The sequence below is a fragment of the Cornus florida genome, unplaced genomic scaffold, assembly GCF_030987335.1.
Source record: "Cornus florida cultivar Cherokee Brave unplaced genomic scaffold, ASM3098733v1 CherokeeBrave_3.0.0_Hap2_Chr04, whole genome shotgun sequence".
NCBI lineage: Eukaryota > Viridiplantae > Streptophyta > Magnoliopsida > Cornales > Cornaceae > Cornus > Cornus florida.
The window spans coordinates 72,514,951-72,587,039 of record NW_026775574.1 but is presented as its reverse complement, the minus strand read 5'-3'; the positions used below and the strand labels follow the sequence as shown (position 1 = coordinate 72,587,039).

Genomic DNA, 72,089 nt, shown 5'->3' with positions numbered 1-72,089 from the left:
GGAAGATCACTAATTTAATATATATATATATATATATGAGATTTGAACCATCTTAACATGCATTTATTAGCAAAAGTTTTACACTTTCACACTTTTCTTTATTATATATGAGATTTGAACCATCTTAACATACATTTATTAGCAAAAGTTTTACACTTTCACACTTTTCTTTACTTTCACCTTTATACAAAAATATATATATATATTTGGACTTCAAACTCTGAAAGCCAATGGGCCCAAACCCCATCTCTAATTCAGCTTTAAAAGTACAACTTTATGTAACAACACTTATTCAAATTTCTATATTTAATTGCAATATTAATTGAATGGGCAATTTGCTTCGCAAGCCCACCCATTCCAACAGAAATGGTGGGACCATTGGGCCCACCTGAATGCCATCCAGTTATTTTGGTTGGAATGGTTGGCCCAAGAATCATTTTCTAAATTAATTTATATTTTGGCTCCGTTTTTTCAACGTAAAATATTCTCATCAGGAAATATTTCTCTTTTTTAGGTAAAATATATATTTTTTATTTTTAATTTTTGATGTTTGGTAAAGGTTTAGATCGAGGTTAAGGACAAGTCTATCAGACGAGACCTATAAAACTTGTCGAAAGTGATACGTAAGTTTTTTTTGTTAAATTTTAATATATATTTTTTCTTCTTAAATATTTTACAACAACCAAACAGTATAAAATAAAAAGAATATTTTTTAAAAAATATTTTATATCCAAACAAACGGAGACTAAGTCTTTTAAGTTAAAATTTAGCTCCTTTTCTTTTACTTTTCTCTTTCCGTTAGGGTATTATTTTTCTCTCTTCTCCACTTTTTATTTTCCATAGAGTACTATTATTATATGTTTTATTTTATAAAAATGCATGCAATTAAAAATATATTAGTATTTTATTTTCACTCCAGAATATAAAGTGATGATATCCAGAAAATATCTAATTTCTAAAGTAAAAGATGGAGTGATCAAGTTTATAGAACTTAGTGGTTGTCATGATGATATCCAGTTGCATCTTGTATTAACAAAATGATACTACCATTTTATTTTTTTTTATTTTGAAAGACAAAGCAAAGAAGGTGTGTATAATAAGAACGGGGAAGAGAATAAAGAGTCACATAGGCTCGGCATATTGGACTAAGGCCAAACAAAGCAAAATAACAAAATGTAATATTATAGTTGTGATGACCTTGTGAGCGGGTGTGTCGTGGGCGGGTGCGAGAGACACTGTCAGGCTACCACATTGGCGAGTTACGGGTGCACAGTCCCACATTGCCTGGGAAGGGGAAGGGTGAAATGCTTATATGTGGTGGTGTCATCTCCAATTGGTATGAGGCCTTTTAGGGTGAAGCCCAAGAGCAAAACCGTGCGGGCTCAGGCCCAAAGCGGACAATATCATACAATGTGGTGGAGTGGGTCGTTACAAATGGTATCAGAGCCTGACCAGCCGGAAGTGTGTCGACGGGGACGTCGAGCCTCCAAGGGGGGTGGATTGTGATGACCTTGTGGGCGGGTGTGCCGTGGGTGAGTGCGAGAGACACTGTCAGGCTACCACACTGGCGAGCTACGGGTGCACAAGTCCCACATCGCCTGGGTAGAGGAAATGTGAAGTGCTTATATGTAGGTGTGTCACTCCAATTGGTATGAGGCTTTTTTGGGTAAAGCTCAAGAGCAAAACTGTGCGGGCACAGGCCCAAAGCGGATAATATCATACCATGTGGTGGAGTGGGTCGTTACAAATGGTATCAAAGCCTGACCCAGCCGGAAGTGTGTCGACGAGGACGTCGGGCCTCCAAGGGGGGTAGATTGTGATGATCTTGTGGGCGGGTGTGCCATGGGCGGGTGCGAGAGACACTGTTAGGCTACCACACTGGCAAGCTATGGGTACAGAGTCCCACATCGCCTGGGTAAAGGAAAGGTAAAGTACTTATATGTAAGTGTGTTATCTCCAATTGGTATGAGGCCTTTTGGGATTAAGCCCAAGAGCAAAACCGTGCGGGCTTAGGCTCAAAGCGGACAATATCATACCATGTGGTGGAGTGGGTCATTACAAATGATATCAGAGCCCGACCCAGCCGGAAGTGTGCCGACGAGGACGTCGGGCCTCCAAGGGGGGTGGATTGTGATGACTTTGTGGGCAGGTGCGAGAGATACTGTCAGGTTACCACACTGACGAGCTACGCGTGCATAGTCCTACATTGCCTGGGAAGGGGAAGGGTGAAGTGCTTATATGTGGTGGTGTCATCTCCAATTAGTATGAGGCCTTTTGGGGTGAAGCCCAAGAGCAAAATCGTGTGGGTTTAGGTCCAAAGCGGACAATATCATACCATATGGTGGAGTGAGTCATTACAAATGGTATCAGAGCCTGACCCAGCCGGAAGTGTGCCAACGGAGATGTCGGGCCTCCAAGGGGGGTAGATTGTGATGACCTTGTGGGCGGGTGTGCCGTGGGCGAGTGCGAGAGACACTGTCAGGCTACCACACTGGCGAGCTACGGGTGCACAAGTCCTACATCGCCTGGGTAGAGGAAAGGTGAAGTGCTTATATGTAGGTCTGTCACTCCAATTGGTATGAGACTTTTTGGGGTAAAGCCCAAGAGCAAAACCATGGGAGCTCAGGCCCAAAGCAGACAATTTCATACCATGTGGTGGAATGGGTCGTTACAATAGTAAAGAATTTTGTAGGTTGCATTCCCTGCCTTGGAGGAATTAAAGATTAGAGAGTTGAAAAGCCTTACAACGATATAGGAAGGACAATCCCAATCACTTCTAGTGAAGGAAGCATAAGTTTCCTTTCAAAGCCTAAGGTTCATGACAGTGCGGGAATGTGACAAATTGGTGAATGTGATTGCCTCTAATGTGCTCCCAAGCTTACTGAAGCTAGAAAAAATTGACGTCTACCACTATCATTCAGTGGAAGAGACAGTTGCAGTTGAAAGGGGACAATTAGGAAAAGAAGATGTAGTGCATGATGAGATCATTGTCTTCCCTCAATTGAAGTATTTGGAACTTAAATACTTGCCAAACCTCAAAAGTTTCACTCATGGATCCAAAGAAGAAGAAGAAATAGTGGATCAAATCATTCCCAGAGTGGAAGCCTTCTTCAATCACAAAGTATGTACATAGATATATTAAGCTTTTTCTATAAAATGACCACTGAAACAACTCATTTCCTCTTCCTCCTCCCACATGAAAGGTTGCACATTTAATTAAATTTCCATTGACAAATAAAAAATATTAGCCATTTCATGTCTTATTCGACAATTTGTAGATCATATGATTTGAATATATGATTAATTTTATTATCTTAATACACTTTTTTTTTTCTTTTTTTGTAGTTTTTAAATTAAATTCTGGATTATATTTTTCCTTAAAACATTAGAATTCTGATTTTTTATAAATAAATTAGAATTCTAAGCTTACCTTGTGTAAGCCTTTATTTTTTATTTTTGTGCTTGCGTATAGACAAAGCTTGAGACTAGTAATTAAAGACGCCTTTTGAGATTCTAAAATTAACTTTACACGAACTTAAAATTTAGAGAACAATTTAGGAAAGCAATATTTATTTACATAGTTTCTAAAATTTAGGAAAACAATATTTATTTATTTAGTTTAGCAATGGTTTTAATAGTTTGGGCCATTTTGATTAAGCTTAGAACATGCCACTTTTTTTTTTTTTGGTCCATTTATATTAATCTCAACCATGGCCCATTCCCTCTGGTCCAATTCTTTCTAATTTTGTACTTCTTAAGAAGAGTTACACATGTTATTCTATTAAATACAAACATGTCAATATATATGTCATATAAACACACCATAAAGCATTTCAATCTTTGTATATATGTTTAATGACCCGAATCCGTGGATCCGGACCGTCACCCGAGTCCTTACTCGAACCCGAATTCAACTAGGTCAAACTACTACTTCTCTAAGTCTACACCTATCATACCGGTCCAACCAAGGATTCCGAATGGTACCAAGACACACCCTTTCATGAAGGTCTAACACACACAGGCCAAAGAGGGGCCGTCAGTCGGCTGATAGCCCAAGGTCGGTTAGCTGACAAAGCAGGATCGGCCGGCTGACCTACATGGTCGGTCGGTCGAAACGATGAGGAGAATTGAGTGCTCTCGGGACTTTCACTGTGCAGGTCATCAGTCCGCTGAAGGATGGGGTTCGGTCGGCCGAACATGGAGTTTTGGTCGGCTGATGGTGAGGATCAGCCGGCCGAAACATGATTCTGGACCCTGTACCTCACTAGAATGGTCACTAAATGTGTCTACTACCCATTTAGCTCACACCAAACCTGTCTTGCAACCGCTTCCCGAATTCACAGCATCAATATACGATGATACACGGTTAAATGACCTCAATAATAAATTAAAATATGATTACCCTTCTCATTCATCAACAAGTGTTTACATGTTATCAAATTTACATCCAAAAATCATCAAGTATCTTAATTATTTTACATGGACTTGATTCACAAAATAAATACACTTTTTTAGAACACGGGGCTTTACATAAGAATGGGAAATAAAATAAAGGTGACAAAATGCAACTTCAAGTCTTCATCAAACTGGGGGTGGATTATCATCCGCCACTTCCTCCTCGAGCCCTGAAAATGTTAAATAATGGGGTGAGCAAATTACTCAATAGGTGGTGCCTAAGATACACCTCTTGTGGCCCCGTGAATCTAAACAATGAATTGAACAATAGGAAATTGGGGTCATGTAAATCCGGGTAAAAATACAATATCAACTCCAAATTTAAAATGAGTAATGTCGTGCCATGAATGCGATGCTATGCATGTCACTCCCCATTTTCGGAAAATATCCATCACTTCACAAACTGTTAATATAACCCGCTCTTTGGTGACTCCACAGCGACACGAGAGAAGGATTGGCTACTGTCTCTGACCCTTGGTACCCCCGCGGCGTCATTTGGGGCCCAGATAGCTTAACCACGCTAGAGCAATCTCCCTAGTTCCCTCTAGGCTATATTAACACGCCGGCCCTTTGGTGACTCCGCGGCAACCGGGTTTTCTCAAAAACCATTTAACCAAAACAATTCCCCAACAATCCCCTTTATATTTGTTTCAAATCATTTTCTTCCATTCATGCCCCATGGTATGCATGTATGTATCATACTTTCAATGCTATGGCAAGAGGGGATTTTATACAACACAAATGAGCATGTTTCACTAGAATTTTAAGAAAGTTTACGCATGCTTTCAATTGTCACTTCTAGCAAGTATACAGCATAATACACATAGAATGTCAACATTTAAGCAAGGAAATCAACACATAAGCATGATTTATAAATAACTCAATTAGCACATGTGATCATAAACTCCATAGACAATATTTACAACATCTTTAAGGCAAATAACTCAAATTTGAACATGCCAATCAACAATTAATGATGGATAACTCACAAAGGAATAAGAAAAACATAAATTAGGAACCCCTACCTTAAGATTGTGCAAAACCTCCTAATTTTACATTTCAAACCCTAGGATTAAAGATCCTTCAAATGGTGGCCAAATGAAGATTGGCTCTGATCAACTTGTGGGCCTCGTCGTGGGCTTCAATTTGCCTCAAATGGCTCTTAAAAATACCAAGTATAGAGAGAGATCTAACTTCAAAGATTTTAAGTGAAAGGAAAAAGAAAAGAAGAGAAAATGAGGGGGAGAAAGAGCATGCAGGAGTGAGAGAGAGAATTGAGAAAAATGAGACCAAAAGTGGTCTTTAACCCTTTTTGTGCAATAGTGGTTGGTCCCACCTAATTATTTTTTATTTTTTCCTTTTTCTTTTGTCTTTAATTTACACCACATACACACATATATGCACATATTAAATCATAATCATATGCAACACATTTGATAAATTAAATATGATGCAAATGAATCCCAACCAAAATCCCCAGATGCAACAATACCGGCAGCGGGTCCCACACGGGACCGTCCAGCCCAAAAAACTAAACAATGCACAAATGATTGCCCTTACATTTCAAAGAGTCCTGGACTCAATGAAATGTCCCAAACAACTCTCAGATACAACCGGCACACCCCGTAGTGTCCGGTACGTAAAACGGTAAAAGACGAAAATGCCCTTACAACTTCAAAATTTTCGAAAAAAAAGAAAAATGCCGAAAATTGGAAACATCACAATCTCCTCAACTTAAAAGGATTTTGTCTCCGAAATCGAGCCATACTTGGGAAAGAAAACAATGCTGAATATTTGGAGCGAACCTCCTGCTCAAGTTCCCAAGTAGCCTCCTCGACTCCGTGGTGCCTCCAAAGAACTTTCACTAAAGGTATCGTCTTATTCCTTAACACCTTCTGCCATGTGTCAAGGATCTGAACAGGTCCCTCTTCATAGGAGACATCCTCATCAATATTCACATCAACCCAATTCAAAACATGAGATGGATCTGGCTCATATTTCCGTGGCATCGACACATGAAAAACATTGTGAACCCTGTCCATTTGCGGTGGTAGAGCAAGTCTGTAGGTAACCTCTCTTACATGGTCTAAAATCTTAAACGGTCCGATGAACCATGGCGACAACTTGCCATTTTTCCCGAACCTCATCAATCCTTTTCGTGGAGAAACCCGTAGAAAAACATAGTCTCCCACCTCAAAAGATAACGGCCGTTTCCGCCGATTTGTATAGCTCTTCTGTCGATTCTGAGCTGTGAGTAGCCTCTGTCTAATCAGTTTAATCTTCTCGGTAGTCTCGAGTACTATGTCGGGTCCTAAGGCGGCGGTCTCACCTACCTCAGTCTAACAAACAGGAGACTTACAAGGTCTACCATACAACGCCTCAAATGGAGCCATTTGGATACTCACCTGATAACTGTTGTTGTAGGCAAACTTAATAAGCAGTAGATGATCTTCCCAACTACCACCCAAGTCAAGCACACATGCTGGAAGCATATCCTCCAAGATCTGGATAGTACGCTACGACTGGTTGTCTATCTGTGGATTGAATGTCGTACTTAGGTGCAACGCTGAGCCAAACGCTGCTTGAAGTCCTTCCCAGAACTTCGAAGTGAACTTGGCATCCCTGTCCGATACAATGGTTATTGGAATTCCATGCAACCTTACAATCTCTTTCACATATAGTACACCAAGTGCCTCTGTATCATCTGTTGCCGTAATAGGCAAAAAGTGAGCTGTCTTGGTTAGTCTGTCAATGATGACCCATATGGCCTCGTTGCCTCTCCGTGACCTTAGAAGGCCTGTCATAAAATCCATAGTAATATGCTCCCATTTCCACTGCGCTACAAGTAATGGTTGTAACAAACCAGCTGATCTCTGATGCTCGGCCTTCACTTGCTGACAGGTAAGGCACTTAGCCACAAACTGAGTAACATCTTTCTTCATCCCGTTCCACCAATACTGATGTCTCAAATTATGATACATCTTGGTACCACCTGGATGAACTGCAAAGCGGGAAGTGTGAAACTCCCATAAGACGTCCTCACGACATACCGTGGGAACCACCAACAAACTCCTGAACCGTAGACCCCCATCTGCATACAAGGCCCAATCTTTCACTGTCTCACTACTGGAGATCAAAGCGTGAATGGCATCTAAATCCGAGTCCTGTCTCTGTGACTCAATCACTTGTACAACAAGAGTAGGCTGAGTCACAAGACTGAATAAGAATGTTGGCTCACTGTCAACATTCGTCATCAAAACAATACAATCCCATCTCTGCCAAATCCTTAAGCATCTTCCACTTCTGAATAGCCAAACAGACCAGAGTTCCACGAGATTTGCGACTTAAGGCATCTGCTACCATATTTGCCTTGCCCAGATGATACTGTAAGTCAAAATTGTAATCTTCCAAGAATTCAACCCATCACCTCTATCTGTTGTTCAAGTCTTTTTGGGAGAAAAGGTACTTGAGACTTTTGTGATCCGAGAACACCTTGAATCTTTCACTATACAAGTAGTGTCTCCAATACTTCAAAGCAAAAACAATTGCCGCTAATTCCAGATCATGAGTAGGGTAGTTGTACTCATGAGTCTTCAATTGTCGAGACCCATAAGCCACTACTCCACCATCCTGCATCAACACACATCCCAAACCATCACGTGACACGTCACAATAAATCACATAACCCAAGCCACGCATAGGTATTTCCAACACCGGAGCTGTAGTCAACCTTGTCTTCAACTCTTGAAAGGATGACTCACAGGCTCCATTCCATACAAACTTGATCCCTTTCCGGGTCAAACGGGTCATAGGCGCTGCCATATGGGAGAAATCTTTCACAAATCTCTGATAGTAACTCGCTAGACCAAGAAAACTCCAGATCTCAAACACATTCTTGGGTTGCTCCCAAGTCAAAACTGTTTTAATCTTTGTTGGGTCAACCGATACTCTACCTTCTGAAATAACATGCCCAAAAAACTTCACCTTTTGCAGCCAAAACTCACACTTCTCATATTTGGCATACAATCAGTGCTCTAAAAAAATCTGCAATACAATACTCAATTGGACCTCGTGCTCCTCTCGAGTCCGTGAGTACACAAGAATGTCATTCACGAAAACTACTCCGAAGTGAAGTCAGTGCGAATAGGCAAGAAATGAGCTGATTTCGTCAATCTGTCCACGATGACCCAAATAGAATTGTGATCCTTGAAGGAATTTGGCAACCCTTCCACAAAATTCATAGAAATGCTCTCCCATTTCCACTCCGGTATCGGCAGTGGCTATAGAGCTCCTAGCGGCCTCTGATGATCAATCTTGACCATCTGACAAGTACTACATCGGGAGACAAAAATAGCAATGTCTTTTTTTATACCTGCCCACCAAAATTGCCGCTGCATATCCTGATACATCTTGTCTCCTCCTGGATGAACAGATAACTCAGAGTGGTGAGTCTCAGTCATCACATCCTTCTTCAAATCATCAACAGAAGGTACCACTAACCGTCCCTTGTACCTCAAACCTCCATCAGTCCCAACATAGTAAAATGGGACCTCACCGGAAGCTTTCTCTGCAACTTTGTCAATGCAATGCTGATCCGTGAGTTGCGCCTTCAAAACTTTGTGAATGATAGAATGTGTAACTACCATGCAAGCCATGAAAGCATCCGATAATTCATCCACCTTCTTCAATGCATTCCACTCAATAGTGAATAGAGCGGAAAGACTACCAACAGGTCGGCGACTGAGTGCATCCACCACCACATTCGTTTTCCCTGGATGGTATTGTATAGAGAAGTGATAGTCTTTCACAAACTCCAACGATCTGCGCTGTCTCATATTCAGCTCTCACTGAGTGAACAAGTACTGCAGGCTCTTGTGATCGCTGAATAATCTAAAGGACTCACCCAACAGATAATGCCTCAAAATGCATAAGGCAAATACCACAGCTGCTAATTCCAAATCATGTGTTGGATAATTAAGCTCATGAAGCTTAAGTTTCCGAGATCCATACGAAATCGGTCACTCCTCCTGAATCAAAACACATCCAAGACTCTGTAACGAAGCATCTGTGTAGACAAGATACTCTATCCCGCTCTGTGGGGTAGACAATATCGGTGTAGAAGTCAACTTAGTCTTTAGCTCATCAAAAGCTTTCTGACAATGTTCATCCCACACGAACCGTACACCCTATTTAGTCAGATGAGTGAGTGGTCCCGCTATCTTTGAGAACCCCTGGATAAACTTCCTGTAATATCCTGCCAATCCAAGGAAACTTCAAATCTCAGTAGGTGAAGTAGGCTGTCCCCACTCAACCACTGCTGACACTTTGGCTGGATCCACCACTATTCCTTTTTCTGACACCACGTGACCCAGAAACTTCACCTCCCGCTGCCAAAATTCACATTTATCAAATTTGGCATATAACTGGTGTTCACGTAACGTCTGCAACACAATTCGTAGATGTCTAGCATGATCATCCTCAGACCTAGAATAGATAAAGATATCATCAATGAAAACAATAACAAATTGATCCAAATAGGCCCTGAAGACTTTGTTCATTAAATCCATAAAGACCGCTGGTGCATTAGTCAACCCGAACGGCATCACACGAAACTCATAAGATCCATATCTAGTGAGAAACGCCGTCCTTGGAACATTCTGCTCCCGAACTCGAAGTTGATGGTATCCAGAGCAAAGATCAATTTTAGAAAAATATGTAGCTTTCTTCAATTGATTAAAAAGATCATCAATCCTGGGCAAAGGGTACTTGTTACGATACTCTTGTGAATAAAACCCTGGTTGAGTAATTGCTGAATCTGATCCCTCAGCTCTCGCATCTCCACTGGTGCCATCTTATACGGTGCCCTAGCTATAGGCGTAGTGCCTGGAGCTAAGTCAGTCACAAAGTCAAAGTGGCAACCTTGGAATCTCCTAAAATACATCCGGGAAATCCTGTATAATTGGTATGCTATCCAAAGCTACAGTAATCCCTTCCTCCGTTTCCTCCTCCATAAGGTACAAATAAGTGCTAGTGACCCCGTTAGAACGTGGCATAGTAATGACATAAATATATCCTGACCAAGTATGGTGAACACAATAGACCTATCCAAACAAATAACTTGAACTTGTACATGTCCCTTTTCATTTCTTACATTGCACATATTGTTTTTCATTTCTTACATTGAACATATTCTTTCATTACATTTTGCCTTATTTAATTTTCTTTTTATAATTTGTTCATGCATTTTATTCTTTGTTTTTTTTGCATTTTGTATATACTTGCTTTCATTAAATGAAAAATATAAAAAGATTCATCATTGTGCCCTTATGTGTAGTCATGCATACTTTATACTTTAGTTAGGGCTTGATCTTATATCTCTCTTGCATCATGTGTTACATTGCCTTAGAATGCTTGATTTGATTATTCTTAACCCATTCGATATTTGATGTGAGTTTGCTAGTGTGGTTATTCAAATAGGTTGTTGATTCCAAGTTTGGGGGAGACGTCTTTCGAATTGGATCATGACCGGGTTTCATGTCTGCACCACCACGGTATACTCTTTCCATCTTTTCCATTGTTCTCATTGCACATTGAGGACAATGTGCGGTTTAAGCTTGGGGGTAAGGTGTCTTGTTGCATTCTACTTAAGATTTTAGCTTTAAATGCATGATTGAGATTTGAGATTGATGTTAGCTATGATTTTGATCTTTTGAGGACTATATTGCTTAAAATTTAAAAATTGTTTAATTTGAGAGTCCAATACTCCTTGTATGCCTTGAGGATGCCATTTAGGAGTAAATTTTTCAAAAGATTGATATCTTGCTTGCATTTGTGGTCTACATCATCCTGAATTTGTGATTGTTTTGAGATTCATTCTAGGATTCTACACTAGCACCGGCGCACGCTAGCATTCAATTGTGGGGTACATGCTTTGTTGATTATTGAATTGGTTATATCCCAATTGAGCTAGTAGTGCATTGAAAGCTTTCATTCTTGATAAAGGTGGATAACAACCCCTTTTCATTGAGTAGCCGGGATTCTTGCCTCATTAAGCAGTGAACTTCTCGCGCCGAAAGGTGAAGGGCCCAAACTCTAGGTTAATAATTGATTAAAAAAAAAAAAAGAAAAAAAAAAAAGAGAAAAAGTTGCAAAAGTAATAAAAGTGAGGACTTCTCCCAAAAGGTGAGAAGTAGGAAATGATTAGATGGTTGTTGTCTTGATTTGTAGCCTAGTTGATTTGAGTTTGTAAGTCCGTAGGGGTGTCTTAACACCTAATGCCCTAAAGCCATCTGGTTTGGGAGTCATTGACCTAACGCTCGCTACATGAATCTTCTAGAAAGCTTAAGAGATCAACACATTGCACAATACTTCCATCTTTGATCCTCAATAAAAAAAAAATTAAAAAAAAATAATAATAATAAAAAAATAGAGTGAAAAGAATAAGCGCACCTAGAACAATAAAGCTTTAATAAAAGGTCCACTCTCTTATCTTGATGATCGGTACTAGATTTGTGTGCTAATTTGAGGGTAAGGATGTGATTACTTCTCTAGTTGGCTAAGATAGCAACACACTTGATGCCGGACCTCTCACATGGATTCTAGACTTGTTTCGATTTTCATGATCATTTTCTTGATGTGTGGAGGACCATGCTTGCTTGTTTGATGTTGAGATTTTGGGAGATTGCTTGGAAATGGTTGAAAAATTACATACTCGAGGTAGTTTTCTCCCAATGTTTGTTTGTAATATTGGTGCCTCTTTTGAAAGAATGAGCTTAATGTTTGTGGGTACCATTTCTGGAAACCCTCACGAGACTTCACTCGTCCATTAGGGGTAACCTAGGGGTTTAAAAGGCTTGTTGCATATGCTAAATGTAATCGTGTTCCCTACGAAAGTGGCGCTATCATTTTATTGTTTTCTAGTTCATAGTTGTTTAGTTGTTCATTTCTTTTCTTGACTTTGTAGTTTATTGCTATGGACTAGCAATATTTAAGTTTGGGGGTGTGATGAGAGCTGAAAAGTACACATTTAAACCCCTTAAGTTTGAGTATTCTAGGACCTTTATCTATCTTATTTATCCGTTTTAGTACTTATTTGTGTTTTTATCTATTTCAGGTCAATAATGTTAAAATGGGCTAAAAATGAGTTCTTAAGGCCTTTTTGGAGTCAAACTAAGTCTTAGCGATGATCCGGAGCAAAAAGAGTCTGATTTGGAGCAAAAAGAAGCTGATACTCAAAAGTTGAAAAGTTGGATGGATCGCAGAAAAAGTTGGATCGATCGAACTTTTAGTTGGATCGATCGAACTTTTAGTTGGATCGATCGAACTTTTAGTTGGATCGATCAGAAAAGTTGGATCGGTCGAAAAATAAGTTCGATCGATCGAAAAAAGTTGGATCGATTGAAAATAAGTTGGATCGATCGAACTGGACATGCTGGCAGCAAGCTGTCACTTTTTCCGTGCGCTCCCAAAAGTTCACCTACCAAAAAGTTGCGGGATTCAATATTTTTGGGCATATATTCTAGACTTAGTGACTAAGAAAAGGACCTTCTATATAAAGGGAAGCAACCCATTTGTAAAAGAGGATTTTCTTTAGGCTTTTTATCATTTTATTTTCTACATTGTAATTTTTATTTCTCTCTCTAGAAAAATTAGAGATTAGGGTTAGAAGAAAAGAGAAAAGTGGAGGCACATCTCAAGAGCACATCTCTAAATCCACTATCTCTCCATCTCTAGAGCTTCAAAGAAGAAGAAGAAGAAGAGGAAGAAGAAGATGGAGCCATGTTTGGAGCTTGATTCCATGATTACATCCACCTCCTCCATGATTGACTAGATCTACACTTAGAGCTTGGATGAGCCCTAAGTCTTGTGTAATCTAAACTCTTATATTTCTATTTTTGGGGATTTATATATATATTGTTGTGATTAGTGTTCTAGCCTTGTGAATTTCATGAATCTTGGTATATTTCTATGATTTCCATGGTCTAACTCTTCAATTCTCTAGTTTATTTACATGTCTATGTGTAATTAAATTAGGAATTATGTCTCACATGATTCATATGAGTTAATTCTTCCATTGATTCACTATTTTAATTACATGTTGTCTTATGTGTGATTATTTGGGGAATTGATCTCTACATTAGTTTTTCTATATTAATTGCATGTCTATGTGTGGTTGATTGAGAATCTAGTGATGGCTAGACATTAGTGCTTAATGGATTGTGCCTCTCCTTTAGTTTATTTTCATGCTAGTAGTGTAGTTGTAGTGTAGTGTTAGATGGGGAGACAATTCATGCTTGTTCTTTGATGTTCCATGTTTTTGAATGCAAAAAGCATATGCTCTAATATTGTGGTGTAATGGAATTTTAAGCTTAATGAAGGATTAATGACTTGATTTGATATTTTGTTCTCTTCACATGTTGTCTAGACAATATATTCCTCTTCCAATAGATATATTGTAGCCTTTCACATGTTGTTTAGACATTATACACTTATTGAGTCACCTTTGCTAGTCGAACCAATTTTATTCACAATAATGTATTCCCCATTAATGGAAAGCAAGTGGTTAATTACATGAGCTTAGTGGTGATTTCAACACCCTAAGTCCTCTCTTCTCATCTCTTAAATCCCTATCTCTACTTAGTTTTATTTTTATTGCATTTTAATTAATTCTTTTCTAGAAGTAATCAACCAACCCAACTCTCTTTTGCAATCATTTGGAACGCTAGAGTCGAAGTTAAAATTCCAACACGTATAATCCCTTGGGATGATCCCTACTCACTCTTGCTACGTTAGTAGTGGTGTTGGTAGTGGTTTTTATAAATTTAAATTTGACATAAAAGGCTTTTCTTGAACCACACATTCACTACATTTAGTTTGGCGTTTACAAGCGGCCTTGTCAGATTTTGGCGCCGTTGCCGGGGATTAACGGTTTTGTTGGAATTAAACTAGACAATAGTGTTCATTAGATTGCTTTTATTTTTATTTTATTTTCCATTGTATATTCTTTTATCTTGATTCTCATTATTATTTGTTCAATTAGGTACTTGACTACAAGGAAGGCGAACTTTGGAACTTAAAGCAATCATTGGAGCTTAAAAGCTAAATTTGGAGTTGAAATGCTAAAGGACCATTGTGAGCAATTCTTGGCACTCTTGTATTTTAATTGTTTCACTTCTTTGTATGCTTGTGATAGCCCTTGTTGAGGCTCATTTTATTGCTAAATTTTTGTCCAAGCATAGGCCCTTGTTGAGGCCAATTTTTTCTTGCATTTGGGTTTTAATTGTGAATGGAGGAATTGTTTGATCCAAGTTTGGGGGGGAATTACATCCCTTCACCTTATGCTCATCCATCACATTTTAATCCTTATGAGATTAAGTCCAATTCATTTCATGCATCATCTTATTATGGACTTGATCACTCATTTAATCCTTCTTATGACTATTGCCCTCCACCACCATTTTATGATGAATCAATTCCACCACCTTCTAAGTACTTACCTGGATTTGAAGAAAAAGTGTTAACTTTACTTGATGTGCATATTTCACACACTTCACTTATTAATTCTCATTCTCAAACTTTAGCCAACTTTGAAGCTCAAGTTGAGCAAATTGCAAGTACTCTTTCTCATCAAGAGGAGGATGAAGAGGCAAATGAAAAAATGGCAAGAACTTCAATGTATATAGATGAGGATGATGAGAGTGAGGAGAATGAAATAAGTGAGCTAATGCCTAGCACTCTATCTTGTATAAAGGAGAAAGTGGCAAGTGAGTTAGTGGCTAATCCAATAGAACATAACATGATTAATGAGGACTTTCCTTGTTTTGATTATGATTTTATCTATGATATGGCTACTCTAGAGAGTGAGGAGATGTTGACCACACTTGAGGTAGGAGAGAAAGAGGAGGAGCTTGTTGAAGAGTGCCTTCCTTCTATTATCTCTAATGACCCTCTTGAGGAGTGTCTTTTGGAAATGTATAAAAATTGTGGTTTTGACTTTAAAAGCTCTAAAAATAAAATAAACTCTCTAATGGACTCCTTAGCTTATATAGAAGGTGAGGAAATGGTAATTTATGAGGAGGAGAAGAGGGATGAAGAGAGGGTGTTTCTTATTAATCCAAATGAGTCTTTGAAAGACAATGCCTCACCAATTATTAATATGGATGATCATTTGAATGTGTTTCAAGAACACAACAAAGAGGCAAGCCTAACCATGATTGATTTTGTTTTCAAGACCGTGGATGAAAGGAACAATATCATCTCTTTTATTTCTTTTCAAATCATTCTTTTGGAGGATGATTTTATTGTCATAAGTGGGACATTAAATGAGAAAAGTGAAAAGAGGGTCAATAAGGATGTTTCATATCCAGTTTTTGATTCATTTGATTAGTGAGTTGACCTAACGTCTTGCTAGAGACGTTAAATACTAGTATTCGTAGAGTTTCACAACTCTATTCTTCCCTCATTTCTTTTTATTTTTCATTCTTGTGTACATTCTTCCATCTATTTTTCAAATTTTCATTCTTGTTACCATCATTGGGGCTTAGCATAGGATTTTCTGCACTTTCAGTTCAAAATTAGGCATTTGGTGCCAGTTCGATCGATCACAAGATCACCTTCGATCGATCGAATTGTTCTTCGATCGATCCAACATGTGGTTCGATCGATTATGAGTCCCAACACTTAGAAAAATTTTGGACCTGCATCCAAATTCCAAAATGCATGCTCTCGGGATCTCCAAATTTTTGAAAGTTCGATCGATCATAAACCATTTTGATCGATCGAACTATCTTTCGATCGATCCAACATGTGGTTCAATCGATCATGAGTCCCAACACTTAGAAAAATTTTCAGGCCTCATCCATTTTTCAAAAATGCATGCTCTCGGGATCTCCAAAATTTTACATGTTCGATCGATCGAATTTCATCTCGGATCGATCACAGCTATGTTCGATCGATTGAACTTCATCTTCGATCGATCACAACTTTGCCCCTTTGACCCTTTGACTTTTTGACTTTTTCCTATTTCTATTTTTATTTTATTTTATTTTATTTAGTTACTTCTATCTTGGTATTAAAAATAAAAATATATATATATATATATATATATATATAAATAAAAAAATATATAATAATATTTCTTTTCTTTTATTTTATTTCCTTTTATCTTATTTCCAAAAAAATCCAAAAATATTTTGTTTAACTTTAATTTTTAATTCTTCTAACTTATCAAAAAAAAAAAAAAAAAAATCTTTGCATTCCTTATTTTCTTACATTTTTATTTACTTGCCTTTTTATTTTTATTTGTGTACATATTTGTTTTGTCTAAAAAAAATAAAAAAATAATAAAAATGAGACGATTTTTCAAAGAAGTATTCCGTCTTGCTAGAGACGTTAAACTTAGCACCCATTTTGCATATTTCTTATATTTTTCATTTTTCTTTGCATGTTTTCACATATATATTAAAAAAAAAAAACAAAAAAAAAAAAAAAAAAAACAAAAAGTAAGAAAATTTTGTATATATTTGCATTGTACATGTCCCTTTTCATTTCTTACATTGCACATATTGTTTTTCATTTCTTACATTGAACATATTCTTTCATTACATTTTGCCTTATTTAATTTTCTTTTTATATTTTGTTCATGCATTTTATTCTTTGTTTTTCTTGCATTTTGGATATACTTGCTTTCATTAAATGAAAAATATAAAAAGATTCATCATTGTGCCCTTATGTGTAGTCATGCATACTTTATGCTTTAGTTAGGGCTTGATCTTATATCTCTCTTGCATCATGTGTTACATTGCCTTAGAATACTTGATTTGATTATTCTTAACCCATTTGATATTTGATGTGAGTTTGCTAGTGTGGTTATTCAAATAGGTTATTGATTCCAAGTTTGGGGGAGACGTCTTTCGAATTGGATCATGACCGGGTTTCATGTCTACACCACCACGGTATACTCTTTCCATCTTTTCCATTGTTCTCATTGCACATTGAGGACAATGTGCGGTTTAAGTTTGGGGGTAAGGTGTCTTGTTGCATTCTACTTAAGATTTTAGCTTTAAATGCATGATTGAGATTTGAGATTGATGTTAGCTATGATTTTGATCTTTTGAGGACTATATTGCTTAAAATTTAAAAATTGCTTAACTTGAGAGTCCAATACTCCTTGTATGCCTTGAGGATGCCATTTAGGAGTAAATTTTTCAAAAGATTGATATCTTGCTTGCATTTGTGGTCCACATCATCCTGAATTTGTGATTGTTTTGAGATTCATTCTAGGATTCTACACTAGCACCGGCGCACGGTAGCATTCAATTGTGGGGTACATGCTTTGTTGATTATTGAATTGGTTATATCCCAATTGAGCTAGTAGTGCATTGAAAGCTTTCATTCTTGATAAAGGTGGATAACAACCCCTTTTCATTGAGTAACCAGGATTCTTGCCTCATTAAGCAGTGAACTTCTCGCGCCGAAAGGTGGAGGGCCCAAACTCTAGGTTAATAATTGATTAAAAAAAAAAAAGATAAAAAAAAAAAGATAAAAAGTTGCAAAAGTAATAAAAGTGAGGACTTCTCCCAAAAGGTGAGAAGTAGGAAATGATTAGATGGTTGTTGTCTTGATTTGTAGCCTAGTTGATTTGAGTTTGTAAGTCCGTAGGGGTGTCTTAACACCTAATGCCCTAAAGCCATCTGGTTTGGGAGTCATTGACCTAACGCTCACTACATGAATCTTCTAGAAAGCTTAAGAGATCAACACATTGCACAATACTTCCATCTTTGATCCTCAATAAAAAAAAAAATTAAAAAAAAATAATAATAATAAAAAAAATAGAGTGAAAAGAATAAGCGCACCTAGAACAATAAAGCTTTAATAAAAGGTCCACTCTCTTATCTTGATGATCGGTACTAGATTTGTGTGCTAGTTTGAGGGTAATGATGTGATTACTTCTCTAGTTGGCTAAGATAGCAACACACTTGATGCCGGACCTCTCACATGGATTCTAGACTTGTTTCGATTTTCATGATCATTTTCTTGATGTGTGGAGGACCATGCTTGCTTGTTTGATGTTGAGATTTTGGGAGATTGCTTGGAAATGGTTGAAAAATTACATACTTGAGGTAGTTTTCTCCCAATGTTTGTTTGTAATATTGGTGCCTCTTTTGAAAGAATGAGCTTAATGTTTGTGGGTACCATTTCTGGAAACCCTCACGAGACTTCACTCGTCCACTAGGGGTAACCTAGGGGTTTAAAAGGTTTGTTGCATATGCTAAATGCAATTGTGTTCCCTACGAAAGTGGCGCTATCATTTTATTACTTTCTAGTTCATAGTTATTTAGTTGTTCATTTCTTTTCTTGACTTTGTAGTTTATTGCAAGGGACTAGCAATATTTAAGTTTGGGGGTGTGATGAGAGCTGAAAAGTACACATTTAAACCCCTTAAGTTTGAGTATTCTAGGACCTTTATCTATCTTATTTATCCGTTTTAGTACTTATTTGTGTTTTTATCTATTTCAGGTCAATAATGTTAAAATGGGCTAAAAATGAGTTCTTAAGGCCTTTTTGGAGTCAAACTAAGTCTTAGCGATGATCCGGAGCAAAAAGAGGGTGATTTGGAGCAAAAAGAAGCTGATACTGAAAAGCTGAAAAGTTGAATGGATCGCAGAAAAAGTTGGATCGATCGAACTTTTAGTTGGATCGATCAGAAAAGTTGGATCGATCGAAAAATAAGTTCGATCGATCGAAAAAAGTGGGATCGATCGAAAATAAGTTGGATCGATCGAACTGGACATGCTGGCAGCAAGCTGTCACTTTTTCCGTGCGCGCCCAAAAGTTCACCTACCAAAAAGTTGCGGGATTAGATATTTTTGGGCATATATTCTAGACTTAGTGACTAAGAAAAGGACCTTCTATATAAAGGGTAGCAACCCATTTGTAAAAGAGGATTTTCTTTAGGCTTTTTATCATTTTATTTTCTACATTGTAATTTTTATTTTTCTCTCTAGAAAAGTTAGAGATTAGGGTTAGAAGAAAAGAGAGAAGTAGAGGCACATCTCAAGAACACATCTCTAAATCCACTATCTCTCCATCTCTAGAGCTTCAAAGAAGAAGAAGAAGATGGAGCCATGTTTGGAGCTTGATTCCATGACTACATCCACCTCCTCCATGATTGACTAGATCTACACTTAGGGCTTGGATGAGCCCTAAGTCTTGTGTAATCTAAACCCTTGTATTTATATTTTTGGGGATTTTTATATATATTGTTGTGATTAGTGTTATAGCCTTGTGAATTTCATGAATCTTGGTATATTTCTATGATTTCCATGGTCTAACTCTTCCTATTAATTCTCTAGTTTATTTACATGTCTATGTGTGATTAAATTAGGAATTATGTCTCACATGATTCATATGGGTTAATTCTTCCATTGATTCACTATTTTAATTACATGTTGTCTTATGTGTGATTATTTGGGGAATTGATCTCTACACTAGTTTTTTTATATTAATTGCATGTCTATGTGTGGTTGATTGAGAATCTAGTGATGGCTAGACATTAGTGCTTAATGGAATGCTCTTGTTATGTCTCTTAATGGTTCATACTTATTCTTTGATGGATTGTGCCTCTCCTTTAGTTTATTTTCATGCTAGTAGTGTACTTGTAGTGTAGTGTTAGATGGGGAGACAATTCATGCTTGTTCTTTGATGTTCCATGTTTTTGAATGCAAGATGCATATGCTCTAATATTGTGGTGTAATGGAATTTTGAGCTTAATGAAGGATTAATGACTTGATTTGATATTTTGTTCTCTTCACATGTTGTCTAGACAATATATTCCTCTTCCAATAGATATATTGTAGCCTTTCACATGTTGTTTAGACATTATACACTTGTTGAGTCACCTTTGCTAGTCGAACCAATTTTGTTCACAATAATGTATTCCCCATTAATGGAAAGCAAGTGGTTAATTACATGAGCTTAGTGGTGATTCCAACACCCTAAGTCCTCTCTTCTCATCTCTTAAATCCCTATCTCTACTTAGTTTTATTTTTATTACATTTTAAGTAATTCTTTTCTAGAAGTAATCAACCAACCCAACTCTCTTTTGCAATCATTTGGTACGCTAGAGTCGAAGTTGAAATTCCAACACGTATAATCCCTTGGGACGATCCCTACTCACTCTTGCTACGTTAGTAGTGGTGTTGGTAGAGGTTTTTATAAATTTAAATTTGACATAAAAGGCTTTTCTTGAACCACACATTTACTACATTTAGTTTGGCGTTTACAAGCGACATCGTCAATCACAAAAAATGTTTTCACAAAACACAATGATGATAGCCAAAACCGCTAGTTCACTTTATTAAGAACTTTTCCAAACCAAAAACTGTCAAATGAATAATCGTAAAATATTCTTTAACATAATACTAATGTACATGATTAAATTCGTACTATGCTTTTGGTAATATCTCCACTACTACTAATAACTAAAATTACTCTTAGAAGAGCAATCATCATTGAAAACCGGTGCCCTCCTTCTTGGATGCTTCTGTATCTCCACCATCCTGATCTTCTTCGGGGTCTTCCTCATCGCCTGGCTCAGCTTCGAGCAGCACCGAAGTTGTGTTAGGTCCACAGTATGGTGGCCAATCTCACAAACCAGAAACTTTCCTTGACTTGTACTCCGAAGCAACACCTATTGAAATCAATTCCTTAATCTCCAACTCTGCCTTCTTCGTCGGCTTTCGTAGGGGAATCGTTGGAGTAATCTTCTTCTTCCTTGGGTCCTTCTTTGCTTTCATCACGGACCATATCCTCTTCCTAGTGCCAAACATTCTGAAATTACAAAATAAACTTGACATCAGTACTTTCTAAACGAACCGTAAAGGAATACGATAAATCCTAAACTTAAGCTCTATTCAAGAGAAAACGTTACGCGGAAGTCTTAATACGAAACATCCTAGAGACACTTAAACCTGGAGTGCTCTGATACCAACTGTGATACCCCTCAGATCCGAGACACGGGTTGATCAGGCCCAGGCCCAAACCCGAGGGAAATATCAAACAATTAAAGTATTTTAAAGCGAATACAGAGTATAAAGATTTAAGAATTTAAATTACAAAGCTAAAAGAATTAAGAAATATAAACCTCCAAATAAAACTGAATAATAATACTCCAAATCCAAAACCTCCATGAGTACAACTTGGGAATCCATCTAGTGGACTCCTAAATAAAAATGTCAACTGAACTGGAAAAAAATAAAACTAAGCTAGATCATAAAGAGAAGTCCTACGTAATTCGATGAATGAGAAACTGTCCTCAACCAGCACGATCAAGCTCTAAGGCTAGAACCATCCTGTACCTGAAAAGAATGAAGGAGTGGGTCAGGCCCACGAATAAGTTCTAATCTAACTGCAATCCATACAGTGACCCGATACGCAGATACACCCTAGATATCTCACAATATCTATTTAGTCCACACACACACACACATATATATATATATATATATATATATATATATATATCCACACTAAGGGACATTCACTGGACTATAATAGGGGTCTCAACCTGAATAGAAGGCAACATGCGAAAACGTACCTAAAGGTAGGCATGAGTACCTAGACCTAACAGGGTACACCTACTTACTATATCCAGCTATGCATCCACTGCATATACGCACCTTAACCAATGAGCCTGAGACTCAAGCTCATCTCGTGGTACCATAACCATATATCTAAAGTCCGTCCAAATCCAGAGTATGTTATTCAATTATTCATTGAGGAAACATACAAAACACAGTCCAGTTAGTCACTCAACTTATTCAGCTGATATGACTTAACTACAACCAACTAATCCACTAAGTCACTCAACTTAGTCAGTTGATCCGACTTATACACAATTTAGGATTCAATATCTTACAATCCATTCCTTTAATCCAATAGGTTAGGTCTTAGCGTTTTGAACTAAACCATCCCTAGTATGCCACCATCCCATACCGGTACATACAATCCTCCATATTCATATAAATTACAATATATAAATAATAGTTTAGTAATTTACAGTCCAAAACCACTATCCAAATAATTGCAGGAAGACATTTAATGTTCTAGCAATTGCAATCCAAATAATAATCCAGGTAATTGTAGAAAACGTTTAATATTCCGACAATTAACGTCCAAAGCATGCATAGATCAAAACTAATAAATAAATGATCCTATCATGCATTTAAAACAAGTTTTATAAACATATTAAATTCCATTAAATTGCTGAAATTTAATTAAGCAATTAGTTTATCTTCCATTCGTTAACAACATAGAAAGTGCCTTAATTTTACACTGTTTATCCCATTCACTTAGAGGTCAACCTTAATCAATTTAAGGAGTTAATATCACCCAAAACCAACCTTATAATCCCTCTGTGAAAACCCCAGAATCCTCAGAACAGTTCCCATGCTCCAATAGTAACAAACAGTTTGTAAAAAAAATATCAGAATGTGTAATATTGAAGAGAACTTGCTCTAAGTCTTGGAGAGCAGGCTCTTTTAAGCCTGGAGCCGGCTCCAAGGGTCTTGGAGCTGGCTTTCCAAGTGTGGGAGCCGGCTCCCACTTCTATGGAGCTGGCTCTCACCTCTTCTGAGAGCTTCCGGCCCCCTTCTACTCCGTTTCAGCCCATCTGCTCCATCTCCGGCCCTCCAACCTTACTGTTCTTCCTCTAAAATAAACTTACAGATCTTAGATTACATCTAGTATTAATTCAAACGTTGGTTTGATGTAGTAAGATTCAAAACAAAACTAAAACAATGGCCCATTTTGTGCCAAAACAGAGACGATAAAAAAAATATACATGCTAGAATTGTTTTACAAATAAGTTTTCACAGATAAAAGACGATCAAGTAAACATATATAGATCATGTAGGGTTCAGTTAATGGCCAATTAATCTCCTAGAGACTATTTAGGTGCACGGAACATAAGCCAAAGGGAAGGAGGAAGAAAATAATTTGCCTGTGATTTCAGTTATAAAATCTCGGCGTCGTGTCAACTGTTCCGACAACACTGAATCACTGTCAAGCCTCCTCTGGTTCCAGATAGTCCACTACCACAGCCCCTTGGTCCTCTCTATTCTTCTCCTTGATAGACCTAACAGTGCTCTGTTCTCAACCCTCTGTTTTTACAGAACTCGGTTTACGTCTATGAGCTAAGTGTTATGATCGTAAACCCTAGACTTAAAGTATAATGGTTGTATTTAAAAGCTTAACTCTAAAACCCTAATCCTTGTAATATTAGAGACAGAACCCTAATCTTAATCCTAGTCGGTCCATATAACAAAACCAACGTTTAAAATCTATGTCGGCTACACTTAAGTGACGTCCAAAAGAACCGTAAATAAATTAATGTATTTAAAAAATAAAAAAAAAACTCACGTAACTTAATTACCATAATTTCAATCCAATAATATAATTAACGTAAACAATTTAAATAATTACAATTGAGTCCATTTATTCAAGTAAACAAAATAAAAATTCAATTAATTCAAATATCACACAAATAAAAATAATTAAATAATAAAAAACGCAACAAAATGCAAGAAAACAATAATTAAAAATACCGAGACTATCCTTTTAAAATTAGGGGTATTATAAAACTGGTCCAAGTAATCGTGAAAGACATAGTTCATTAAGTCCATAAATGCCGCTGGCGTATTAGTCAAGCCGAAACGTATAACAAGGAACTCATAGTGTCCATACCGTGTACGGAACGCTGTCTTTGGGATATCCTCATCCCTAACTCGTAACTGATAGTAGCCTGACCTCAAGTCAAACTTTGAAAAATAACTGGCTCCTTTCAACTGATCAAACAAATCATCTATCCTTGGCAAAGGATACTTATTTTTTATGGTGGCATGATTCAACTTCCGGTAATCAATGCACAACCTCAAAGAACCGTCTTTCTTCTTAGTAAACAAGATCAGTGCGCCCCACGGCGACACACTCGGTCGGATGAAACCTTTCATCCTCAAATCATCAAGCTGTTTCTTCAATTTTTCTAATTCAACTGGTGCCATACGATACGGTGCCATAGAAATTGGCGCGGTACCTGGTATTAAATCAATAGTGAACTCTACTTCTCGGTGTAGAGGCAACTCTGTCAAATCCTCCGGAAACACATCCAGAAATTCACGAACAACTGCAGGATAATCTTTTTCCACAACATCATCTTCTTCGGCTATAGGGCTAGCCAATAAGTAATCACCACGACTCTATCCACGAACTCTATAAAACGATGGAATGTGGGAGTCACTCCGATCTCCCACGAAAAAGAAACAGTCACCCTCGGGAGTGCAAACTGTGACTCTACCTCTAAAACAGTCGATCGTGGCATGAAAGGAAGCTACCCAATCCATCCTGAGAATGACATCAAAGTTAGTCATCTCCAGGAGGATAAGGTCAAACACAAAGGTCCGCCCGACTATCATAATGGAACAATCCCTCACAACTCGGTTCAAGGACACTAAACTCCAATTGGCGTATCAACACACAATGCCCGATCCAAGAAACTGACCTCTAACCCCGATACAAGTGCAAATGATGATGATATGAAGGAATGAGATGCATCAGAGTTAATCAAAACACGGGCCTAAAAACCAAACACTGGAAAGATACCTCGGAGAACTGATAGACCAGGAAATGCATCAGTCGGTGCAAATACAAAGACAGGCCCCTACGGTGCCTGTGCCTGAGTACTACCAACCTGAACACCAGACTGTTGCACTGACACAGTAAGAGTATCTCTCCTAGCTGGTTGTGAACCCTGCGAAGACATGGCAGGCTGTGGTGGTGGCGGTGGTCTGAAACCTGACTGAACTGTAGTCGACTGTGATGGCCTCAGCCGTGACCCTCTGCCACTAGTGGTGCCTGCTCCCTAACTCGGACAGTCTTAAATCAAATGGCCTGGCCATACCCATAACAAGCCCTCGGAGCTGAAGAAACTAAAGACGATCTCATAGGACAATTGGATTTGTAATGTCCAGGCTGCTGACACTGAAAGCAAACAACTCCACTCCTATCAGACCCAGCTGACATAGGAGTGGTAGGAGCGGATCGTGTAGACTGTTGTCCCTGAAATTGAGATAAACCACCCCTTTTCCTCTTCCCTGAAGGTCCTTCTGAAAATGACCCTGCAATCCTCTTTTGCTTCCACTGTTCCCTTCTTGTATCTTTATCTTTAGCCTCCGCCTCTAGCATTAATGCTCTTTCCACTGCCTCAGAATAAACCTTGATGCCCTGTGCTTTTAACAACGGCCTCATCTTGTAGTTAAGTCCGGAGATAAACTTCCGAACCTTATTAACTTCATTACTCACCATCTCTGGAGCAAAGCGAGAGAGTGAGGTGAACTTGTTCTCGTACTCCGTCACCATCATATTACCTTGGATGAGACCAATAAACTGATCATTTAACTCCCACCTCTTGGAGTCAGGGAAATATTTCTCATAGAATAGCTCTTTGAACCTATCCCAACTCATCTTTTCAATCTTATACTGATTTGTGACCGACTTCCACCAAAACTTGGCATCCTTTGAAAACTTGTAAGTGGATAGGATGATTTTCAAGTGATCATCCGTCACATCCATAGAGGTCAATTAAGTTTCTACTTGATCCATGTAGTCATCTGCTACCATGGGATCTGCACCACCCTCGAACATTACCGACATCAACTGAGAAAACCCTTTTATAATCTTGAGACGTTTCTGCGCTGGCGTCTCTTTAACTTGGGCTACAAGTTGTAGTACTGGCTGCGGTAACAGCTGCAGATGAGTAGCAATGGTGGCCCTCAAGGCCTTTTGCAACAAGCGGTTTAATGCTTGTTCTGCCGAACTTTCATCCTCTTCGATGGGTGCTTCCACATTATCCCTCCTTGTAGGAACAACTCTTGGGGCAATCAAATCCCTAAGAAGTGTGTCATCATAACTGGCTCTGCCGGATTGGAGCTAGAGCTCTCGTCAACATCACCCCTTGTTGGCCTAGGGCCAACTTCTCTTGGTTTTTCACGCTGTGACATCGTTCTATAAAACAAGGAAAGCGGTTCAATGACATGACTCCAAGGTCTACCGTGGATGACTTAACATGAAATGATGCCGCACTAACACTTAGCATGCAAAACTATGCAATAACACCTTAGCATAAACATGTAAGCACATAAACAAATAATTAGTTAAGCATGCTTCTTCAAGTAATAAAACACGTAGCAAGTACTCACATAATCCACGCAAACAACTTCCCATGCAAGCTTATGCAGGCCTCTACTCGTCGTCCTAATGGTTTTCGAACCATCGCTCTGATACCAACTTTGTAATGACCCGAATCCGTCGATCCGGACCGTTACTCGGGTCCTTACCGGAACCCGAAGTCAACTAGGTAAAACCATTACTTCTCTAAGTCTACACCTATCATACCGATCCAACCAAGGATTTCAAATTGTACTAAGACACACCCTTTCATAAAGGTCCAACACACACAAACCAAAGAAGGGTTGTCAGCCGGCTGATAACCCATGGTCGGTCGGCTGACAAGGCAGGATCGACCGGATGACCTTCATGGTTGGTCAGCCGAAACGATGAGGAGAATTGAGTACTCTCGGGACTTTCACTGTGCAGGTCATCGGTCGGCTGAAGGATGGGGTTCGGTCGGCCGAACATGGAGTTTCGGTCAATTGATGGTGAGGATCAGCCGGCCAAAACATGATTCTAGACCCTGTACCTCACTGGAATGGTCACTGAATGTGTCTACTACCTCTTTAGCTCATACCAAACCTGTCTTGCAACCGCTTCCCGAATTCACGGCATCAATATACGATGATACACGGTTAAATGACCTCACTAATAAATTAAAATATGATTACCCTTCTCATTCATCAATAAATGTTTACATGTTATCAAATTTACATCCAACAATCATCAAGTATCTTAATTATTTTACATGGCCTTGATTCACAAAATAAATACACTTTTCTAGAACACGGGCCTTTACACAAGAATGGGAAATAAACTAAAGGCAACAAAATGCAACTTCAGGTCTTCATCAAACTAGTGGTGGATTATCATCCGCCACTTCCTTCCCGAGCCCTGAAAATGTTAAATAATGGGGTGAGCAAATTGCTCATTAGGTGGTGCCTAAGATACACTTCTTGTAGCCCCGTGAATCCAAATAATGAATAGAACAATAGGAAATTGGGGGCATGCAAATCCGGGTAAAAATACAATATCAACTCTAAATTTAAAATGAGTAATGTTGTGCCATGAATGCGATACTATGCATGTCACCCCCCATTTTCGAAAAATATCCATCACTTCACAAACTGTTAATATAACCCGCCCTTTGGTGACTCCGCAGCGACACAAAAGAAGGATTGACTACTGTCCCTGACCCTTGGTACCCCCGCGGCGTCATTTGGGGCCAAATAACTCAACCACGCTAGGGCAATCTCCCTAGTTTCATCTAGGCTATATTAACACACCGGCCCTTTGGTGACTCCGCGGCGACCAGGTTTTCTCAAAAACCACTTAATCAAAACAATTCCCCAAAAATCCCCTTTATACTTGTTTCAAATCATTTTCTTCCATTCATGCCCCATGGTATGCATGTATGTATCATACTTTCAATGCTATGGCAAGAGGGGATTTTATACAACATAAATAGCATGTTTCACTAGAATTTTAAAAAAGTTTACGCATGCTTTCAAGTATCACTTCTAGCAAGTATATTACATAATATACATAGAATGTCAACATTTAAGTAAGGAAATTAACACATAAGCATGATTTATAAATAACTCAATTAGCATAACTCAATTAGCACATGTGATCATAAACTCTATTGACAATATTTACATCATCTCTAAGGCAAATAACTCAAATTTGAACATGCAAATCAACAATTAATGAGGGATAACTCACAAAGGAACAAGAAAAACATAAATTAGGAACCCTTGCCTCAAGATTGTGCAAAACCCCCAAATTTTACACTTCAAACCCTAGGATTAGAGATCCTCCAAATGGTAGCCAAATGAAGATTGGCTTCGATCAACTCATAGGCTTCGTCATGAGCTCCAATTTGCCGTAAACGGCTCTTAACAATACCAAGTATAAAGAGAGAGATCTAACTTCAAAGATTTGAAGTAAAAGGAAAAAGAAAAGAAGAGAAAATGAGGGGGGGGGGGGGGAGAGCATGCGGGAGTGAGAGAGAGAATTGAGAAAAATGAGACCAAAAGTGGTCTCTAACCCTTTTTGTGCAATAGTGGTGGGTCCCACCTAATTATTTTTTATTTTTTCCATTTTCTTTTGTCTTCAATTTACACCACATACACACATATATGCACATATTAATTCATAACCATATGCAACACATTTAATAAATTAAATATGATGCAAATGAATCCCAACCAAAATCCCCGGATGTAATAATACCGGCAACGGGTCCCACACGGGACCGTCCGGCCCGAAAAACTGAAAAATGCGCAAATGATCGACCTTATATTTCAAAGAGTCCTGAACTCAATGAAATATTCCAAACAACTCTCAGATACAACCGGCACACCCCGTAGTATTCGGTACACAAAACGGTAAAAGACAGAAATGCCCTTACGGCTTCAAAATTTTCGAAAAAAAGAAAAATACAAAAAATTGGAAACATCACAATATGCTTTACACTTATCATATTAGAAGCATCTTAACATGTATTAGAACGTGTTTTACACTTTTCTACTTTTCTTGACTTTTATCTTTATACAAAAATTAAAGATTTGGACTTAACCCGAAGGGACCCAAACCCTATCTATAATTCAGCTTTAAAAGTAAGCTTTAGATCACAACTCTTATTCAAATTTCTATGTTTAATTGCAATATTAATTGAATGGGTAGTTTGCTTTACAAGCCCACCAGTTCCAACAGAAAAGATGGGCCCAATGGTCCCACTTGAATGCCATCCCATTATTTTGGTTGCAATCGTTGGCCCAAGAAGCATTTTTTTAAATTAATTTACATTTAATTGAAAATAAAATGTCATATTAAGAAGCAGTTGCTCCACACTATTTTTTATCTACATATTTCTCTAATATGGCAATATTCCTCCCACTCAATTGTGAAAAGAAAAAGAAAAACACAAATTTTTCTTTTGCCAGAAGTAGAAAAGTCATTAAATTTTCTTGAAAAAAGGAATGAAGAAGCACGTTTCAACTATGTCATTTTCAACGGTTTTAAATCTTTTAGGATAAAATTTAGCTCATCTTCTCTTACTTTTCTTTTTCCTACTCAAGTTGGGGTACTATTTGTCTCTCCACTTTTTATTTTCCTTAGAGTACTATTTTTATATGTTTTATTTTATAAAAATTTATGCAATTAAAAATCTATTAGTTATTTATTTTCACTCCGGATTTAGATTTGATGGCTTGTATTTATGGTTAAGATTTTCTTTCTCCAAATTTGGATTTGGATGGGTTGTGTTATGTAACTTAATTTATATACATTTCCTATAAATAAATAAAATTCTGGAAATTTAAAGAAATCATTTTCTTGAAAACCTACCAAATTACAATTACTATGAAATTTTTATTTATTTTTGGATAAGTGCAATTACTCAGAAAAAAAATATATGATGTTCCCCAAATAATCATCCAAAATCCTTGAAAAATGATGTTGACTGACACCCATTTTTCTGAGTGCCAAATTTCACTAATTGAACACAAAGTGTGATATTATAAATGTGTGACAGGCTTTTATAACCTAATGAACCACAATTAGTTGACATATTCACAAATTGAACGGATGTTTGTTATTGCAGATTGAATACTTATAACAAAATATACTAATATCTGGCCCAAGTGTTGGATTCTTTATTACAAAATGTAACATAAATAATGACATTTGCTGGTTGTATTGAGGATCTAATAATTCATAATTTGAAAAGTTTTACAACAATATGGAAACAATATGAATGTATAGAATTTCTTAATATATAAAAACATGTTATTTCATTGAGTTGATATTTAATAATTTTTAATTCAAAATGTAAACCTTCATTAAATTTTATATGAAAACCCAATCAACTATATACTCATGAAACATTGTGGGTGAAACATATTCCTAGTCAATTTATACATTTGGATGTCTTAAAACTTGTAACAAACAATATCATTGTCTATGCATAAGTCATGAGTTTTTTGTTTCTCCATGAATTTGAGTGAAACCGGTCATTGTAGAAAGAAACTTAGATTTTGGCATAAAGATGAATCTCTTGCAGTTGGCTTTTCAAATTTGTGCAATTATCCAAAAAAAACATTTTCCAAAAGTAAAGCCCTCATTATCATAAAATAAGATCCCTTTCCGTTAAATTCTAGAATATAGAAATGTTTCTTATTTCCAAACCATACTAAAATTTTTTAGTAACTTCATTTTCAATAAACTAGTCTTAGCAGCAAAAAATGAGCTCCCAATGTGTGTGTCCTACTCCTAGTGCAATGAGCTACCAATGTAGGGGCAGCATGCACGTAGTTGTCTTTTTCATTACTAAATGTGGCTGCAAGTAGTGATCTTTTTAATCTCTTTATTTCCTTTCTAGGTCTAGTTAAGAGAAACGAGACGTGCCCCACTTGTGATTGACAAATCCCAAAGTTTAACACAATATGTAATGAATTTTGCAGGTTAAGTTCCCCGCTTTGGAGGAATTGAAGGTTGAAAACTTGGAAAGCCTCATGGCCATATGGGACAATCAATTATTCCCAGAATGAGAAGGACAAGATTCCTTTCAGCTGCTAAGGATTATCCATGTGGAATGCTTTGAGAAACTAGTGAATGTAATTCCACCGAATGCTATCCCAATGTTACATAACCTTGAAAGTCTCGAAATTGTATCATGTGATTCAGTGGTATCTGGAGTTGAGATGGTTGCTATTGAAGAAGGCGATGATGAGATCCTCATGTTCCCCCAATTAAAGAATTTGAAACTTGAAAATTTGTCAAACCTCAAAAGATTATGCTATAGTACCGGTGGATCAAAAAAAGAACAAGAAGAATATGGTGATAAGATCTTGGTGTTCCCTCAATTAAGGATTATGAGACTTGAATACTTACCCAAGCTCAGTAGTTTCTGCTGCTCCAGAAGAGGAGGAGAAGAATTGGTAGTGGAGGAGAGTAATATTCCCCAACAAAAAGCACTCTTCAACCACAAGGTACATATGCCCTGTGTCCTTAATTAATCCAAATTAATCACTAGGGGTGCACTCAACAACTGAAATTAATAATGGATTTCAATTTGATTTTCACGAAACCTTGGTGGCTTTATGTTATTTCACTCACATGTCCTTAAATTTAGTCTCAGATAAATTTCAGTTTTCTTTTTTCTTCCTATCATTTAAATCTTCATACTAACTCAACTACTCTTAGGAGGTCAATGTAAATTTTTTAAACCGAGTATATGTGAATAATTACATTTAAAAATCTCAAAAAAGATTAGTATAATTTAATTTTGAAATTATAATCAACTTCAAACTAAAAATATGCCGTGATGCATAATTTCATTTTTTTGGTGGTCTGGTCTCATTTTTAGTTTGAAATTATAATCAACTTCAAACTAAAAATTAAATGAATCTTTGTGAGTACTACCAGTTCAAGTGTTGAGACTTGCATCAACGAAGACAATATGACAAACGTCAGGCCGAACGAAAAGCTACTATATTCAGTTATTTAATTATTTGATGATTTGGTTATAAATTAGGAAATATGGATTCCAGGAGTATTTGTTGGGTTTTAATCACATTAATCCATGTAGAAATCAATAATACTTTAATTAATTAAAGAGTAATTTAGACTCGTACCTGATTGATGATTAACGCGCATATATCTTTAGAATATTCATGCAATCCTCTGTGAATTCCTGCAAAATAGTAGAGTGTTTTACCCCCTTCTAAGAGTTGTCGATACGATAGGTCTGAATAAGGGTTTTAAAACCCTTATATATAACAACAATAGGGAGGGACGGCTTCTCTACAAATAAGCATATCTAAGTCTCCCTTCCTATCATGGAAACTTAGATACTAATGGTTAGAAATAAATCACACCAAATAAGTTGAAAAATCACAATTTAACGGTATAAAACAATACTCCCAATTAGACCACCAAATTCGAAAGTACAAACCCAATCCATCAAGTATCAATAATTACATTGCAATCCTACTTTAAAAAACGTAGTGCATAGGACCATAAAATAATTTTTTATTATTTAAATATATATATAAAAGTTTCAACAATCTCCCACTAGGTCCATGCACTCTAAGATTTATAAAATGACACTATGGATTGCAACATACTTTATAAAAGTCGAGTGGCCACTCATTTTTATTTTGAAAACACAATTATCGAAATTGATGGATTGAAACTTTAGAACACTCTACTCTATAAATTTCCTCAATAGTGGATCATGAATGCATAGACAAGTAATATATTAGTCTAAACAGTTCCATGGTCTCAAAACCGATTCCATCTAGGATTCAAGCAAATATAGTGGTTTTTACTGTATTTCATGAGATGTGCAAACTGCATGTGGTCTAAACGCACACCTCACTATCCGTCCTGCTTCATACCATCGTGGTATGTCACCTGAACATATTACAACAAACCTTCAACATTCTGTTCAGTGTGAGGGTTTACCGATATAGAGCCAATCCCATATCTAGCTCAAGCTATCCTCATGGAGTGTGAAATACTCCCACAGGCAAACTTTAATATTTATGTTTGGATTTACCAATGTGGAGTCAATCTCACATCTAGTCCAAACAACCTCATGAGTGTATTACCACTCCCAGACAAATCTTATATTTGGATTTACCGATATGGTGTCAATCTCATATCTAGCCCAAACAACTATATGAGTGAAATATCACCCTCAGACAACTTTTAATAATTGTTTTGGATTTACCGATGTGGTATCAATCTCACATCTAACCCAAAAAACCTCATGAGTGAAATACCACTCCCAGGCAAACATAATAGCACGTGCATAAACCATATATATATAAGATAATAATAATTATGCATCATAACTTTATTTTGGATGCAAATAACTGTCACCATAAGGTGTAAACTGGAGGAAAAAATAACTATCACCACAAGGCGTAAAGAAACTAACTGTAATGTAGCATATATAAAAGAAATACCAAACATCATAACATAATGACTCTCGAACACCTATCCAAATCACGTGCTTTATAAATACTCTATTATCTTCGGCTGAAGACCTTTAGTGAGACGATCTACAATAATCTTTCTGTAATTATATAGGGAAATCTTAATAACACTTAAACCTTAAAACCTTCTCACGCTTGAAAATGTACTTTATGTCAATAGGCTTACTGTGCATAGTCATCCTTAAATTATTTCAACATGCTTAATTAATATAAGCCTTTAGAGAAAGTCCAAGTATTCCAGTAGCATGATCTCTATGGATTTTAATGCCAAGAACATACTTTGCATACCTATGTCCTTCATGTCAAAACTTTACATAAAATTCTTAATGTCATGTATCACATGAATGTCATTACTACCTTGCAAAAAATCATCAACTATATAAGACAATGAAAACTAAAATGACTCCCACTGAACTTGAGGTATATGCATTTATCCATAACATTATCTTTGAACCTACAATTAGTAACAATTGTATCAAAATTTGGATACCACTGCTGTAAAACTTGCTTAAGCCATAAATGAGTGATAATTAAATAATGACTTTTAAAAAAAATCCTTTAATGAAACTGGAAAAAAAAATCCCAAAAAAATCAACATTTAACTTTTGCTTAAGTATTGGGCCATCAATTTTGTCTTATATCCATCAAATACCCCAAAAATCACCAACTACAACACACTTCCAAGCTCTAGAAGATCTCCTAAGCTAAACAGGCTTAGGAACTAGATTGGAAACTGAAAGAAAAGCCTACAAAGGAGAAATAACTGAAAGAGTGGAAATATGAGCTTTAACTGAAACCACTAAAGAAAGTGGAATGAAGCCTGGAATAAATAGAATAGATGCTAAAAATACTTTTCTGTAAAAAGAAACCACAATATCTTAAACTCCCATTAGATTCACTACTCTCATTAAATATGCATGACATATTCCAATAATCTCCATAAGTCTACAGGATAGTAAAATCTCGAATCCTTTAATCTTTCAAGATGCCCAATAAAATAATCATTGACAGTATGAATATCAAGTTCCTTGATATCTGCATTATGTAACTCTATCTCTATAAGACATCTCCACACTTTCTCTTTTCTGTAACTTTATTTTGCGCAAGAGAACTAGGAATGGTGTATTGTGGCACAATGCCCTACTTTTAAAGTATGTACTGAAAGTACTACGATTTACACCCTTATTACCATTCTCCTAATAAAACTCACCACCTTAGTCTGATCTTAAAACCATAATCACTATACCCAACTACTTTCAACTTTAGTCTGGTATATTTTACACATATCAAGTGCTTCTGGTGGATTAAGTATACAATTATACCTTGAGAACCCATCAATGAAGACAATGAAATACATTTACCGCAAATGAGGTACAATAAGAAATAGACCACAAAATTCGGTATAAATAGAGTCTAAAAGATCAAATGACCGACTAGCCTCAAAATTGCGTTTCTCTGCATCTATCCTTTGATACAACCAACGCATAAAATTTGTGACCCAATAATCTCATTCTTGACCAAGCGTTCAAGTCTTTTTTGAGAGACATTCCCCAATATCCTATGCATAACATAGACAAATCCTCTTTAACCAAAACACGATTTTATTCGGACGGTATCGAGTCTATTGAAAAACAAGAAGCCGGTATGATCACATCCGGATCCATCTACCATGTCTATACCTATACTTTTACCAAAGTTGGCTCAAATATAAACATGACAATTTTCTTTCTTGCTTTATTTTTCTTTTCACCGCAATAACCTTTTCTTTTGATGTCCTTTTATTTCTATAGAACCAACATTTATCATTTCATGATTAATGTCTTTTCATGTATTATTCTGTCTTTCTTTATTTTGTTTAGCCTTATACACTTTTCTGCCGCCTAGTTTCTTCTTGAAACTATTCTTACTGTCACGGCAAGATGAGCTCACTCAATTTTAACACCCTTGAGTCGCTCTCCTTCAATCACACAAAGTGCTAACAGCTTGTTAATGCCACATTTAACTTCTTGTGAATTATAATTCACCTTGAAAAAATTGAAACAATCTAAGTAGAGAATAGATCACTCTGTGGACTAATAACTTTTCATCAAATATGATTCCCTACTACCTCAGATCATTAACCAGTTTGCACATCATATAGATGTACTTCACTAAACTATTGCCATCATATCTGACTAACATAAACTATGTCAGATAATAGTATTGTAATTGCTTTTTAATGCCCATTAACTCTTTCTTGATAAAATCAAGAAGCTCATTGGCGGTATAAAAAAAAAAACTAGAATACCACCCTGAATAGTATTACCAATAGAAGCATAAATTAGTCTAATGGCATGGTAGTTCCTTTAGTCCACCTAAAAATGCAACAATTTGTTTACCTAAGAAGATTCCGCACTGGGCATATGGGTTTCTTCCTAAAAAAAAAAAAAAAAAAAACACAGACTCATAGTCTAAGAAACCTGTCTTCTTGGCAATATAATTTTAACCATACAATGGTTCAATCCCTATGAGCTATCTTTAAATTGCGGAAGCGTCTGTAACCTGAATAAATGTTATATTGAATAATACCATATAAACAACATATAAAATAATATGTCATAACTTTAGGGATTATTACTTTAATTCGTGCTTGGGGTTTTAAGCCGAATTTCTCAGGATGTTTTACTATGTGCAAAAACCATCCACCCTATGGGAACAAATAAAATGCCATCTAAAATCACCTTTTGGCAGAATTTAGATTTTTACTTTACCCCCAAACCTGCGATAAAATCGCACATAGACCTATTTGATTATACTTGAATTATTGCTAAACACTTCCACTACCTTTTAGCAAGAGGGTTATTTAGTTATAATTTAAGCACTCTCAAATATTCTACTCACTTATTCCACACTAAGACATTGATCACCTTTTGACAGAACAAATGCCCTCATGTAGGTAAGTGTACTGTGAGACCTTAATAAGACCAATGTCTTAAAATTTTAAAAAATAATAACCTTTGTAAGCGTGTCACCTTTTGGCAGACATCACCCACTTTGGCTACCACATTTGAAATGGTCACTTTACCGTTCTTCCTAAACCCCAAAAAAGAACCTAAACTATAAAAGTTCTATTTAAACTGTAAAAGTTCCATTTATTTAAGTTCAACAATTTATTTATAATGTACATAAATTAAACCCAAATATTATAGAACACTTGATTTCACTGTAATATAAATGACTTTAATATAAATAAAATAAAGTTTCTTCATATATCTTAAAAATTATAGTGAACAATATAATAATAACATGCACATCAATCAAGATTTAAAATCTCAATTCTTTATATACTTTAATTAAAATAAATTAACAAAACTTGACGCATGTATATTATATATCTAATAAACAATTTAAAGTATTAGAATCTTTAAATCAATCAAGTTAATACTGATTGCTTATGACACGTAAGCCTTATAGGTTTTCAACCTAAAATTAAACAAGTATTATAAATTACTTAATAAAAGTATTGGACATAAAGCGTGACTAGACTGGCACGCAGCTTCACGGTCTTGTATATGTATATATTATATGAAATAATTTATCCATACATAATATATAATTCAAAAGAAATTCATTTGAATCACTAAATGAATTAATATAATAAAAGATAAACCTTTAATTCCCTTAATGGAGTCATGTACCAAAAATCTGTGTTATATATATATAAAGTCTGCACATTTAAATAACCAAACCATTTACCCCCGTATACACTTTTCTACATCATATATATATATATATATATATATATATATATATAGAACAAAGTATAATACGGTAATACGCATTCTTGTATGCTCGTGTCAACTGAATCAGAGTTAAGCAGTATCAATGCTCCAACATATAGATTGAATATTATATAAATTATATATTATTCAAATATTCAATCAAACTTCAAATTTGACATCTTATCAAATAGTTTATCTATATACTACATGCAATCAACAGTGATTCATTAATCAGTGAAACTTTTTTTTTCTTTTCATCTTAAAAAAAAAAATTGATATCATCCAACACTTATTCCTATAAATAATTCAAAAAAGGAATCAATGAATAAATTCATATTCTAATAAACAATTCATTCCTTTCTATCAATGAATAACCTAAATATAATAAAATAATAAAAGTTTCCAATTGTGTCATTCAATTGTCGTGTACTGATAAGTATAAATATAAATCAATTCTATATTGCATAAATCAATTGTATTATTTCAGTTTATGCTTATTTCAGTTATATTGCATGAACGTGATTGATTATAAAGCAATCCATTAGCTTCGTGATCCGTGCATGGCTTGTATGTATAAGCTTTAACTTTATATATGCAATATATTCATTATATTTATATACTACATCAACATGTAACAAAATCCGGATTGATCAGCATGTTTAAGGAACAAACCCATATGCAATATATCCATGACGAGAAAGAATACTGAACCGAAAATAATAATCGGACAATATAAATTACATACATATAAATTTAAATGATATATTTAATTACTTTAATTTTGATTTCTACAAAATTAAAACCCTAATATAACCATGACACTGATACCAATTATTGGGTTTTAATCACATTAATCCATGTAGAAATCAAGAATACTTTAATTAATTACAGAGTAATTTAGACTCATACCTGATTGATGATTAACGCGCATATACTTTTAGAATATTCATGCAATCCTCTGTGAGTTCCTGCAAAATAGTAGAGTGCTTTACCCCTTCTAAGAGTTGTCGATACGATATGTCTGAATAAGGGTTTTAAAACCCTTATATATAACAACAATAGGGAAGGATGGCTTCTCTACAAGAAAGCATATCTAAGTCTCCCTTCCTATCATGGAAACTTAGATATTAATGGTTATAAATAAATCACACCAAATAAGTTGGAAAATCACAATCCAACGGTATAAAACCATACTCCCAATTAGACCACCAAATTGCAATCCTACTTTAGAAAACGTAGTGCATAGGACCATAAAATAATTTTTTATTATTTAAATATATATATATATATAAAAATTCCAACAGTATTATCCTAATCTCATCCAAGTATTATAATTCAAAAGAAAACCATACATTAAGCAACCGAAAAAGGAGAGGGGAGAAAAAATAACACCATGTGTGAACCCTAAGGTAGAACCTTTTATTTATTTTTTTTCAAACAACAAAATTCATGATTTTGCAACTGGTGAAAGGCGTTGGTTTATAGGTGATTTTTTTTGTTTCTAAAATATTTATTTTTCTATTTTTTAATTCAATTTCCTTATTATGGATATTTATGTAATTTTATTTGATTCTTCAATGGGTTAATTCACCGTTAGTCAAATAGGGTAAGTTACAAAAACTAATAAACAAGAGGTTATCTGAGCACATCACTATCGTTTGGGTTGTACAAGCGCGTGCGCATGTACAGCACACTCGGACATGGATGGTCATGATTGCCTTGTGAACCCGAACATGGATGGTCATGATTGCCTTGTGAGCCGAGCACATTGTATATTTTCAGGGGCGGAGCCAGGATATTGAGATTGGGGGCCAAAATTATAAACAACATTACTTAGTTAGAACTTTTGAAATATATATATATATATATATATATTACGTAGGCAAAAATATTTTACTATTTATTATATTCATACAAAAATATATCTATCTAAACTTTTTAAAAAAAAAAACTAGATATTTAAATAAATTTTTTATCAAACTTTCGGAACAAACACAAATAAGATTTATGCCAAAATTATAAAAAAAAAAAAAAAATCAATTAAATAACTCTCTTTATTTACCGAAAAGAAAAAAATAATAATAATTTAAAAAAAAAAAAAAGAATTTAGATTCTTAAATCGATTTTTGTTGATATTCAAAACTTCAAATGAAATTTTTGTTCTAGATTTTGTAAAAATTAATTTGTTATAGAATTTTTATAAAAGCATTCCAATAAAAATAAATAAAAAGAAAAAAAAAAGTTATGGAACGAATAATGTATGAGATGGAATTTTAGAATAATAAGGTTATGAAAAGAATCATGTTTGAGTTAAAAGGATTTCAAAATAGTCACATTATGGAAAGTATGATGTTTGAGTTAAAATTTTAAGATAGGCACATTAAATTTTTATCGGGGTTTTATAGTCCTCAATTAAGTCACTTTCTTTTAGATTATATATAAATTATTTTTTGTTAAATGCTAATTAAAGAAAGAAATTTTTTTTTCTTAGGGGGGCAAGTATAGATTTTATACTACATATGCTATATTATTTTATTTTTACCTATACTAAAAAAAAAAATTCCAAAAAATTAGGGGGGGCCATTTCCCCCGCCAGCCTCCCCTTGCCTCCCACCCTTGTATATTTTCTCATAACCAAAAAACAGAAAAAAAAATTTTGCTGCTATGTTTCAAACTTTCATGCAAATGGGTGTTTATATATATTAAACCTCCTCTTTGGAGAGAAAGGGATGATACCGCTAGGCCATTTGGTCCTTTGGTCTTCTATATTTTTTTTAATCTTTGTATTTGATTTTACATCTATTTGGACCTTCTTAACATGCATTTATTAGCAAAAGTTTTACACTTTTCTACTTATCTTTATTCAAACAATAAAGATTTGAACTTCAAACTCTGAAAGCCAAATGAGCCCAAACCCCATCTCTAATTGGGCTTTAAAAGTACATCTCCATATCACAACTCTTATTCAAATTTCTATATTTAATTGCAATTATTAATTGAATGGCTAATTGTGCTTTACAAGCCCACCATTCCGACAGAAATGGTTGGCTCAATGGTCCCACTTGAATGCCATCCCATTATTTTGGTTGGAATGGTTGGCCCAAGAAGCATTTTTAAAATTAATTTACATTTAGGCTCCATTTGTTTGGGTGTAAAATATTTTTTTTTTTAACTTTTATATTTGATTGTCTTAAAATATTTACAAAGGAAAAAAATATTAAAATTTAACAAATATAACTTAACCATCAATTTTCAGCAAGATATTTTACGCGCCCGTCATTGTAAATTTTTTAAACTGAGTATGTGTGAATGATTACATTTAAAAATATCAAAAAAGATCAGTATAATTATAATCAACTTCAAATTAAAATATGCCCTGATGCATAATTTCATTTTTTTGGTGGTCTGGTCTCTTTTTTAGTTTGAAATTATAATCAACTTCAAACTAAAAATTGAATAAATCTTTGTCAATACTACCGGTTCAAGTGCTGAGACTTGCATCAACGAAGACAAAGTGACAAATCGTCAGGCGGAACAAAATACTACTATATTCACTTATCTATTGGACTATCTTAATTATTTGATGATTTGGTTATAAATTAGTAAATATGGATTCCAGGAGTATTCTCCTAATCTCTTCCAAGTATTATAATTCAAAAGAAAACCATACATTAAGCAACAGAAAATAACACCATGTGTGAACCACTATGAATATATCATGTGATTGTGTTTTAATCTGTTTGTTGATTTATTTAATCTGCTTATACATGATTATCTAAATAAAATAAGAACTAAAATGAAAGATTACAAGCATTAATTGTGAAGCTCATATATGAAATCAATAGATACCAAGTAATTATTGGAAGAAAACTTAAACCATTAATTTTGCTGGTTGCATTATTTTAAAGGGAAGCTATGCCCTCTTTCCCTCCTTTTTGTTCCTCCTAATGACTAAGATATACTAGTTGAGTTATTGGTATTATCACCTGCAAACTGATATTTTGCAGGTTAAATTTCCTGCTGGAGGAATTGTTTATGAAGAAATTAGACAACTTGGAAGAGATATGGCACATCACAATTTCAACCTACTCTGTTTCCAAACTGAGAAAGTTAGAACTGAAAAAGTGTCGCAAGCTATTAAATGTTGCTTCAACAGAATTGAACCTAAAAGAAGTCGAAGTGCTACAATGTGAGCCCCTGCAAGAGGTATTTAAAGTTGAAGGGTCAAAGGGGGCAGAAGGAACAGTTTTGTTCCCTCAATTAAAGAAAGTGGTCTTTGAAGACCTACCATGCCTGACGAGCTTTTACAAGAAGATTTCTGAATGCCATCCTCACTGACAATGGAAATAAGAGGTTGTCCCATATTAACGATGTTTCCTTGTCAATACCTCAACACTGTGGAGTTAAAGACAGCCGATGCCCCTTTACAACCATTCCGGAACAAGAAGGTAATGTCTGTTGATTCCCATTACTGTAATGAAAAAACCATTGTTCCAATTTTCTCTGGTGTTATTGAAAATTTGCATGTCAATTTACATCCATCCATTTAGCAAGGTCCAAATCAAAACCAGAGCCTCAAATGAATGCCACTAGTTGTGAGGGAAAACAACCTAATATGCACTTATATATATATAATTTGGGAAGAAATTTATTTATCTGTAGAACATGAAACAGAATTAGAACAGAAAATTAGAAGGTGCTTAACAAAGGGGTAGTCAGTATTGCTCGGTTTGCTTTGTTTTTTTTAGCGGAATACACATGCTCGACATAATGTTTGATTTTTGCAGGTTGAATTTCCTATCATAAAGAAATTAGTACTCAATGATGGGAGCATGTTAGAAGGTGTTCTGCATGCACAACTCCCATCTGGGTCCTTTAGCAAAGTAAGATTCCTAGAGGTGAAAAACTACTACAATTTAGTAAATGCTCGTACCCTGCTACAGTGGTTTGAGGTTGTTGAAGAACTCAAAGTGGAATATTGTTTTTCATTAGAAGTTGTCTTCAAGCTTGAAGAACTTGATGCCATTCAAAGAAAGTCAATAGTGTCTTCCCAAATAAAAAAGTTGACATTGATTTGTTTACCTAAATTGGTGAATATTTGGATAATGGAACCACAGGGACTTTTGGTCTTTCACAACCTAACATATTTAACAGTTCAAGCTTGCTACAGCCTTAGATACTTACTCTCGCTCTCAATGGCAAGTCTTCTCACACAACTAAGAGTACTAGTGATTCAAAAATGTAGCGTGATGGAAGAAATAGTTGGAAGTGAAGGACAAGGAGAAGAGGATGCCAAGGGGGAAATCGTTTTCTCTCAGTTAGAGTCTCTGGAGTTCTTATATCTACCGCACCTCACAAGTTTTTGTCGCGCAAATAATGCTTTTAAATTCCCATCATAAGCACGCTGGATATAAAAGTAACAGGAGATGGTGGGTTGTTACGCCATGTGAGTGACCTTAATAGCTATGTGCAGCAGTACATTCGGAAAGGAAAGGTAACTACTGAATGTCGTGAATTTTTAATAAGAGTTTGTATACAAATGCTTTTTCCTGCATGGTAGCTTTTAACCATCTTAATTACTATTTTTATGAACTTTTGTCTTGGAATTACTACAAGCAATGACTTAGGTAATTCTTTTCATTTCACCCGTCCACTTCTTTTTAATTCAGGGACTAGCTGTGGATGATGATGATGATGAAGAAACAGGTAGTGGTGATGATGATGAAACAAGTAGTGATGAAGAAATCTAGCTGTCCAAATTGTGTGTGGGTTTGTTTTGGTGAGAATCTCTGTTATGGGTTATGGTACTTATAAAATTGCTTCTCCAAAATTGTTTGTAGGATGTGAAATATTATATATATATATATACACACACACACACGGGTTCTCATTATAAGTTCGTAAATATTGATATAATAGTTTTTGGACTATTCTTTTAAAACCTCTAAATATCCATGAATCTCTAGTGAAGTTGCTCCCAAAATGTAATTTATTACTGTCAGACTTTAGATGGTATGGAAGAGAACTATGAAAATTCACATTTTTTAATATTTTATGATTTCCCTTGATTATGATATATAGTTATGTATATATAATATTAACTTGAGACTTCGGAGTGATATTCCATTTTGTTTTTCAACAAATGTATTCCATTTTAAAGAAAATAGAATTATTATTCCTAATTTCATAATTCAATAACATAAACCATAGGACACTTCGTTGAAACAAAGGTGTTAATGCATTTGTTTCATTTTTTATGTAACCAGGCAAAGGGCAATAAGACTGCATCATTTTGTTGCCTCGCATGTTTGATTTTATTACTATTCACAGTTGGAAATTAATAATCATTGCCTATAATATTCATATGGACTCAAAGTTTGGGGCTGCCTATTTGCCAAGCCCGGGTTGATCACTAGGGCTATTCACTGCCTATGAACAGAGCATCATTATTTTCATTTTGCAGATAGGCCTTTGGGCTGGGCCCTGATCTATTTAGAAAAGTCCAGGTCCGCTGCTTCGAACCATAGACTTCGAACCATAGACAATGGGGGTATTGTACCCTCAGATCTCCTAGCCATAAAATGTGATGGTGAGACAATAAAAAATCTAATAAATGATCAAAGGAATGAAAGTTTTTTTTTTTTTTTTTTTTGATTGGGATCGGAACTCACTTGGACAGGGCCCCTTCGGACCCATCCAAGGCTACAAACTGGAGATGCTGTCGACGGTCCCTCACCTCAGCAACAATTTCAGTCGAGAATTATAATGATAATGGACGGGTTCGAACCTGAGACCTAAGGCAGTCCAGGTCGTGACCTTACCAATTCGGTCAAGCCCCGGGCCAAAGGAATGAAAGCTAGTATCATAGAATTTCTAAAAATTCAGATTCTGTTTGTTAATGGTAGTAATACATACACTTTCAAAATGACCAATATTGCTCGTCTTCATTCCGTCTTCTTTTAAAAATCCTGTCAAGGCCGGCATCATATTTAGGTGAATTAGGTGGCCCTTTAGGCCCACTGTAATTTTTTGAACTAATTTTCAATTTTCTGATAATTAAAAATAGAAAACTTATATATATATATATATATATATATATGAAAAAAAGACTTGTTTGGTTCCATTATTTTTCATGTTAAGGAGAGACAAATTAAAGGCATGACAAATTTCTCCTAAATTTTGGAGAGGGAAAAAAAAAATGGAGGACGAATTTTTTTTTCTTTTTCCATTTTTTTAGTACAATTAATAATAGCAATGAAAATGAACTCAAGATTTCATAAGCATTAGTTCATTTCTAGATCTTATATCCATTGTCAAAAGAATGATAAATTTGCTTTTATACTATTAAACATTACTTTACCTTCCAAAAATAATATTAAAGAAACCCAACACACGAAAGCTTTTTTTTTTTGTAATTGGAGTTGTACTAAAAAGAAAAATAAAGAGTACTGGACCATAGAAGGCATATCCTCATAATCAATGGAGAAAAAGGTGAGGGAAATCAATAGAGAAAACCCACTTCCAGTACAAACGGAAAGAGAAATTGTATTAGGAGAGAAGATAATGAATAGTAGCATTTTGGACATCCAACACCTCCAACAGCAAAGTCTAGCCATTGTCATTTGTCTCTAGATTTCTAATATGACCCGTGGAGTCTTGCATTCATTTTCTGCCGTATTTCCCAAAGAACTGATGCATATAGGATTTTTAAAGAGGCGGAAGCTTGATAGTGATCCCCGAACCAGTGAAACATGTCCCATATAGTAATTACCTCAGCAAACTGTTGCGTGTCCCAATTAAGAACCTTTGGGTTAAAGAGGCGGAAGATTTGGACTCGTCCGGTCCATGGTCTCGTTTCCTTGTGCTACCCCCACGTGCATACCAACCTCATGACTCAGGGTACAGGGGTCACTTGGGGATGGCAAAGGGACGGATTTAGCTAATTTCTATTCCGTACGTTAAAAAATTTGTCTCACTAACTCTATCCTTACTTTAGTATGGGTTTGTAATTGGTATACTATTTTTGCTTCTACTCCGGTAAATAAAGTACCGACTCTACCCTGCTAAATAACTAGTCCAATGTGCTCAAATTTGGGTTATAATAAGTTGGCTCAGCTTTAAAATTATTAAATAATAAATATTAATATATTAACTGACACTAATAACAAAATAACAAAGAGTTTTAAAAATATTAAATATTATATATATATATATATATATATATATATTAAAGGTACATATATAACAGGATCGGGGTCGGGGCGAGTATATTATTAAATCTGTCTCCATCCCAAATCCCTTTTTAATTTTTTATTATTTTATTATATTCACCCCAAATTCATTTAGGGGCTACAAAAATTGCCCCATTGAAGATGGTGAATCGAAAGAAATTGCCAAGAGTCCCTCAAGTACGTAGTCAATCTCTATTTCGACTAGACAAGACACCACTAACCCCTAACGCCCCCATTTCCCACTAAGGATCTTATTTGGGCCCATAAATTTCTATCCTTACGGCCCATTGAGTCTCTGGATCCCAAACCCACTTTAATTCTCTCAGATCCCAAACCCAAAGCCTAACCCCTAATCAGCCAGATATCCAAGCCCAGGATCCCTTTGAGCAAATCATTATTGTCGAGGGCGCGCTCTCTCTCTCTCTCTCTCAAATTTAGGGCAAATTACATTCAACTTAATGTTTCGTCAACTTATACTCACCTCCCTTCTTATTTATGAATTAACAATTACCTCTCAAGATTTATATACATATAATAAAGACCTCCCCTCTATTAACAGAAAATACTGTTTCTAATTAAAAATAATGTTGCCATCAATTTTTATTTTTAAATTCTTATTCTACCCTCCAAAGAAATGTAAATAAATTAACTACAATATCTAAAATACTCTGGTAATTATTTATCCTCTCCTCTCTCAAATTCTCTCTCTAATATCTTTTTCTCTCCTCTCTTCTCTCTCTTTCCTCCATCAAAATCAAAACATAAAGCATGAAGCGCCGTATCAATTTTGTCCCTGTTCGCCGGAAATGGTTCCGTTGCCGATACGAACTCCTTGATGTCCCGTGCATGCCGTTGTTCATCGCTGGTTCATTTCCAAGTCGGTTGCTCGCCGGGATCACTGGTTCATTTCCTCGCTAGCGAGTTCCTTGCTCCACTACTGATCCGTCCGCTTCACTGCCGGACATATCTGTCTACGCCGAACTGAACAACCAAACCAGTCATTGCAGTCTTCAGCATCACAACCAAGCTTTCAACCCCGTTCAGTCAAGCCGCCGGCATTCTTGCTTGTCGCCACTGTACCTCCTTTTACTGCCGTTGCCGAACAGCCCCGTGCCGTTCTTCTTGCTCGCGCGAGCAGTCCAAATGCACCAGCACCGGGCCGATTGCTTTGAGGAATACTGGTATCAAAAATGTGGTGGCTAATACCAATGCGAAGCAAGAAGGAAGAAATACAAATTGCTAATGACCATCTTAATAAATTTTTCTCATATATTTCGGATATTCCCAATATCTCAAATTGGGAGCTTTTCTTAGCAGTCCGATGAGAAAAAACTCCATTAACTCTGGCACTCAACCAGTGATTGTTCAAAACTCAAACCAGACACAAAATCGTCTAGTGTGGTTCCTTGGTCTGTGGAGTGCAAAATTTTGTTCTTGTGCCGAGAGTGTGAATTTGTGCTTACCGTGAGCAAGGATGAACAGCGGGTAGAAAGGATTTGTTTATGATCTGTTTCGGTTCATCAGAATCCGGAAAACTAAGCTCCGGCATCAGATTGGTAGTGGTAGAGCTTGCCGAAAATGTGGCGGGAGATCTTTAGACCGACGGGCTTTGACATCTAACGCTCTGCAACGGCGAGGGGCAATTACGGAATAGAAAGGATGTCGCGATTCTGGCAGAATACATCGAGCTTTGTGCTCAGCGATGGCTGCTGTTTGATGAGGCTGGCAACGGTGAAGATGATGCATGGTTACAACGGTGATGGATGGAGCAGGGATTCACAAGTATTTGGGATTTTTGGAAATTTTTGTCTTTTCAAATTACATTATGTTTTTAATAAAATATAATATAAATTTTAAAAAGGTAGAAAAGTAATTCCATTATAATCGTTAAAGCTGAAAATCCAAAAACTCTTATGGAAAAGGTCATTGTTGTTCGGCAAAAAAGAAATGTGCATTTGACTCCTAATCCTTCGATTTCCCCTCTTTCTTGGTCACCTCTCCCTTTCGGCAATCAAGTGCAATGTTGATACATCTTTTTTCCATTCAACCGGCCTTGGGGGAGAGGGAGCTATTTTTAGAAATTCAGACGGCTTGGTTCTTCAAGCAGTTGTTTTTAAACAGTTTTCGGCTTCATCTCCATTGGTGGCTGAAGCATTGGCTTTTAAACTTGCTGTCATGTGGGCTCAGGTTTTTGATTTTCAGCACATCTGGTTTGAAAGTGATGCTCAAACTCTTGTGGAAGCTTTGCATGTCAGTTCTAGGTGCCCTTCAAGCATTGCCTCATGTATTTATGATATTCGCACTGACCTGGACATCTTCTCCTGGGTTAAGGTGTCTCATGTGTGGCGGCAAGGAAATCGAGCAGCCCATGCCCTTATATCACTCTCTTCTTCGTGCTTGTGTGCTGATTCTGTAATCTCCCATCTTCCGGCGGAGGTGCTTCAGTTGGTGGAGTTGGACTACCGTCCTTTTTTTTTCTTCTGTTTGCCGGGAAAAAAAAAAAACAAAAACAAAAAAACAAAAAAAAACAAGAGATGTAGGTTGATGAAACCTCAGGTACCCTATACATTAATAATTCATTATTATTATTATCCCACCAACAATAGAGTATCTACTTCTGTTAATTCACTATTTATAGATTTTATAATATCAATTCGGATATATTGGCTCTGATTTTTTTTTAGCAAGAAGCCATTCTTATCTTTGACAATGGAGAGTGTCTGATTTTATATGCTAAATTTGGCGCATTCATTAATTGATTCATCATTTGATCTCTATAAATAAATAATTTTTTAATTTTTTTGGGTAATGGCTATAAATATAAATTGGAGTCACCAATCACCACACACATATAATATATATATTATTGAATCTTAATTCACTTGAAATTAATCAGGCATTCAAGTAATGCCTGACATTGTGATAAGTCTTTCATGGTGCGTTCGGTTGTAGGTGTGGTGGTGTTATCTCTTCTGTGTGGGTTTGTTTTGGGTAAGGACTGCACTAACAAGCCTGATGAGATAGCATCAAACACTGTCCAAGGTGAGCTGGTGACTACGACGAATACAACATGGAAGAGAAACTTGCTAGCGCAATACCATGACCATGAGAAGGTGATTGAATGCGGCGAATTGGGCGATGGTGTCCAAGAAACTGAATACTTCAGTTGGTTTTAAACTGAACCCTCAAGGATGTGTCTCTTCATGATGTGAGACTAAATGACCCTTCATCATTTCATTGGCAGTCTCTGCAGGCAAACTCTGAACACTTAGTGATGTTAGAACCTGATAGCTTGGTTTGGAGCTTAAGGAAATATTATTGAATCTTAATTCACTTGAATTTCATTGGCAGTCTCAGCAGACAAACAGGGTTTGTCAAAAAGATGAGCCATCAATAAATGCTTTTGATCATGCTGCACATGGAGGTTGGGAGCATCCGAAATATGACCTCCGGAGCCATTTTGTAGGGCATTACCTGAGTGCCGCAGCTTTAATGTGGGCGAGCACTCATAATAATACTCTAAAGAGAAAATGAATGCAGTAGTTTTTGCGCTCGCTGCCTGTCAGAATAAAATTGGTACAGGGTATATATCTGCTTACCCAGATGAGTTTTTTGACCGTTACGAATCTGGAAAATGTGTGTGGGCACCATACTACATCATGCACAAGGTAAAAGCTGTGTTCAACATTGTATTAATTAATAGCTGTGAATCCATTTATGCTACACAACTAGCCTTATCTTAGTCTGCTTTTCACAGATATTGGCAGGTCTGTTTGATCAAAACAAATATGCGGGTAATGATCAGGCTCTAAAAATGATGATTCGTAAGGTGCAATACTTTTACAAGCGTGTGCAAAATATGATATCAAAGCAAAGTCTAGCAGCACACTATAAATTATTAGATACAGAAGTTGGCGGCATGAGTGACATCCTTTATCAGTTGTACAGCGTAACGGTGCGTAGCCCACGTCCACAGACAGCATTATAACTCTGTTACATTCATAAAGTAATCTTTTGGTATTGTTAATTGCTTGTGGTCTATTATATTTACAATTTTCACAAATATTTGTTGAACTTATTTTCTGATATTAGCGGTTTATTTGTTACCATGTGCAGCATGATCGATATTAGCGGTTTATTTGTTACCATGTGCAGCATGATCAAAAGCATTTATTGATGGCTCATCTTTTTGACAAACCCTGTTTCCTAGGAATCCTTGCATTAAAGGTAGTTATCACTTTCTTTTCTATATGCTACTCTTTTAAGTTTTCTGGTGGTTTTGAGTTTTTATTTATTTCATTAGTAAATACCTACCAATCAACTAACATGACAAATATAGATTGTTTAAATCAAAAGGTAAACAAGAAAAAAAAGTCATTTCAAAACAATATGCTAATCAAGGAGTATATTTGAAAATTGTTGGTTTTTTTGACCGTTACGAATTGTTGGTTTTTGAAAATTCTGGAATATATTTGGTTATGTTATCTAAAACAGTTTCACAGATGAATGTATTTGAAAATACAAATTGGTGTTATTCAATTTAACAATTCACCATTGGGAATCTATTCCTTGACATGAACTGGATCATATTTTACTTACTAAAAAATTTGAACCAATTCACTGATCTTTTACTTCTCTCCTTGATGCAGGAAGCTCTGATACCAATTGGTATCAGTGCTTTCTATGTCAACCGGTATCTGATCTTCCAATGAGATTCCAAATCTATACATTACAAAGATTAGCATCATGTATATTCAAGATTTCTTGCTGATTTTTATTTTGGTGATTTTAATAAACCATGTCTGTATTATTCTTATTTTTCAAATAACATTGCCAAATTTATGTCTTTCATTTGTAGATGGATGATATAGCTCGGTTTCATACCAATACTCATATTCCACATGTTATTGGAGCTCAAATGCGGTACGAAGTTACTGGTGATCCACTTTAGAGGGTAAATTGCTATAATTCATTTCAATATCTGTCCTCAAAGCATAATAACTCAATGAAGCATTTTCTTGATTTCAGTTTTTAGTGTCAAGTATTATTACGGTCTTTTTTTTTTTTTTTTTTTTTTTTTTTTTTTGATATTGAGAATAGGAACTTTCTGGTTTACTACTTTGTCGAAAAATCTTGAGGGCAAGCAACTTTTTTTTTTCCTCCACTTTTTCTTCTTCAGCCTCTCTCTCTCTCTTTTTCTTTTTTCTTTTTTTCTTTTTTTATTTTTTATTTTTTTTACAAGTAGGGAAAAACTATTGAAGATAAATGACTGGAGCACAGCTACTCGTCCCTCAACAAAGTAATGGTCCTAATAATCATGGAGGTAAAATGACCTCGAAAGAAGTCAAGAGGGAGAGCCGCATATGAATTCAGTCCTTATTCGGCTTTTGAATGGATTGAGTTTTGTTATGAATCCAGTCCTTCAATTCAAATTTGGTTAAAAAGTGTATTCTCTTTATCATGGTGATGAACCAAAATCAGTCCATTTGTTAACCAACGGGTCAACCTTGGTTTTTTAGTGATCTGATCCAATTATAATAAATCAGAATTAATTAGTATACAAATTTTTTAGATTAAAGTATTTATGCATAGCATATATATAATGCTTAAAAGATATATAAATATATTTCATTTTATTAAGAATCTAATATGAAAAATTATTTATTTGATTTGTGCTTAATTCTATTTACACAATTTGAGGGCAAGCCTTGGCGCAACAGTAAGATTGTTCCACTGAGAAAACAAGGAAACAACTTCTACGTATGCGCAGTTAAGGTTGCATACATCTTATCTGACTCTCCTCACTGTGACATGAAGGTCACAAATTGCGGACATCTCGTGCACTGGATTTGCCCTTTAATCTCTATTATCAAATTCGCATAAAACCAATAGGCTTCAGGGTTAAACCTGTTGCAACACATTTAAATTGCCTCACTTGGGCCTTTCAAGAGATACACAATTTCGTCTTTGACAGCATCATCTGTTCATTGTGGTTTGTGGAGTAGAAAACTGCAGTTCCTAAATATTCCTCCATTTCTAATTGAGATGCTTTTCAGAGGGAGCAACCATGGAAATTAATTTTAATTTTGCCCCTTTAGGTAGCACAACGGTTTTCTAGCTGAAGAATGGCTATTCTCATCGTATATTGGATCATCGTTTTATGATTTTTTTTTTTAATGGCAGGACATGGCTACTTTCTTCATGGAGATTCTTGACTCTTCTCACACCTATGCAACTGGAGGGACATCAGTTGACGAGTTCTGGTACAAAAAGTTTGAACTTTAAATAGTTTTTGATAATTACAACTATCTGTGGAAAGCTTTATACTTATTTATTGTCTTGATTGCTGAATTTCCTATGTGATTCTCGTTTGTTCTCATTTCCTCAACCCATGAGCAGGGCGGACCCAATGCGACTGGGAGACACTCTGGGACGAGAAAATGAAGAATCATGTGCAACTCATAACATGCTGAAGGTCTGCTGTTTTGTTTTTTTTTTTTTTTCTTTTTGGAAGAAATTTTTTTTTCAGGGAGACGATTTTTCTCTCTTTGTTGTTGTTGTTAATACTTTTTAGATGAGTTAGCAGACACTTTTCACTTTATAATTTCTATTATTTTAGTTTAAAATCTCAGTGCTGTTTTTTACCAGCATCAAATGGCATATGATTTTGTAAGTGTCACGCAACCTGTTTAGATGGACCAAAGAAATCGCATATGCAGATTATTATGAGCGAGCCCTAACCAATGGTGTGCTGGTTGTCCTGCGGGCAGGGCTTCCTGGACAATTTATCTACAGGCTACCCCTATGCAGTGGATGTTCCAAGACTGTTAGTCACTATGGATGGGGAACAAAGTTCGATTCTTTTTGGTGCTGCTATGGGACAGGTATGGGCTTGAAACTTCATAAATTAAGAAAGGCAAATCCAGTGTACGAGACTCCTGTCATTGCGAGGTCTTGGGGAGGTTAGAAGTACGCAGCATTACCACATGTGAAGAGACTGTTTCCTTGAAACCTCATAAATATAAACCATATTTTATTCTAAAGTAAAATCTTTTTGCTTCTAAATAAGCGACTTAAAAATCTTCAAACAATTTTTTTAATTGCATCTTACAACCTTAGATTCCTAGATCTTATGATTTTCATTCTTAATCCCTTATGACGGGGAGAATTTGGTTGTTTACTTGTGGTTTTGTGTCACGATTTAGTTAATGTGCTCATTTTAAATAAACCAAAAATAGATGCAAACTGTCAATGTGTATTATAGCATAGTGGGATACAAGGAAAAGTACTGTATGAAAAAGTATGAAATCTAAACCATCTGATCTCTTGTGGCTAAAAACAAGAGTAAAGATAAAGCTGGATACAAGAAGCTGACAACATCGAAAAGAAATGAATTATTTTTGGAGAAAGAATTAATATTCAAAAATTATTAGCGAAGAGGAAATATAAGTAGGGACTGGAAATTTTTCAGTAGGTTAATAAAATATGTTTTGGTTGTTAGATACTGGAACCTTAAATTCTTTCTAACCCAAGTGATCATAAGGTTCAAGTTTCTTCTCTATGTCTTCTGCAACCAAACAGAGCGTTATGTATAAGACCTATTAAATTAATTTTATTTATCTTTGTTCAAGTGCTTGTCAGTTTCAGGTTCCAACAAAATTTTACAAATTCTTTTCCCATGCTTAATTTTTGGACGCAGAAAGGGGCAAGCCAATCATCCTACTTAGGCTTGACATAATAGACATTATGGTATGGCAGGAAAGCAGTAAGGATTGAGGAAATTCTACAACTAATCAAGTATATAAAGGTTTCGGCATACATCAATTTAGTATGAAATTTTAATAGGTTGCTGTCATTAAAGTGATATATATCTCCAAGTGTTTACCAAACGAAAAAAAAAAAAACTGTGTGACAACTTGCCTACATATTGATCAAGTCTTATACCAGGAATGAATCCAAAAGCATCCTCTTTCTCTAGAAGTGCACTATTATATCATGAGAGCGTCTTCCAGTTCTCTACTACTTGCGTTAATGGGTGACATAATAATGATCATGTGGGACTGTTCTCACAAAATTAAGTCCCAATTTCAAGAAATTTTAGCAATATAACTTGAAATTCAATTGCAAATGCACTATGCCTGTATTGTTGATGTAGCATAACATAGATTATACACAATTTTTTGACGGGCTATACGAATATTCAAGCTGAAGACCGTCAGCTTAATTTGTTTTCACTAGTTAAATGCTCTCAGAAATTCCATTGTTCTAGTTTATACAACCAAAAAGAATTCAAAAGCCAGTCTTTTAAAAGTTTTAGGCCCCAAAAGATAATAATCCAGCCATGAAAAACTCTTTAATTAGGTTCATCAAGCACATCTCCTAATTAAGTGGGATTAAGGTATGAGAATGACAAACCATTTGGTGAAACCGACCTAGTGTCCCCACACTTCCAACTTCCAACTCAGAAGGCACCTGGTGCAAACAAGCAGAATATTTGGTAGTTTACTATTTTAATACACAAAAATTCTAATACTATCACAATAGCATGAGCATATAAACAGTCAAATTCACTGCCCTTCCCCTGCATTCCATTCCCCACTTAAAAAAATATGGGATAAAAATAATATTAAAAATTACTTTACTTGAATGATGTGATTGCTAACACACTTTTCACAAATAACGAGATTCAATAAAAGTCAACTTTTTCTTAATATTTCCTCTTCAATTTTCAAATTTACATCGAAAATATATATTTACGCATATATGTATATATATATATATATATTTATTTATTTATTTCGAAATAAGTATTCATTTTTAAACCATGCATAACCAAACTAGAAAAGAATGATCATTTCATTTTCATTACATTTCCATTCCACTCTCTGCTTAATTTCATTCCTATCTTATTTCATTTCTTTATACCAAACTAGCTCTAAATTCTTTTCTCATCCACCAAAGAAACTAATAAGGGCTTTAATCTGAATTATTTAACTAAGGGATGATGACTGTTGATGGCGAATTCTACAGCACACTAGTGTTTGTTGTGTTGCGTTGGACGATTCAAATTCTCTTTCAACCACTGCTGAAACGATCTGAACCATCCACTTGGCTTTTTGCTATTGGTTCAAAATCTCAAAACCCTATCCAGTGGACCAAACCCGTTACATCCACGGGGACTTTGCCAGTTGCCACCAACATTTCCTTTTCAATCTTTATTGGTCATATTTTTAATAATGTCATGTCATCAATACAATCTGATGAATAAAATTTTTTCATGGTAGTACAAATTTTGCTTTCTTCTTTTTTTCTCGTTCTCAATAAAAACTTACTAATAGCTCTACCCATTAAAATAGATATTTTTTTTCTTATGTGGGACACACAGATTCACTTTTGCAATCTGTCAGTCTTCTTTCTCACCATGTGCGATCTCTCATGGTCGCATTTGTGATGCATTAACTTGTGTCTTAAAAAAAAAAAAAAAAAAAACAAGTCATAATTTTAAATTAAATTTTAGGTCTTCGTTTCCTTACTCCAGAGCATAAATTATGCCTCTGGAAAAAATAATAGAAGTAAAGTGTGTTGTTATATAAATGGAATTTCGGTCCAATTATTTAAATAGTGGATTTGTCACCAATTTTTTAAATTCAAAAATTGTTGTTTAATATACATGGATTTAGTAAATGTAATTTTTGTATAAAAAAATTAATTAAATGTATTGTCTAATTGTAGGGGTTTAAAGTTTGAGTATGAATTCTATAACTAACTAGAAAAAGACAAATGCGCTAAACATGGTCAAATCTCTAAAATTAATTTATAATCTTGATTACATATTTTTATACAGTAATTAAAAAAACAAATTCCTTCTACAAATAATCAATTAGTAACTTACTTTGAGGTGTCATTTGGATTTATATATATATATATATATATATATATATATATATAGAGAGAGAGAGAGAGAGAGAGAGAGAGTCCTGATCTCTTGCTCTCCATGGAGCAAGAGAATTAATCCACATTTTCTATATAGACCGTTAGATCAAATTTAACGGTCATTTTTCAAACCCACCTATAATCTTCTGTCACGCTTCAAAAATTCTAACACAAGACTCTTGTCTTATACTAAAATCTGGTACGTGACTCACCTCATTCATCCACAACAATCTATGATTAAATCGGTAAGATTACATTTTATTTAAAAATCTATCAATCCAAAGGAAATTTATTACATCCCCAACTAATTAAAATTCCACCAACTAAATGAATCATATTACAAAGTGTTTGCTAAGAAACAATAATAAAATCAATATGTGGAAATCTGAAAAATCTCCATCTCTCCTTGAGCCTCATTTGCAAGCTAAATACATGTTCACCTGAAAGTAATAAAGAGGTGAGCTCACAAGCTCAGCAAGAAATTGCTAAACACTATCATCGTTCAGCAAGCTAATCCTTACTTATAATCCGTATATATATACATATAAAAGTGACCATGAAGTATCTACTAATCATTGTCATTCTATAACATTAACTCAAACTGTGAACGTGTAACTCATCTAGAATTTAAATTACTAAAATTCCACTTGCCTCACATGAGCCCCTGGCTCCCCTCAACCAGTTGGCATTCTAATGCCATTACCTCACATGAGCCCCTGACTCCACTTCAAATAAATGGTGTGAATTGCATAGTCCCTAACTACCAAATATACACATGTGGCTCGGTTGTACATCTACTAACCCAGATGGCCCCCGACCACGTCCACATACTAAGGGCACCTTTAACCCAATGGCCATAACAAAAGAGTATTTCACTCCCCTAAACAATCCCTGACTACGCTCAACAAACTCATCTTTGGGTAAGTCCCTGACTATCACTCCAACTAGTTTAATTGCTTCAATTAAACACTAAATACATTTAAAATAATTCTTACTCATAATATCATGAGTTTATCAAACATCTTAATTAATAATTAATTAAATACTAACATACCAATACCAACTCAAAATCCTAAGTATAATAAATTGTAAACTTATATAACTTAGGCCTTATCCACACAAGTAATGGAGAACATACGAAAGCGTTGGAATATTATTTTCAAGCACTAGAACGAAATCCATTCTTACCACAAGCTTTTAATAAAGTGGCGGAGTATGAGTAGCAGTTCACACGCTTGTCTCTCTTTGCACCAGAGGAGGTGGATACAGAGGAGAAGAAGCGCAACAGTGTCGTCAAAGGACTGATGTGGTCTATCAAGAGAGCTATTACAGGTAGTCCAGCCTATACTACCTATGTTCAGGTGGTAGACGCCGCTCTACAGCAGTATCATTTGACCGTGAATTTCAGACAGGCTAAGGGTGAAAAGCGGGGTGACAGAGACTCTGCTAATCAATCAGCTGAGAAAGGGAATGAGAACGGACACCGATAGAATGACAAGGGCAAATTCCAGGGACAACAGCCTTGGAAGAAGCACAAGGGTGGTTCGGATGCTCCCAGGGATGTGGCACCTGTTCAGGGACAGCAGAATAGGGGACCACAGGCAAGATAGGGTCAGCCACAGGCTAACCGACAGAGGAGGCCATTTGGTACTTTCCAGGGTAGTTGCTATACTTGTGGGGAGTATGGTCACACTTTCAGGCAGTGTCCTACAGAAAGACAGGGACAGGGCCAGGGACAGCATGTGCAGTCGGGGCAGAGAGCGTCAGTGCCTTTACCAGCTCCACAGGTTCCACGAATTCAGGGACAGACATATTCGGCATTACCAGCACCACCGCAGCCTCAGGGACAGGCACCGCAACAGTTACATTATGGCAGGGTGTACAACCCCATGCCACAGGATATGCAGGCACCTCAGGCTGTTGAGGGTAAGTTTTCTATTCATGGTTTACTTGGACGTGTGTTATTTGATACATGTGCTACCCACTCGTTTGTAGCTAGATCATTTGTTGCTGTGTCTGGGATGATGACTCGGGTATGCTGTAAACCACAGGGTATTTCTACACCGTTAGGCAATACAGCCATTCTTCATGAGAGTGATGGGCCTGTAATACTAGATATTGGTAGACTCGGATTTCTAACCAATCTTTTGGTCCTGGACATGCACACTTATGATGTGATACTTGGGATGGATTGGTTATCGCATTACCATGCCCAAGTTGATTGTTATGATAGGTCAGTTGTTTTCACCATACCTGGTCAGGACATGTACGTCGTCGCTATGCCGCGTTCTAACGGGGTCACTAGTACCTATCTGTTCCATATGGAGGAGGACACGGAGGAGGGGACTACTGTATCATTGGATAACATACCAATTGTACAAGATTTCCTGAATGTATTTCAGGAGATTCCAGGGTTGCCGCCTAGTCGAGAGATCGATTTTGTAATTGACTTAACTCCAGGCACTACACATATTGCTAGGGCACCGTATAGGATGGCACCGGTGGAGATACGTGAGTTGAGGGATCAGATTTAGCAGTTACTTAGCCAGGGTTTCATTCGCAGGAGTACCTCACCCTGGGGAGCACTGGTTTTATTTGTGAAGAAGAAGGACGGTTCACTTCAGTTGTGTATAGATTACAGGGAGTTGAATAAGGTTACGATTCGTAACAAGTATCATTTGCCTAGGATTGATGATTTGTTTGATCAGTTGAAAGGAGCTACCTATTTCTCTAAGATTGATCTGCGGTCTAGATATCATCAACTTCGAGTTAGGGAGCAGGATGTTCCAAGGACAGTGTTTCTCACTAGATATGGATCTTATGAGTTTCGGGTGACGCCGTTCGGGTTGACTAATGCACCAGCGGTTTTCATGGATTTAATGAACAGAGTCTTTAGGGCTTACTTGGATCAATTTGTCATTGTCTTCATAGATGACATTTTGATTTACTCGAGGTCTGAGAACGATCATGCTAGACATCTTCGGATAGTCTTACAGACGCTTTTTGAACACCAGTTGTATGCCAAGTTTGAGAAGTGTGAATTTTGGTAGCGGGAGGTGAAGTTTCTGGGTCACGTGGTGTCAGAAAGGGGAATAGCGGTGGATCCAGCCAAGGTTTCAGTAGTGGTTGAGTGGGGACAGCCTACATCACCTACCGAGATTCGGAGTTTCCTCGGTTTGGCAGGATATTACAGGAGGTTCATCTAGGGATTCTCAAAGATAGCGGGACCACTCACTCATCTGACTAAGAAGGGAGTACAGTTCGTGTAGGATGAGCATTGTCAGAAAACTTTTGATGAGCTGATGACTAAGTTGACTTCTACACCGGTTTTGTCTACCCCGCAGAGCAGGATAGAGTATCTGGTCTACATAGATGCTTCGTTGCAGGGTCTTGGATGTGTTTTGATGCAGGAGGAGCGACCGATTTCGTATGGATCTCGAAAGCTTAAGCCTCATGAGCTTAATTATCCAACGCATGATTTGGAGTTAGTAGCTGTGGTCTATGTCTTACGTATTTGGAGGCATTATCTATTGGGTGAGTCCTTCAGATTATTCAGCGATCACAAGAGTCTGCAGTATTTGTTCACTCAACGGAAGCTGAATATGAGATAGCGCCGATGGATGGAGTTTGTGAAAGACTATCACTTTTTTATACAGTACAATCCAGGGAAAGCGAATGTGGTGGCGAATGCACTCAGTCACCGACCTGTTGGTAGTCTTTCTACTCTATTCGCTACTGAGTGGAATGCTTTGAGGACGGTGGATGAGTTGTCAGATGCTTTCATGGCTTATTTTTAAAGATACAACTCACGGATCAGCAGTGCATTGACAAAGTTGCAGAGATAGCTTCCGGAGAGGTTCCATTCTATTATGTTGGGGTTGATGGAGGTTTGCGGTACAAAAGACGATTAGTGGTACCTTCTGCTGATGAGTTAAGGAAGGATGTGATGACTGAGACTCACCACTCTGAGTTTTTGGTTCATCCAGGAGGTGACAAAATGTATCAGGATATGAAGTGGCAGTTTTGGTGGGCAAGTATGAAGAGGGACATTGCTCTATTTGTCTCCCGATGTAGTACTTGTCAGATGGTCAAGATTGATCATCAGAGGTCGCCAGGAGCTCTACAACCACTGCCAATACCGGAGTGGAAATGGGAGAGCATTTCTATGGATTTTATGGAGGGATTGCCAAACTCTTTCAAGGATCATAACTCTATTTGGGTTATTGTGGAAGATTGACGAAATCAGCTCATTTCTTGCCTATTCGCACTGACTTCACTTCGGAGCAGTTGGCAAGACTTTACATTACCGAGATTGTGAAGTTACATGGCATTTGTGATACTCCCGGATCTCCGGATGTGGGTTGGCCAGACCCACGCCCGATTACCTGAGGATATCAAATCAATTAGCAATTAATCATTACGTGTGACTATCTTCACTATAGAAAGAAAAAAAGGGAAAGAAAGACCAAATCCGCTAGTAAATCAATATCAATATCACTCCAATTGTTCTGCCATTAATTATATATAATACTCCATGAATAAACTAATTATATATAATACTCCATGAATAAACAACTGGAACCAAATCCACGAATCCCACTCAAACATAAGGACAACTGTAACAACCTATTTCTTATTGTTTTGTACTACCTTACTATTAGTAATTGGTTTCATTGTTCTGGATCTTTTTCGTATTCCCAAAGAAGTCCCTACTTCATAAGCCAGTTTTCTGTTTTGATTTATGATTCCAGTCACCCTAGCCACAATTGCATCTGATTACCTAATAAAAACTCTCACGTAGCCAAAGCCAAAGAATTGGATTTTTGCTAAATTTTACTGTCAGTACCATTATTTATTCCAATTTTTTTCTCCACCTTCCCGGCTTCTACGGATTCCTTGCCTTATCCTTTCATATTTCCTTTACTAAATTGACACTAAAAAGACAAAACTATCATGCTAATTTGCAACTCCAATTAAACAAAAAGAAATAATGAAGTAAATATAATTTCTAATCAATCAATAACTCCTTGTATAATTTCTATATCTCTAATTAAAAAGAATTATTATGAGTTCAACGGTTAAATCATATTTAATAATCTAACCATTAAAACATAAATAAATACAGAGTTACAAGCAAGAATTAACTTGCCTGAAATACAATCACGACTTGAGCTTTTCTTCGCTTCACAATAACAAACGCGTAATAATCCTTGGGATAGCAACGTAGGTAAAAATTGAATACACAAGTAGATCTAGATATATCCATATATATAATTAATGGTTGGGTTCAATAAGAACTCTTTTAATTTTAAAAATAACTAAATGATAACTCTGTTATTCCCTTTAAAAAACAATCACCTATTTATCTTCTTTTAAAAAAAAAAACGATAATTCCTATATAACAATATACGTCCATAAATATATATAATAATAATAATAATTTACGGGGTGTTACACTTTCCTTTTAACACAAAATCACTCTCACTCTATTTTTAGTTTCTACATTTAATTAAGCCTTTGAAAAAAAATGATATCCATATATTTTACTAAAAATTTGTTGTTTCTTTGAAAGAAATATCTTTGTAGCTCACTTCACCTTTATTTTTCACATTTATGACAAAAAAGAAGAATTACAAGAGAATTGATGGGAATTAGGCGGTAATAGCAAGCTAAGGAATTATACATTTTTGAATCCATGGACAAAAATATGGACAAATGATTACTCTCCATTGGATAAGGTTGTGAGAAGAGCTTTACCCTTCTTCTTTTTTTGGGTTACCTTGTTATTTTTGAGGTAGATTCAGTACCACCACAATTAGTACACTATCATCATCCAATAATCAAACTCACAATTTCACAGATTCAATAATGAATTTTACCGAATGGCCAACTTAAAATTGAAATAGAAAGAACTTTCGTTGAAACTTTAAATGAAATTTTCTTCAATTTCAATTCTAATGAATCAATTCGATACTCCAAAATGCAATATTATAGTATATTTGTTGGTAAATTTAGTTATAGTAGAGAAGTATATTAATTTAGTTATAATGAGAACAACAAGATGTTTCTTAAGAAAATACTATAATATCATACTGTTGTTGCAAAATTGAAAGATACGAGTATTGTTTTTCTGTAAAAAAAAAAAACATATAAATAAAAACAAATTTTTAGTAAAATATACTGGTATTATTTTTTTTTTCAAAGGCTTTCAATTTTTATATTGGTAATTACCTTTTATTGTTACAGTAGGTGATAATGGTAAAATTAAATATAGAAACTAAAAATAGGATGAGAGTGGTTTTGTGTTAAATAGAAAGGCTATAGGTGGGTTTAAAAAATGACCGTTAGATTTAATCTAACAGTCTATATAGAAAATGTGGATTAATTCTCTTACTCCATGGAGAGTAAGAGATCGGTACTCTCTATATATATTTTTAATTAGATACTCACACATATATGCCTCCACTGAGGCTTGAATCCTAATTTCTCTTTAAAGAGTAAGAGTCTGGTACCGCTAAGCCACTGGCCTACTTATAACTTTAAGAATTTATAATTTCTTAATTAAATAATTCTTAGATATTAGATATAAATTCTAATTTTAAATAAAAATTAAAATTCATATTTTAAACAATTAGAGATCATTGTAATTCATAACAGGTGAACAATATAAACTATTAAAAGATCAAAAATAAAATAAAATAAATTGAGATTGTAAGGAAATTGAGAGAGAAATTATATTCCATGTGTATTTACTTGAAAAATATAGAGATAATTAATTAAAAATGCTCGTAGAAGTCAAAACTCCATGGATTAATTTTTAGCTGACTCCTTGCAAAGCTAAATTCGTAAACTTTATTGTTGAAAATTTGAAGGTAGCAGTGATTAATCAAACTATATGTTTGAAAATGCACTTAAAAACGTCAACATATTGATTTCGTGAAACTATCTCTATACATTATTTTTGACTAATTGAAACACAAATTCTATAATAAAATTACTTACCCAAAAAAAAAAAAATCATTTTGAATTTAAATAATTAAAGTTTTTATATTTGTTAACCAACGAGGAGCTGATAAGAAGTAAATACAATTCTTAACATGATAAAATTTCAATATGAAGAAAATTATTTTTTTCTTTTAAGGATGGCAAACTAGCTAGTGTAGTTATGGAAGACTCCTATATCAAATTAATGAGCACTACTTTTGTTTTGTTTCCTTGATTTTATTTATTTAACTCAGAGAGTGTGACTTAAGAGAATTTAGATACTCTACATGAATTTATTTTTCTATAGACAGAGAGAGTACCTACAAATTCTTTCAATACAGTAAAAGCATCAACACTATTAAAGTTGTATAAAGTACAATATTTCTTCAAGTTACCAATTCTTTTTTCTTATTTAAGAAAAATAAAATAAAAAAAGAACTCCCAAAAATCTAGACCAAAGTAATTAAACCTTTTACCCTCTCCCCATACACAGAAGGGATCATTTTTCTAGTTCTCACTCCTATTCTGGACTTGCAGTATCTTCAAGTTGATGTAGTTGGCTCTCTCTTTCATTGCCAATTTTTTAAAAATTTGCTACTGCACCATATATGTACCCATTTTATTCTGGGACCTCTAATATTAAACTTCATGTGCATTTTAAACTTGAAATTGATTTGTTTGCTTAAATTGGACCAAACATTTTTAACGGTTCAAGCTTGCTACAGCCTGAGATATTTACTATCACTTTCACTAGCAAGTCTTCTCACACAACTAAGATTATGTATTGGAAGTAATAGTTAGAAGTGAAGGCGGACAAGGCGAATGCACTAATAGTACACTCTCTAAAAATCTTCCAACAGACCAGTGAATTGAATACCACTTCAAAAAAATAGTTGGCTATCCCTTTCATTGCCAAAAAAAATAAAAAATTCATTTTGGGTTTAAATAAATAATAGTTTGGTTATGGAAGACTCTTATATAAAATTAATGAGCAATTTTTTGGGAAAATATATATATATATATATATATTAATGAGCACTACTTTTGTTTTGTGTCCTTAATATTTTAATTATTTTGTTTACTTATCTTAGAGAGTGTGAGTTAAGAGAATTTAGATATCTACACGAATTTATTTTTCTATAGACAGAGAAAGTACCGAAAGAAAGAGCCAAATAATGCTTTTGGCTCTTGAATTGGAGTCCAAAATTCTTTGAAATTTTTTATTTTCTGAGGCAAAAAATGTAGAAGTTAAGTTCTTTTATGATCTAGCAAAGAGCTAATAAGGGCTCAAAACAATGGGAGGCGCTATTCGCACTCCACTTCTCTATGTATGCACTACAATCTTATATGAAATAACAGTTATATCCTTAACTTTATAAATAAATAATTATTACTTTTAAAGTGACACAACTCTCCTTTTAAAATTTCTCTCCTTATCTCAGATCTCTTTTGTCAAGATAAAAATAAAAATAAAAATAAAAAATCTTGAATAATAATTTGTTTCCAAGATTAAAAAAAAAAAAATTATGTTGAATAAATTCTCTTCTTACCCAACCCAAATAAAAAAATGTAAAATTATCTCTTTAAAAAAAAAAAAAAAAAAAAAAAAAAAAAAAGAAGAAGTACGAAAAAAGAGGATTAAAATATATATATATATATATATATATATATATATATATATATATATATATATATTTCTATGGAATAAATTATCCCTTTTGATAAGACCCAATATATATTGTGATGACCTTGTGGGCGGGTGCGAGAGACACTGTCAGGCTACCACACTGGCGAGCTACGGGTGCACAGTCCCACATCGCCTGGGTAGAGGAAAGGTGAAGTGCTTATATGTAAGTGTGTCACCTCCAATTGGTATGAGGCCTTTTGGGATAAAGCCAAAGAGCAAATCCGTGCGGGCTCAGGCCCAAAGCAAACAATATCATACCATGTGGTGGAGTGGGTCGTTATAAATGGTATCAGAGCTTGACCCAGCCAGAAGTGTGCTGACGGAGACGTCTGGCGGGCAGTCCCACATCGCCTAGGTAGAGGAAAGGGTGAAGTCGCCAGAAGTGTGCTGACGGAGACGTCTGGCGGGCAGTCCCACATCGCCTAGGTAGAGGAAAGGGTGAAGTATTTATATGTAAGTGTGTCACCTCCAATTGGTATGAGGCCTTTTGAGATAAAGCCCAAGAGCAAATCCGTGCGAGCTCAGGTCCAAAGTGGACAATATCATACCATGTGGTGGAGTGGGTCGTTACATATATATTTCTATTGAATAAATTATTTCCTTTGAAGGGACCCATAAAAAAATCACAAAAAATTTTTTTTACCTCTTTTGATAGGACTAAAAAAAAAAAAAAAGTTAAATTTGTTGAATAAATTATTTGTTTTGATTGCACCCAAAAAAAAAAAACAATTAGTCACTGTTCAATGAATTATCTCTTTTGACTGTCAAAAATAAAATTATCATTGTGGAATAAATTATCTTCTTTGAGAGTACCTCCAAAAAGAAAGAAAAGTATAGCACTGGACAAAAAAAGTAAAGGAACTAAAGAAGGTAAAAAAAAAAAGTTTTAAGCTCTATAAAGAATAGTTATGGCATTATAAAATAAGGTATAGTGCATTAATGAATTTAAGGATTTTTTTGTCATTTTCTTTAAAAGAAAAAAAGTAAGTGAAGTATTATTGGAGAAAAACAGAGTGCAAATATCACCTTCCCAAAGCGTCTGTTTGGTTAGATGGAAATAGATGATGGAAAGTGAAAGTGATAGAAAGTGAAGTGAATGAAAAGAAAATTAAGTTTCCATGTTGCATTTGGTTAGCATGAAAATTTTTCAAGAAAGTTGTGAGAAAATATTATGTTGTTAGTTTTGATAGAATGAAAGAGAAAAGAAAATAATTGTACTTGTCAAAATTGCCCTTATAATTTTAAATACTAAAAATACAAATAAATTTGAGTAAAATTAATTCATGCATCAAATTCTGTTATTGATAATAATATTCTGAACTTGTACGAGACACCTTGTCACCTGAATTTCTTTACTAATATATATATATATATATATGATTTGGACATTACAATTTATATAGTAATTGTAAGGATTTTGATGAAATCGAATAAGATTGGAATTGTTTCATTAGATGTTTGTTTATATTAAACAAACCAAAACCAATAAAATTTTACATATAACAACCAAGTTTATCAGTGTTTCCTTTTTTAATTCAACTAGAATTATGTAACTATAAAATATTTTGTATTATTTTTTTTAAGAAAAGTATATATTCCCTAAAACTTATAATAACTCTAGTATCCAAATTAAAAAACCTAATTGATATTATACATATTGTAAATTAATATAATGCACTTGAAAAATACCCACCATAATATCATAATATTTTGTATGTATATACGTAATGCTACAAAATAACATCTCCCCAATTTCATAATAATTATGAGTATAGTAGGAATTTAGAATATAACTTAACAAGTTTTCCGAGAAACAAAAAAATTTCGCGTGTTTTATTCAGGAATCGTTTTAGAAAAAATTAACTATTTGCTGGAATCTCGTTTCCTGAAAATTTTTCGTTTCATCCTAAACAAAAATATTTTCTGATTATTTTCCTTTCTTGGTAATTCTATCTAACTAAACGAATCCAGAATTCTTAATGTGATAAAAATTCACAAGATTACAAAATTATTGCTTTTAGTAACTACATATGTTCAACTAATTTTGATTTATGAAACTCGTCTCAAATTTTATTTTTAATAGACTAAATTGAGGGATGACAGACTATTAATATATTTCTTCAGTCTCAAATTAAGTGTCACAGTGATCAAAGACGACAGACAGTAATAATGTTGTGATGGACGGTACTTGATTTTTTACTATTACTTTGAAATTGCAAAACCAATCTTATCCAGTGACCCAGACCGTCACATTATGACGAGGACTTGCCACCAACATTTCTCTCTCTCTCTCTTTATATATATAGACATATTTATACGTGGGTGATGGCTTTCTCAAAGAATCCATCTACTTTTTCCTTTCATTCGATGCTCATAATTAAGAACGCAAACTGTTTCCTGAAAAATTAGGGTACTTTTTCCTTTCATCAATGCTCATATTTAAGAAAGCGAACTGTCTCCTGAAAAATTCGGTGAGCTTTTATTTAGAGAGAAGAATAGGAGTATAATTTCTCTCAACGGCGTCTCATGCTATTTAATGACACCATCTCAACAACAGTCCGCCTTCCCCTCAATTAATTGTTCCACTTTTCTTAATTAATTAAATAAATCACCGTTTTCTTCAGTTTCATCAATCAAAAATTTCTCACTTCACACACATATCATTTTTGTTTTGTAGAAGGCTACACTAAATAGTTTTGTGAAAAAATTACTATCCTAATAAATAAATTCAAAGCAAATTCAATAAAAATAATAAGTTCATTATATATATATATATATATCAGTCTCTAAACCCCCTGCATATTCCAGTTTTACTCCATATTCTTTTTGAAATTGGTATTGACATTAGCAAAATTTAAAAAAATAACTCAAAAAATTAAACTAATTTTTTTCAATTTCATACTGTCAAACACAATATACACAAATTGCTTTGGGCTCTAGAATTAACTCAGGTTGAGTCCAAAATTCTTCAAAAATTTTCATTCTCGTCTCATATTATATGTCCATATTTAAAAATTATAATTTTTAAGTAGACATATAATTAATGTATTGTCAAATTTTAAAATTATCAATTTGTCCCTTTTAATTTAGATATGTGCAACAACCATTCCCAGAAATTCCTAAAATACCTAAAGTAATGGCATGAAAGAGCTTCAATTCTTTATGCTACATTGACGTCCACTGTCAAGATTCTGATTCACCAATTAGGGAAGTCACAAAATTAAGTAATGCTTTCTAGTTTAAATTTTTTTAAAAAAATAAAGGACAATGATGAAATTTTTAGTTTAGATATATACAGCAATTAAGTTTAAATTTTTTAAAAAATATAAAAGACAGTGATAAAAAAATAATAATAATAAGACTTATTTATATTAATTTTTTAAAATAAACAACTAATTTTAAAATAAGATAGTAGACTAAAGACAAAATAATAATTTAAGTTCTTTTCTCATTACCAAAGAAATTAAAAAGGTCTTTAATGTGATTTGTTTAACTGACGGATGACGACTGTTGATGGGAAATTTTACACCACACCGGTGTTGTGTTGCGTTGGAATATTCAAATTCTATTTCAACCACTGCTGAAATGATCTGGACCATTCACTTGATTTTTTGCTATTGGTAAATATTCTCAAAACCTTATCCAGTGGACCCAGACCTGTTACATCCATGAGGACTTGCCAGTTGCCACCAACATTTCCTTTTCAATCTTTATTGGTCATATTTTTAATAATGTCATGTCAATAATACAATAATCTTTTTTCATCAAAGTACAAATTTTGTTTTCATTCTTTTTATTGCTCTCAAGAAAAACTTAATTGCCCTGCCCATTAAATACATAAATTTTTTTTTTCTATGTGCGGCGATTTTACGGGCAAGTGTGTGCATGTGCTTGTGACATTAGTAAGTTATTACATTGGAAAAGTTATAAATGCACAACTCACATCGTTTAAGTGTTGATGAAACAAGTATTATATGTAAATTTAACCCCTTTTAATGATAATGTGTTTTAAAATTATGAAAAGTAGTACCAGCATGGGTAATCCTCTGAAAAGTCTCTAATCCAGGGGAGCCAAAAGCGGACAATATTTTGTCTGTTGGCTATCACACTGGATGTGGATAATATTTTGTTCGTTGGCTATCACACTGAATGTTATATGCAGATTCAACATCTTTCAATGACACAACGCATTTTAAAATTATGATGGCCATGAATCTACAAAAAAATTCCATAGAATAACATCAGGATGGGTTACATCATTTATAAGTGACGATTAAGTTTATTTTCTGATGTGGGACGCACATATTCACTTTTTCAATCGGTCAATCTTCACTCTCACCATGCGCAATCTCTCATTGTCCCATTTGTGATGCATTAACTTGTGTCTTAAAAAAAAAAAAAAAAAAAAGACAAAAACCAAAAGGGTATTAATTTTAAATTAAATTTTAAGGCTTCGTTTCCTTACTCCCGAACATAAATAATTCCTCTGAAAAAAATAATAGAAGTAAAGTGTGTTGTTTATATGGAATTTCGGTCCAATTCTTTAAATAGTGGATTTGTCATCAATTTTTAAAATTCAAAAATTGTAGTTTAATATACATGGATTTAGTACCCCCAAAATGTAATTTTTGTATAAAATTTTATTTAAATATATTGTTTTTCCTTTTATTCAAATTTTATGTCTAATTTGGCAGGGGTTTAAAGTTTGAGTATGAATTTTATAACTAACTAGGAAAAGACAAGTGCAATGCACATGATCAAATCTCAAAAATTAATTTATAATCTTGATTAATAAATTAAATTTTTATTTATTGGACTGTGATTAAAAAATAAATAATAAATAATATTACTTATCAAGAAAAGTTAATAAATAATCAATATTGAATTATTTAGGAAAATTTTAATTCGTAGATTCGATCCATTATTTCACGGATCCAATTTGATCTGTTATTTCACTAATAAGTATAAAATAAAGTGTATAAAATGAAAATGCACCAAATATTTCAGACACAGCCAGCCAAAATGGTTTCTAGCAACACAATATTTAGAACTGTCAATTTGGTAACTCCTAATAAAGTTGGACTCATTAGAATTTAGTTTCTCTTCAAATTGGTAATTAAAAAGCCAGCCTGAGGGCCACATATGACATGTTCTTGGCAATTGGAAGAGACAACCCAGCCGGCCACTGGATTAGATCTGGTCACCCATCTCCATATTTCTAAGATTTTATAATAAATGTTACCAATTTCCATGACCTCCCATTGATTCAGATTAGGTCCCCCTGCAAATAATAGAGGCTGACCGGCATAAAACAGAAAATGGACACTAACGAAGCAGATCCACTAATGAAGTACCAAAAGGCAGCAACTCACAATCATAATATAAAACTGCAAAGCATACTTAGTAGGGATAACAACAAGGCGGGGCGGGGTGGGGATTCCATTCTCTATTCTAATTTTCGATGCATTTTTCATTCCCCATTTTCGCCTCCATTCCCGCTTAAAATTTCACCAGAATCTCTATACCCGCCTCCACCCCCGCCACCTTATCCCCATCCCCGCCCCGCCCTGCCCCCGGCCCCGGCCTCATAATTTTTTTTATTAAAAAAACATATATATTTTTTATTTTTATATATATAATAAATCTAATTTGATAATAAATTATTATATGTAAGGGTATATTAGTAACTTCACACTTAATCGGGACGGAGTATGGCGGATTTACCCCATCCCCTCCCCCGGCCCCGACCCCGACGGGTATTCATAAATTGGCCCCATCCCCTCCCCCGGCCCCGGCCCCGGCCCCGGCCCCGGCGGGGATTCATAAATTGGCCTCATCCCCATCTCCATTTAGCTAAAAGGATTCCCATCCCCGCTATAAACGGGGCGGGGCGGGCCGGGGCGGAGCCCCAACGGGGATGGGGAATTTGCCATCCTTACATACTAGTGATGGTCCTGATGGAGCAAAAGATTAGTCAAATTACACTAACACCTTTGTTTTTAACAAAAATGTCCTTAATCTCATTTTAACAAATGCACTAATACCGTCTAAAGTAAAATAGTAATAAAAAATATTTTGGTGGCAACATCACTTGCCAGCATCGTAGAATTCAATGTTCATGTATACGAACTTGCACAAAGCCCAATGGATTAGGGCTCGCTTGGGATGGTAAATTCGAAAGTTTGCGAGAATACACAATCACTAAGATGAAAAGATTCTTCATTTAAATTTCTTACATTTTACATAATCAGATTAACCAATACCATATTTATGTTAAATCTGCACGGTAATGAATATTATATAAGTGCGCGAAACACAAAGATCTAACAAAAGCCAACAAAACAATCACACACAAACACAAGATATACATGGTTGAACCAAAATCGGCCTACGTCCATGGATGAGAAAAGATTCCACTATGATTCGTAAAGATATTACAACAATGGAGTACCAATACCACGTATATGTCTTTTCACCATGTACCATTCCGCGAACCTATCTCCTTCTTACCAGTGTCATTGGTGTTTTTCCTACTCTAACAAACCACATATTACCTCTACCCATCAACTCCCTCATAAGACTATATCTCTCTCAATCTCATAAGTCTCAACCCACAACATATTTATCTACTTATAAAATTACAAATATAATTTCTTGTTAGATAAGGATTACAATTTTTTTTTTTTTCAATTCTATTTTTAAGATACCATCTTATGCTTTCAAATGCAACAAACGTTAAAAAAAATAAAAAATAAAAAATTCAGATGAATCGGATGAGAGATGGCAGATGGTGAGAGAGAAGATGACCAAGAAGAGATTAGGGATTACAGATTGAAAGAGTGCGAGAGGGGTGTGTGTGTATGTGACGTGTGTCACAGAGATGTAAATTCAGATGCATCTTTTTCCAAGAGGAGTGAAAAGGTTGATTCAAAAGGAAAAGTAAAGAAGGATTAGATTCGATAAAAAGGAGGACAAACCAAATGAACACCATTGGTTTGGTTGATGCATTGACAATTTAAAAGCAAATAGAGTGCACATGGTGTGTCAGTCTTGGCTTTTGCATCCAAAGGTCTCCTACAGCTGGATCTCTCCTCCATATTTTTGTGTATAAATTTACCCTAACAAATACTAGTGCAAGTGTTTTTTAAGGGGAATCTTCAAAGCAAAAACAGAGTACTAGTTGTTTTTTAAAAAACAAAAACGGAGTAGTTGTTTTTTAAAAAATTTTGGTTAAAAAAAAAATATACTCTGTAAATGGAGTGTAGAACGTGGATATTTTATAAAATTTAAATTAATTATGTTTTTATTCTCATAAAGTAAAGAATTTATATATACTCTTGCTACATTATTAGTAGATATAAAATTTAGACTCAACTTTTCTATATACCCATACAAAATTAGACATAAAATTTAAATACAAAGCAAAACAAGACATTTTATTTATTTTTATAGAATAATTATTATTATTTAACTAAATTTGTGTATTCTATCACAAGAATTTTTTAATTGAGCTTAAATTAGATTATTATTATTATTTAAACTCATAATAAAATATTATTAAGTAACCAAACTTAAGGAATATATATATATATATATATAATAAGTTATCTATCAATTCTTGATTTTTTTTTTTTTGAATTCTTGAAAAAAGTCATAATTACAAAATTTTACTTTTATTTAGTAAGGTTATAAATGAAAGATGACATGTTTAGGATTTAAATTAAAAAATAAAATAAAATAAAATAAAATAAAAAGAAGGACTCATTGGTCTTAAAGAACAGGGCAGGGCCCAAAAGCCTATCTGCCA

General features: G+C 35.1%; 2 protein-coding genes across 5 annotated transcripts; both read left to right on the top strand.

Annotated features, from left to right (window-relative positions):
• Positions 1-41,613: 41,613 nt before the first annotated feature.
• Positions 41,614-43,197, top strand: LOC132305111 (uncharacterized). The gene is made up of 4 exons (XM_059802790.1): positions 41,614-41,895; positions 42,235-42,764; positions 42,848-42,941; positions 43,117-43,197. Exons 1-4 carry the CDS (start codon positions 41,770-41,772, stop codon positions 43,195-43,197), a joined length of 831 nt encoding a protein of 276 aa, XP_059658773.1. The 5' UTR covers positions 41,614-41,769.
• Positions 43,198-49,812: 6,615 nt separating this feature from the next.
• Positions 49,813-53,877, top strand: LOC132303516 (uncharacterized). Of its 4 annotated transcripts, XR_009481260.1 has the most exons (6): positions 49,813-49,905; positions 50,537-51,776; positions 51,862-51,941; positions 52,078-52,153; positions 52,327-52,562; positions 53,378-53,877. XR_009481260.1 is itself a non-coding variant. In XM_059800802.1 (5 exons), exons 2-5 carry the CDS (start codon positions 51,865-51,867, stop codon positions 53,414-53,416), a joined length of 306 nt encoding a protein of 101 aa, XP_059656785.1. In that variant the 5' UTR covers positions 51,530-51,776; positions 51,862-51,864; the 3' UTR covers positions 53,417-53,769. The 4 variants fall into 4 exon arrangements, 1 of the variants encoding a protein (XP_059656785.1); XR_009481261.1 differs by lacking the exon at positions 53,378-53,877 and having other exon boundaries at positions 52,474-53,371; XR_009481259.1 differs by lacking the exon at positions 53,378-53,877 and having other exon boundaries at positions 52,327-53,371.
• Positions 53,878-72,089: the final 18,212 nt, after the last annotated feature.

What these genes read in the sequence shown, in the direction of transcription:
- LOC132305111 (XM_059802790.1), top strand. Translation starts at nt 41,770, where the DNA reads ATGCCATCCTCACTGACAATGGAAATAAGAGGTTGTCCCATATTAACG. An exon ending in AACCATTCCGGAACAAGAAG is followed by an intron (nt 41,896 to 42,234) that starts GTAATGTCTGTT and finishes TGATTTTTGCAG; the next exon opens with GTTGAATTTCCTATCATAAA. An exon ending in GGGGAAATCGTTTTCTCTCA is followed by an intron (nt 42,765 to 42,847) that starts GTTAGAGTCTCT and finishes TCCCATCATAAG; the next exon opens with CACGCTGGATATAAAAGTAA.
- LOC132303516 (XM_059800802.1), top strand. Translation starts at nt 51,865, where the DNA reads ATGGCTACTTTCTTCATGGAGATTCTTGACTCTTCTCACACCTATGCA. An exon ending in CAACTCATAACATGCTGAAG is followed by an intron (nt 52,154 to 52,448) that starts GTCTGCTGTTTT and finishes TCCTGCGGGCAG; the next exon opens with GGCTTCCTGGACAATTTATC. An exon ending in TTGGTGCTGCTATGGGACAG is followed by an intron (nt 52,563 to 53,377) that starts GTATGGGCTTGA and finishes TTTTGGACGCAG; the next exon opens with AAAGGGGCAAGCCAATCATC.